This window comes from Rattus norvegicus, chromosome 17 (genome assembly GCF_021556685.1).
Source record: "Rattus norvegicus strain SHRSP/BbbUtx chromosome 17, alternate assembly SHRSP_T2T, whole genome shotgun sequence".
NCBI classification, from domain to species: domain Eukaryota; kingdom Metazoa; phylum Chordata; class Mammalia; order Rodentia; family Muridae; genus Rattus; species Rattus norvegicus.
The window spans coordinates 45,321,529-45,393,617 of NC_141550.1; positions in this window are offsets into that span (position 1 = coordinate 45,321,529).

Consider the following 72,089-nt stretch of genomic DNA (forward strand, 5'->3'; position numbering starts at 1 on the left):
GAACTGAAACACTGTTTCTTTTTGAATTCAGTTAGTTCATAGTAGCCTGCTCTTGTAATATGTGTACTTTTAAAGATTTATAAAAATTTGGTGAGCCGAATCTGAGTAACATGGTGAATTCGGTTTGTTACCAATAGGCCGCAGTAGTAATAAGTGGACTGTTCGGGATATAGAAAAATTTTCACGAATGGAATCAAAATTTCTAGGCGAATTCAGTGAGTTCCCAAAGGGACATACTTGTATGAGTTTGATTTTCAATATCGAGCAACATTTTAAGGAACGGAATCTAAGTATCATGGTGAATTGATTAGGTTCCCAATAGGATTCGCATGTAATAAGCTTGTTATTCAAGATAGAGCAACGTTTTAACGAACTGAAACACTGTTTCTTTGTGAATTCAGTTAGTTCCTAGTAGCCTGGTCTTGTAATATGTGTACTTTTAAAGATTTATAAAAATTTGGTGAGCCGAATCTGAGTAACATGGTGAATTCGGTTAGTTCCCAATAGGCCGCAGTAGTAATAAGTGGACTGTTCGGGATATAGAAAAATTTTCACGAATGGAATCAAAATTTCTAGGTGAATTCAGTGAGTTCCTAATGGGACATGCTTGTATGAGTTTGCTTTTCAATATCGAGCAACATTTTAAGGAACGGAATCTAAGTATCATGGTGAATTGAGTAGGTTCCCAATAGGTTTCGCATGTAATAAGCTCGTTATTCAAGATAGAGCAAAGTTTTAACGAACTGAAACACTGTTTCTTTGTGAATTCAGTTAGTTCCTAGTAGCCTGCTCTTGTAATATGTGTACTTTTAAAGATTTATAAAAATTTGGTGAGCCGAATCTGAGTAACATGGTGAATTCGGATAGTTACCCATAGGCGGCAGTAGTAAGAAGTAGACTGTTAGGGATATAGAAAAATTTTCACGAACGGAATCAAAATTTCTAGGCGAATTCAGTGAGTTCCCAATGGGACATGCTTGTATGAGTTTTCTTTTCAATATCGAGCAACATTTTAAGGAACGGACTCTAAGTATCATGGTGAATTGAGTAGTTTCCCAAAAGGATTCGCACGTAATAAGCTTCTTATTCAAGATAGAGCCACGTTTTAACGAACTGAAGCACTGTTTCTTTGTGAATTCAGTTAGTTCCTAGTAGCCTGCTCATGTAATATGTGTACTTTTAAAGATTTATAAAAATTTGGTGAGCCGAGTCTGAGTAACATGGTGAATTCGGTTAGTTCCCAATAGGCCGCAGTAGTAATAAGTGGACTGTTCGGGATATAGGAAAATTTTCACGATCGGATCATAATTTCTAGGGAATTCTGTGAGTTCCCAATGGGACATGCTTGTATGAGTTTGCTTTTCAATATCGAGCAACATTTTAAGGAACGGACTCTAAGTGTCATGGTGAATTGGGTAGGTTCCCAAAGGATTCGCATGTAATAAGCTTGTTATTCAAGATAGAGCAACGTTTTAACGAACTGAAACACTGTTTCTTTGTGAATTCAGTTAGTTCCTAGTAGCCTGGTCTTGTAATATGTGTACTTTTAAAGATTTATAAAAATTTGGTGAGCCGAATCTGAGTAACATGGTGAATTCGGTTAGTTCCGAATAGGCCGCAGTAGTAATAAGTGGACTGTTCGGGATATAGGAAAATTTTCAGGAACGGAATCAAAATTTCTAGGCAAATTCAGTGAGTTCCCAATGGGACATGCTTGCATGAGTTTGCTTTTCATTATCGAGCAACATTTTAAGGAACGGACTCTAAGTATCATGTTGAATTGAGTAGGTTCCCAATAGGATTCGCATGTAATAAGTTTGTTATTCAAGAGAGAGCAACGTTTTAACGAACTGAAACACTGTTTCTTTGTGAATTCAGTTAGTTGCTAGTAGCCTGCTCTTGTAGTATGTGTACTTTTAAAGATTTATAAAAATTTGGTTAGCCGAATCTGAGTAACATGGTGAATTTGGTTAGTTCCCAATAGGCCGCAGTAGTAATAAGTGGACTGTTCGGGATATAGAAAAATTTTCACGAATGGAATCAAAATTTCTGGGCGAATTCAGTAAGTCCCAATGGGACATGCTTGTATGAGTTTGCTTTTCATTATCGAGCAACATTTTAAGGAACGGACTCTAAGTATCATGGTGAATTGAGTAGGTTCCCAATAGGATTCGCATGTAATAAGCTTGTTATTCAAGATAGAGCAACGTTTTAACGAACTGAAACACTGTTTCTTTTTGAATTCAGTTAGTTCATAGTAGCCTGCTCTTGTAATATGTGTACTTTTAAAGATTTATAAAAATTTGGTGAGCCGAATCTGAGTAACATGGTGAATTCGGTTTGTTACCAATAGGCCGCAGTAGTAATAAGTGGACTGTTCGGGATATAGAAAAATTTTCACGAATGGAATCAAAATTTCTAGGCGAATTCAGTGAGTTCCCAAAGGGACATACTTGTATGAGTTTGATTTTCAATATCGAGCAACATTTTAAGGAACGGAATCTAAGTATCATGGTGAATTGATTAGGTTCCCAATAGGATTCGCATGTAATAAGCTTGTTATTCAAGATAGAGCAACGTTTTAACGAACTGAAACACTGTTTCTTTGTGAATTCAGTTAGTTCCTAGTAGCCTGCTCTTGTAATATGTGTACTTTTAAAGATTTGTAAAAATTTTGCGAGCCGAATCTGAGTAACATAGTGAATTCGGTTAGTTACCAATAGGCGGCAGTAGTAATAAGTGGACTGTTCGGGATATAGAAAAATTTTCACGAACGGAATCAAAATTTCTAGGCGAATTCAGTGAGTTCCCAATGGGACATGCTTGTATGAGTTTGCTTTTCAATATCGAGCAACATTTTAAGGGACGGAATCTAAGTATCATGGTGAATTGAGTATTTTCCCAGTAGGATTCGCACGTAATAAGCTTGTTATTCAAGATAGAGCAACGTTTTAACGAACTGAAACACTGTTTCTTTGTGAATTCAGTTAGTTCCTAGTAGCCTGCTCTTGTAATATGTGTACTTTAAAAGATTTATAAAAATTTGGTGAGCCGAATCTGAGTAACATGGTGAATTCTGTTTTTTCCCAATAGGCCGCAGTAGTAATCGATTAGTGGACTGTTCGGGATATAGAAATATTTACACGAACGGAATCAAAATTTCTAGGCGTATTCAGTGAGTTCCCAATGGGACATGCTTGTATGAGTTTGCTTTTCAATATCGAGCAACATTTTAAGGGACAGAATCTAAGTATCATAGTGAATTGAGTAGTTTCCCAATAGGATTTGCACGTAATAAGCTTGTTATTCAAGATAGAGCAACGTTTTAACGAACTGAAACACTGTTTCTTTGTGAATTCAGTTAATTCCTAGTAGCCTGCTCTTGCAATATGTGTACTTTTAAAGATTTATAAAAATTTGGTGAGCCGAATCTGAGTAACCTGGTGAATTCGAGTAGTTCCCAATAGGCCGCAGTAGTAATAAGTGGACTGTTGGGGATATAGGAAAATTTTCACGAAGGGAATCAAAATTTCTAGGCGAATTCAGTGAGTTCCCAATCGGACATGCTTGTATGAGTTTGCTTTTCAATATCGAGCAACATTTTAAGGAACGGAATCTAAGTATCATTGTGAATTGAGTAGGTTCCCAATAGGATTCGCATGTAATAAGCTTGTTATTCAAGATAGAGCAACGTTTTAACGAACTGAAACACTGTTTCTTTGTGAATTCAGTTAGTTGCTAGTAGCCTGCTCTTGTAGTATGTGTACTTTTAAAGATTTATAAAAATTTGGTGAGCCGAATCTGAGTAACATGGTGAATTCGGTTAGTTACCAATAGGCGGCAGTAGTAATAAGTGGACTGTTCGGGATATAGGAAAATTTTCACGAACGGAATCAAAATTTCTAGGCGAATTCAGTGAGTTCCCAATGGGACATGCTTGTATGAGTTTGCTTTTCAATATCGAGCAACATTTAAAGGAACGGACTCTAAGTGTCATGGTGAATTGAGTAGGTTCCCAATAGGAATCGCATGTAATAAGATTGTTATTCAAGATAGAGCAACGTTTTAACGAACTGAAACACTGTTTCTTTGTGAATTCAATTAGTTCCTAGTAGCCTGCTCTTGTAATATGTGTACTTTTAAAGATTTATAAAAATTTGGTGAGCCGAATCTGAGTAACATGGTGAATTCGGTTAGTTACCAATAGGCCGCAGTAGTAATAAGTGGACTGTTCGTGATATAGAAAAATTTTCACGAATGTAATCAAAATTTCTAGGCGAATTCAGTGAGTTCCCAATGGTACATGCTTGTATGAGTTTGCTATTCATTATCGAGCAACATTTTAAGGAACAGACTCTAAGTATCATGGTGAATAGAGTAGGTTCCCAAAAGGATTCGCATGTAATAAGCTTGTTTTTCAAGATAGAGCAACGTTTTAACGAACTGAAACACTGTTTCTTTGTGAATTCAGTTAATTCCTAGTAGCCTGCTCTTGTAATATGTGTACTTTTAAAGATTTATAAAAATTTGGTGAGCCGAATCTGAGTAACCTGGTGAATTCTGTTAGTTCCCAATAGGCCGCAGTAGTAATCGATTAGTGGACTGTTCGGGATATAGAAAAATTTTCGCGACCGGAATCAAAATTTCTAGGCGAATTCAGTGAGTTCCCAATGGGACATGCTTGTATGAGTTTGCTTTTCAATATCGAGCAATATTTAAGGAACGGAATCTAAGTATCATGGTGAATTGAGTAGGTTCCCAATAGGATTCGCATGTAATAAGCTTGTTATTCAAGATAGAGCAAGGTTTTAACGCACTGAAACACTGTTTCTTTGTGAATTCAGTTAGTTCCTAGTAGCCTGCTCTTGTAATATGTGTACTTTTAAAGATTTATAAAAATTTGGTGAGCCGAATCTGAGTAACATGGTGAATTCGGTTAGTTCCCAATAGGCCGCAGTAGTAATAAGTGGACTGTTCGGGATATGGGAAAATTTTCACGAACGGAATCAAAATTTCTAGGCGAATTCAGTGAGTTCCCAATGGGACATGCTTGTATGAGTTTGCTTTTCAATATCGAGCAACATTTTAAGGAACGGACTCTAAGTGTCATGGTGAATTGAGTAGGTTCCCAATAGGATTCGCATGTAATAAGCTTGTTATTCAAGATAGGGCAATGTTTTAACGAACTGAAACACTGTTTCTTTGTGAATTCAGTTAGTTCCTAGTAGCCTGCTCTTGTAATATGTGTACTTTTAAAGATTTATAAAAATTTGGTGAGCCGAATCTGAGTAACATGGTGAATTCGGTTAGTTCCCAATAGGCCGCACTAGTAATAAGTGGACTGTTCGGGATATAGAAAAATTTTCACGAATGGAATCAAAATTTCTAGGCGAATTCAGTGAGTTCCCAATGGGACATGCTTGTATGAGTTTGCTTTTCAATATCGAGCAACATTTTAAGGAACGGAAGCTAATTATCATGGTGAATTGAGTAGGTTCCCAATAGGATTCGCATGTAATAAGCTTGTTATTCAAGATAGAGCAACATTTTAACGCACTGAAACACTGTTTCTTTGTGAATTCAGTTAGTTCCTAGTAGCCTGCTCTTGTAATATGTGTACTTTTAAAGATTTATAAAAATTTGGTGAGCCGAATCTGAGTAACATGGTGAATTCGGTTAGTTCCCAATAGGCCGCAGTAGTAATAAGTGGACTGTTCGGGATATAGAAAAATTTTCACGAACGGAATCAAAATTTCTAGGCGAATTCAGTGAGTTCCCAATGGGACATGCTTGTATGAGTTTGGTTTTCAATATCGAGCAACATTTTAGGAACGGCATCTAAGTATCATGGTGAATTGAGTAGGTTCCCAGTAGGATTCGCATGTAATAAGCTTGTTATTCAAGATAGGGCAACGTTTTAACGAACTGAAACACTGTTTCTTTGTGAATTCAGTTAGTTGCTAGTAGCCTGCTCTTGTAGTATGTGTACTTTTAAAGATTTATAAAAATTTGGTGAGCCGAATCTGAGTAACATGGTGAATTCGGTTAGTTCCCAATAGGCCGCAGTAGTAATAAGTGGACTCTTCGGGATATAGAAAAATTTTCACGAACGGAATCAAAATTTCTAGGCGAATTCAGTGAGTTCCCAATGGGACATGCTTGTATGAGTTTGCTTTTCAATATCGAGCAACATTTTAAGGAACGGACTCTAAGTATCATGGTGAATTGAGTAGGTTCCCAATAGGATTCGCATGTAATAAGCTTGTTATTCAAGATAGGGCAACGTTTTAACGAACTGAAACACTGTTTCTTTGTGAATTCAGTTAGTTCCTAGTAGCCTGCTCTTGTAGTATGTGTACTTTTAAGGTTTTATTAAAATTTGGTGAGCCGAATCTGAGTAACATGGTGAATTCGGTTAGTTCCCAATAGGCCGCAGTAGTAATAAGTGGACTGTTTGGATATAGAAAAATTTTCACGAACGGAATCAAAATTTCTAGGCGAATTCAGTAAGTCCCAATGGGAAATGCTTGTATGAGTTTGCTTTTCATTATCGAGCAACATTTTAAGGAACGGAATCTAAGTAACATGGTGAATTGAGTAGGTTCCCAATAGGATTCGCATGTAATAAGCTGTTATTCAAGATAGAGCAAGGTTTTAACGAACTGAAACACTGTTTCTTTGTGTATTTAGTTAGTTGCTAGTAGGCTGCTCTTGTAATATGTGTACTTTTAAAGATTTATAAAAATTTGGTGAGCCGAATCTGAGTAACATCTTGAATTCGGTTAGTTCCCAATAGGCCGCAGTAGTAATAAGAGGACTGTTCGGGATATAGGAAAATTTTCACGAACGGAATCAAAATTTCTAGGCAAATTCAGTGAGTTCCCAATGGGACATGCTTGCATGAGTTTGCTTTTCATAATCGAGCAACATTTTAAGGAAGGGACTCTAAGTATCATGTTGAATTGAGTAGGTTCCCAATAGGATTCGCATGTAATAAGTTTGTTATTCAAGAGAGAGCAACGTTTTAACGAACTGAAACACTGTTTCTTTGTGAATTCAGTTAGTTCCTAGTAGCCTGCTCTTGTAATATGTGTCCTTTTAAAGATTTATAAAAATTTGGTGACCCGAATCTGAGTAACATGGTGAATTCGGTTAGTTCCCAATACGCCGCAGTAGTAATAAGTGGACTGTTCGGGATATAGGAAAATTTTCACGAACGGAATCAAAATTTCTAGGCGAATTCAGTGAGTTCCCAATGGGACATGCTTGTATGAGTTTGCTTTTCAATATCGAGCAACATTTTAAGGAACGGACTCTAAGTATCATGGTGAATTGAGTAGGTTCCAAATAGGATTCGCATGTAATAAGCTTGTTATTCAAGATAGAGCAACGTTTTAACGCACTGAAACACTGTATCTTTGTGAATTCAGTTAATTCCTAGTAGCCTGCTCTTGTAATATGTGTACTTTTAAAGATTTATAAAAATTTGGTGAGCCGAATCTGAGTAACATGGTGAATTCGGTTAGTTCCCAATAGGCCGCATAGTAATAGGTGGACTGTTCGGGATATAGGAAAATTTTCACGAACGGAATCAAAATTTCTAGGCGAATTCAGTGAGTTCCCAATGGGACATGCTTGTATGAGTTTGCTTTTCAATATCGAGCAACATTTTAAGGAACGGAATCTAAGTATCATGTTGAATTGAGTAGGTTCCCAATAGGATTCGCATGTAATAAGCTTCTTATTCAAGATAGAGCAACGTTTTAACGCACTGAAACACTGTTTCTTTGTGAATTCAGTTAGTTCCTAGTAGCCTGCTCTTGTAATATGTGTACTTTTAAAGATTTATAAAAATTTGGTGAGCCGAATCTGAGTAACATGGTGAATTCGGTTAGTTCCCAATAGGCCGCACTAGTAATAAGTGGACTGTTCGGGATATAGGAAAATTTTCACGAACGGAATCAAAATTTCTAGGCGAATTCAGTGAGTTTCCAATGGGACATGCTTGTATGAGTTTGCTTTTCAATATCGAGCAACATTTTAAGGAACGGAATCTAAGATCATTTTGAATTGAGTAGGTTCCCAATAGGATTCGCATGTAATAAGCTTGTTATTCAAGATAGAGCAACGTTTTAACGCACTGAAACACTGTTTCTTTGTGAATTCAGTTAATTCCTAGTAGCCTGCTCTTGTAATATGTGTACTTTTAAAGATTTATAAAAATTAGGTGAGCCGAATGTGAGTAACATGGTGAATTCGGTTAGTTCCCAATAGGCCGCAGTAGTAATAAGTGGACTGTTCGGGATATAGAAAAATTTTCACGAACGGAATCAAAATTTCTAGGCTTATTCAGTGAGTTCCCAATGGGACATGCTTGTGTGAGTTTGCTTTTCAATATCGAGCAACATTTTACGGAACGGAATCTAAGTATCATGTTGAATTGAGTAGGTACCCAATAGGATTCGCATGTAATAAGCTTGTTATTCAGGATAGAGCAACGTTTTAACGAACTGAAACACTGTTTCTTTGTGAATTCAGTTAGTTCCTAGTAGCCTGCTCTTGTAATATGTGTACATTTAAAGATTTATAAAAATTTGGTGAGCCGAATCTGAGTAACATGGTGAATTCGGTTAGTTCCCAATAGGCCGCACTAGTAATAAGTGGACTGTTCGGGATATAGGAAAATTTTCACGAACGGAATCAAAATTTCTAGGCGAATTCACTGAGTTCCTAATGGGACATGCTTGTATGAGTTTGCTTTTCAATATCGAGCAACATTTTAAGGAACGGAATCTTAGTATCATAGTGAATTGAGTAGGTTCCCAATAGGATTCGCATGTAATAAGCTTGTTATTCAAGATAGAGCAACGTTTTAACGCACTGAAACACTGTTTCTTTGTGAATTCAGTTAGTTCCTAGTAGCCTGCTCTTGTAATATGTGTACTTTTAAAGATTTATAAAAATTTGGTGAGCCGAATCTGAGTAACATGGTGAATTTGGTTAGTTCCCAATAGGCCGCAGTAGTAATAAGTGGACTGTTCAGGATATAAAAAAATTTTCACGAATGGAATCAAAATTTCTAGGCGAATTCAGTGAGTTCCCAATGGGACATGCTTGTATGAGTTTGCTTTTCAATATCGAGCCACATTTTAAGGAACGGAATCTAATTATCATGGTGAATTGAGTAGGTTCCCAATAGGATTCGCATGTAATAAGCTTGTTATTCAAGATAGGGCAACGTTTTAGCGAACTGAAACACTGTTTCTTTGTGAATTCAGTTAGTTCCTAGTAGCCTGCTCTTGTAATATGTGTACTTTTAAAGATTTATAAATTTGGTGAGCCGAATCCGAGTAACATGGTGAATTCGGTTAGTTCCCAATAGGCCGCAGTAGTAATAAGTGGACTGTTCGGGATATAGAAAAATTTTCACGAACGGAATCAAAATTTCTAGGCGAATTCAGTGAGTTCCCAATGGGACATGCTTGCATGAGTTTGCTTTTCATTATCGAGCAACATATTAAGGAACGGACTCTAAGTATCATGTTGAATTGAGTAGGTTCCCAATAGGATTCGCATGTAATAAGTTTGTTATTCAAGATAGAGCAACGTTTTAACGAACTGAAACACTGTTTCTTTGTGAATTCAGTTAGTTCCTAGTAGCCTGCTCTTGTAATATGTGTACTTTTAAAGATTTATAAAAATTTGGTGAGCCGAATCTGAGTAACATGGTGAATTCGGTTAGTTCCCAATAGGCCGCAGTAGTAATAAGTGGACTGTTCGGGATATAGGAAAATTTTCACGAACGGAATCAAAATTTCTAGGCGAATTCAGTGAGTTCCCAATGGGACATGCTTGTGTGAGTTTGCTTTTCAATATCGAGCAACATTTTAAGGAACGGAATCTAAGTATCATGTTGAATTGAGTAGGTTCCCAATAGGATTCGAATGTAATAAGCTTGTTATTCAAGATAGAGCAACGTTTTAACGAACTGAAACACTGTTTCTTTGTGAATTCAGTTAGTTCCTAGTAGCCTGCTCTTGTAATATGTGTACTTTTAAAGATTTATAAAAATTTGGTGAGCCGAATCTGAGTAACATGGTGAATTCGGTTAGTTCCCAATAGGCCGCAGTAGTAATAAGTGGACTATTCGGGATATGCGAAAATTTTCACGAACGAGATCAAATATATAGGCGAATTCAGTGAGTTCCCAATGGGACATGCTTGCATGAGTTTGCTTTTCAATATCGAGCAACATTTTAAGGAACGGAATCTAAGTATCATGTTGAATTGAGTAGGTTCCTAATAGGATTCGAATGTAATAAGCTTGTTATTCAAGATAGAGCAACGTTTTAACGCACTGAAACACTGTTTCTTTGTGAATTCAGTTAAATCCTAGTAGCCTGCTTTTGTAATATGTGTACTTTTAAAGATTTATAAAAATTTGGTGAGCCGAATTTGAGTAACATGGTGAATTCGGTAGTTCCCAATAGGCCGCACTAATAATAAGTGGACTGTTCGGGATATAGGAAAATTTTCACGAACGGAATCAAAATTTCTAGGCGAATTCAGTGAATTCCCAATGGGACATGCTTGTATGAGTTTGCTTTTCAATATAGAGCAACATTTTAAGGAACGGACTCTAAGTATCATGGTGAATTGAGTAGGTTCCCAATAGGATTCTCATGTAATAAGCTTGTTATTCAAGATAGGGCAACGTTTTAACGAACTGAAACACTGTTTCTTTGTGAATTCAGTTAGTTCCTAGTAGCCTGCTCTTGTAATATGTGTACTTTTAAAGATTTATAAAAATTTGGTGAGCCGAATCCGAGTAACATGGTGAATTCGGTTAGTTCCCAATACGCCCCAGTAGTAATAAGTGGACTGTTCGGGATATAGAAAAATTTTCACGAACGGAATCAAAATTTCTAGGCGAATTCAGTGAGTTCCCAATGGGACATGCTTGTATGAGTTTGCTTTTCAATATCGAGCAACATTGTAAGTTACGGACTCTAAGTATCATGGTGAATTGAGTAGGTTCCCAATAGGATTCGCATGTAATAAGCTTGTTATTCAAGATAGAGCAACGTTTTAACGCACTGAAACACTGTTTCCTTGTGAATTCAGTTAATTCCTAGTAGCCTGCTCTTGTAATATGTGTACTTTTAAAGATTTATAAAAATTTGGTGAGCCGAATCTGAGTAACATGGTGAATTCGGTTAGTTCCCAATAGGCCGCAGTAGTAATAAGTGGACTGTTCGGGATATAGAAAAATTTTCACGTAGAGAATCAAAATTTCTAGGCTTATTCAGTGAGTTCCCAATGGGACATGCTTGTGTGAGTTTGCTTTTCAATATCGAGCAACATTTTAAGGAACGGAATCTAAGTATCATGGTGAATTGAGTAGGTTCCCAATAGTATTCGCATATTATAAGCTTGTTATTCAAGATAGAGCAACGTTTTAACGAACTGAAACACTGTTTCTTTGTGAATTCAGTTAGTTCCTAGTAGCCTGCTCTTGTAATATGTGTACTTTTAAAGATTTATAAAAATTTGGTGAGCCGAATCTGAGTAACATGGTGAATTCGGTTAGTTCCCAATAGGCCGCAGTAGTAATAAGTGGACTGTTCGGGATATAGAAAAATTTTCACGAACGGAATCAAAATTTCTAGGCGAATTCAGTGAGTTTCCAATGGGACATGCTTGTGTGAGTTTGCTTTTCACTATCGAGCAACATTTTAAGGAACGGACTCTAAGTATCATGGTGAATTGAGTAAGTTCCCAATAGGATTCGCATGTAATAAGCTTGTTATTCAAGATAGAGCAACGTTCTAACGAACTGAAACACTGTTTCTTTGTGAATTCAGTTAGTTCCTAGTAGCCTGCTCTTGTAATATGTGTACTTTTAAAGATTTATAAAAATTTGGTGAGCCGAATCTGAGTAACATGGTGAATTCGGTTAGTTCCCAATAGGCCGCACTAGTAATAAGTGGACTGTTCGGGATATAGGAAAATTTTCAAAAACGGAATCCAAATTTCTAGGCGAATTCAGTGAGTTCCCAATGGGACATGCTTGTATGAATTTGCTTTTCAATATCGAGCAACATTTTAAGGAACGGACTCTAAGTATCATGGTGAATTGAGTAGGTTCCCAATAGGATTCGCATGTAATAAGCTTGTTATTCAAGATAGGGCAATGTTTTAACGAACTGAAACACTGTTTCTTTGTGAATTCAGTTAGTTCCTAGTAGCCTGCTCTTGTAATATGTGTACTTTTAAAGATTTATAAAAATTTGGTGAGCCGAATCTGAGTAACATGGTGAATTCGGTTAGTTCCCAATAGGCCGCAGTAGTAATAAGTGGACTGTTCGGGATATAGAAAAATTTTCACGAATGGAATCAAAATTTCTAGGCTTATTCAGTGAGTGCCCAATGGGACATGCTTGTATGAGTTTGCTTTTCAATATCGAGCAACATTTTAAGGAAAGGAATCTAATTATCATGGTGAATTGAGTAGGTTCCCAATAGTATTCGCATGTAAAAGCTTGTATTTCAAGATAGAGCAACGTTTAAACGAACTGAAACACTGTTTCTTTGTGAATTCAGTTAGTTCATAGTAGCCTGCTCTTGTAATATGTGTACTTTTAAAGATTTATAAAAATTTGGTGAGCCGAATCTGAGTAACATGGTGAATTCGGTTAGTTCCCACTAGGCCGCAGTAGTAATAAGTGGACTGTTCAGGATATAAAAAAATTTTCACGAATGGAATCAAAATTTCTAGGCGAATTCAGTGAGTTCCCAATGGGACATGCTTGTATGAGTTTGCTTTTCAATATCGAGCAACATTTTAAGGAACGGAATCTAATTATCATGGTGAATTGAGTAGGTTCCCAATAGGATTCGCATGTAATAAGCTTGTTATTCAAGATAGGGCAACGTTTTAACGAACTGAAACACTGTTTCTTTGTGAATTCAGTTAGTTGCTAGTAGCCTGCTCTTGTAATATGTGTACTTTTAAAGATTTATAAAAAGTTGGTGAGCCGAATCTGAGTAACATGGTGAATTCGGTTAGTTCCCAATAGGCCGCAGTAGTAATAAGTGGACAGTTCGGGATATAGAAAAATTTTAACGTACGGAATCAAAATTTCTAGGCTTATTCAGTGAGTTCCCAATGGGACATGCTTGTGTGAGTTTGCTTTTCAATATCGAGCAACATTTTAAGGAACGGAATCTAAGTATCATGTTGAATTGAGTAGGTTCCCAATAGGATTCGCATGTAATAAGCTTGTTATTCAAGATAGAGCAACGTTTTAACGAACTGAAACACTGTTTCTTTGTGAATTCAGTTAGTTCCTAGTAGCCTGCTCTTGTAATATGTGTACTTTTAAAAATTTATAAAAATTTGGTGAGCCGAATCTGAGTAACATGGTGAATTCGGTTAGTTCCCAATAGGCCGCAGTAGTAATAAGTGGACTGTTCGGGATATAGGAAAATTTTCACGAACGGAATCAAAATTTCTAGGTGAATTAAGTGAGTTCCTAATGGGACATGCTTGTATGAGTTTGATTTTCAATATTGAGCAACATTTTAAGGAACGGAATCTAAGTATCATAGTGAATTGAGTAGGTTCCCAATAGGATTCGCATGTAATAAGCTTGTTATTCAAGATAGAGCAACGTTTTAACGCACTGAAACACTGTTTCTTTGTGAATTCAGTTAATTCGTAGTAGCCTGCTCTTGTAATATGTGTACTTTTAAAGATTTATAAAAATTTGGTGAGCCGAATGTGAGTAACATGGTGAATTCGGTTAGTTCCCAATAGGCCGCAGTAGTAATAAGTGGACTGTTCGGGATATAGGAAAATTTTCACGAACGGAATCAAAATTTCTAGGCGAATTCAGTGAGTTCCCAATGGGACATGCTTGTATGAGTTTGCTTTTCAATATCGAGCAACACTGTAAGTTACGGACTCTAAGTATCATGGTGAATTGAGTAGGTTCCCAATAGGATTCGGATGTAATAAGCTTGTTATTCAAGATAGAGCAACGTTTTAACGCACTGAAACACTGTTTCTTTGTGAATTCAGTTAGTTCCTAGTAGCCTGCTCTCGTAATATGTGTACTTTTAAAGATTTATAAAAATTTGATGAGCCGAATCCGAGTAACATGGTGAATTCGGTTAGTTCCCAATAGGCCGCAGTAGTAATAAGTGGACTGTTCGGGATATAGGAAAATTTTCACGAACGGAATCAAAATTTCTAGGTGAATTCAGTGAGTTCCCAATGGGACATGCTTGTATGAGTTTGCTTTTCAATATCGAGCAACATTTTAAGGAACGGAATCTAAGTATCATAGTGAATTGAGTAGGTTCCCAATAGGATTCGCATGTAATAAGCTTGTTATTCAAGATAGAGCAACGTTTTAACGCACTGAAACACTGTTTCTTTGTGAATTCAGTTAATTCGTAGTAGCCTGCTCTTGTAATATGTGTACTTTTAAAGATTTATAAAAATTTGGTGAGCCGAATGTGAGTAACATGGTGAATTCGGTTAGTTCCCAATAGGCCGCAGTAGTAATAAGTGGACTGTTCGGGATATAGAAAAATTTTCACGTAGAGAATCAAAATTTCTAGGCTTATTCAGTGAGTTCCCAATGGGACATGCTTGTGTGAGTTTGCTTTTCAATATCGAGCAACATTTTAAGGAACGGAATCTAAGTATCATGGTGAATTGAGTAGGTTCCCAATAGTATTCGCATATTATAAGCTTGTTATTCAAGATAGAGCAACGTTTTAACGAACTGAAACACTGTTTCTTTGTGAATTCAGTTAGTTCCTAGTAGCCTGCTCTTGTAATATGTGTACTTTTAAAGATTTATAAAAATTTGGTGAGCCGAATCTGAGTAACATGGTGAATTCGGTTAGTTCCCAATAGGCCGCATTAGTAATAAGTGGACTGTTCAGGATATAGAAAAATTTTCACGAACGGAATCAAAATTTCTAGGCGAATTCAGTGAGTTTCCAATGGGACATGCTTGTGTGAGTTTGCTTTTCACTATCGAGCAACATTTTAAGGAACGGAATCTAAGTATCATGGTGAATTGAGTAAGTTCCCAATAGGATTCGCATGTAATAAGCTTGTTATTCAAGATAGAGCAACGTTCTAACGAACTGAAACACTGTTTCTTTGTGAATTCAGTTAGTTCCTAGTAGCCTGCTCTTGTAATATGTGTACTTTTAAAGATTTATAAAAATTTGGTGAGCCGAATCTGAGTAACATGGTGAATTCGGTTAGTTCCCAATAGGCCGCACTAGTAATAAGTGGACTGTTCGGGATATAGGAAAATTTTCAAAAACGGAATCCAAATTTCTAGGCGAATTCAGTGAGTTCCCAATGGGACATGCTTGTATGAATTTGCTTTTCAATATCGAGCAACATTTTAAGGAACGGACTCTAAGTATCATGGTGAATTGAGTAGGTTCCCAATAGGATTCGCATGTAATAAGCTTGTTATTCAAGATAGGGCAATGTTTTAACGAACTGAAACACTGTTTCTTTGTGAATTCAGTTAGTTCCTAGTAGCCTGCTCTTGTAATATGTGTACTTTTAAAGATTTATAAAAATTTGGTGAGCCGAATCTGAGTAACATGGTGAATTCGGTTAGTTCCCAATAGGCCGCAGTAGTAATAAGTGGACTGTTCGGGATATAGAAAAATTTTCACGAATGGAATCAAAATTTCTAGGCTTATTCAGTGAGTGCCCAATGGGACATGCTTGTATGAGTTTGCTTTTCAATATCGAGCAACATTTTAAGGAAAGGAATCTAATTATCATGGTGAATTGAGTAGGTTCCCAATAGTATTCGCATGTAATAAGCTTGTTATTCAAGATAGAGCAACGTTTAAACGAACTGAAACACTGTTTCTTTGTGAATTCAGTTAGTTCATAGTAGCCTGCTCTTGTAATATGTGTACTTTTAAAGATTTATAAAAATTTGGTGAGCCGAATCTGAGTAACATGGTGAATTCGGTTAGTTCCCACTAGGCCGCAGTAGTAATAAGTGGACTGTTCAGGATATAAAAAAATTTTCACGAATGGAATCAAAATTTCTAGGCGAATTCAGTGAGTTCCCAATGGGACATGCTTGTATGAGTTTGCTTTTCAATATCGAGCAACATTTTAAGGAACGGAATCTAATTATCATGGTGAATTGAGTAGGTTCCCAATAGGATTCGCATGTAATAAGCTTGTTATTCAAGATAGGGCAACGTTTTAACGAACTGAAACACTGTTTCTTTGTGAATTCAGTTAGTTGCTAGTAGCCTGCTCTTGTAATATGTGTACTTTTAAAGATTTATAAAAAGTTGGTGAGCCGAATCTGAGTAACATGGTGAATTCGGTTAGTTCCCAATAGGCCGCAGTAGTAATAAGTGGACAGTTCGGGATATAGAAAAATTTTAACGTACGGAATCAAAATTTCTAGGCTTATTCAGTGAGTTCCCAATGGGACATGCTTGTGTGAGTTTGCTTTTCAATATCGAGCAACATTTTAAGGAACGGAATCTAAGTATCATGTTGAATTGAGTAGGTTCCCAATAGGATTCGCATGTAATAAGCTTGTTATTCAAGATAGAGCAACGTTTTAACGAACTGAAACACTGTTTCTTTGTGAATTCAGTTAGTTCCTAGTAGCCTGCTCTTGTAATATGTGTACTTTTAAAAATTTATAAAAATTTGGTGAGCCGAATCTGAGTAACATGGTGAATTCGGTTAGTTCCCAATAGGCCGCAGTAGTAATAAGTGGACTGTTCGGGATATAGGAAAATTTTCACGAACGGAATCAAAATTTCTAGGTGAATTAAGTGAGTTCCTAATGGGACATGCTTGTATGAGTTTGCTTTTCAATATTGAGCAACATTTTAAGGAACGGAATCTAAGTATCATAGTGAATTGAGTAGGTTCCCAATAGGATTCGCATGTAATAAGCTTGTTATTCAAGATAGAGCAACGTTTTAACGCACTGAAACACAGTTTCTTTGTGAATTCAGTTAATTCGTAGTAGCCTGCTCTTGTAATATGTGTACTTTTAAAGATTTATAAAAATTTGGTGAGCCGAATGTGAGTAACATGGTGAATTCGGTTAGTTCCCAATAGGCCGCAGTAGTAATAAGTGGACTGTTCGGGATATAGGAAAATTTTCACGAACGGAATCAAAATTTCTAGGCGAATTCAGTGAGTTCCCAATGGGACATGCTTGTATGAGTTTGCTTTTCAATATCGAGCAACACTGTAAGTTACGGACTCTAAGTATCATGGTGAATTGAGTAGGTTCCCAATAGGATTCGGATGTAATAAGCTTGTTATTCAAGATAGAGCAACGTTTTAACGCACTGAAACACTGTTTCTTTGTGAATTCAGTTAGTTCCTAGTAGCCTGCTCTTGTAATATGTGTACTTTTAAAGATTTATAAAAATTTGGTGAGCCGAATCCGAGTAACATGGTGAATTCGGTTAGTTCCCAATAGGCCGCAGTAGTAATAAGTGGACTGTTCGGGATATAGGAAAATTTTCACGAACGGAATCAAAATTTCTAGGTGAATTCAGTGAGTTCCCAATGGGACATGCTTGTATGAGTTTGCTTTTCAATATCGAGCAACATTTTAAGGAACGGAATCTAAGTATCATAGTGAATTGAGTAGGTTCCCAATAGGATTCGCATGTAATAAGCTTGTTATTCAAGATAGAGCAACGTTTTAACGCACTGAAACACTGTTTCTTTGTGAATTCAGTTAATTCGTAGTAGCCTGCTCTTGTAATATGTGTACTTTTAAAGATTTATAAAAATTTGGTGAGCCGAATGTGAGTAACATGGTGAATTCGGTTAGTTCCCAATAGGCCGCAGTAGTAATAAGTGGACTGTTCGGGATATAGGAAAATTTTCACGAACGGAATCAAAATTTCTAGGCGAATTCAGTGAGTTCCCAATGGGACATGCTTGTATGAGTTTGCTTTTCAATATCGAGCAACATTGTAAGTTACGGACTCTAAGTATCATGGTGAATTGAGTAGGTTCCCAATAGGATTCGGATGTAATAAGCTTGTTATTCAAGATAGAGCAACGTTTTAACGCACTGAAACACTGTTTCTTTGTGAATTCAGTTAGTTCCTAGTAGCCTGCTCTTGTAATATGTGTACTTTTAAAGATTTATTAAAATTTGGTGAGCCGAATCCGAGTAACATGGAGAATTCGGTTAGTTCCCAATAGGCTGCAGTAGTAATAAGTGGACTCTTCGGGATATAGAAAAATTTTCACGAACGGAATCCAAATTTCTAGGCGAATTCAGTGAGTTCCCAATGGGACATGCTTGTATGAGTTTGCTTTTCAATATCGAGCAACATTGTAAGTTACGGACTCTAAGTATCATGGTGAATTGAGTAGGTTCCCAATAGGATTCGCATGTAATAAGCTTGTTATTCAAGATAGAGCAACGTTTTAACGCACTGAAACACTGTTTCTTTGTGAATTCAGTTAATTCCTAGTAGCCTGCTCTTGTAATATGTGTACTTTTAAAGATTTATAAAAATTTGGTGAGCCGAATCTGAGTAACATGGTGAATTCGGTTAGTTCCCAATAGGCCGCAGTAGTAATAAGTGGACTCTTCGGGATATAGAAAAATTTTCACGAACGGAATCAAAATTTCTAGGCGAATTCAGTGAGTTCCCAATGGGACATGCTTGTGTGAGTTTGCTTTTCAATATCGAGCAACATTTTAAGGAACGGAATCTAAGTATCATGGTGAATTGAGTAGGTTTCCAATAGGATTCGCTTGTTATAAGCTTGTTATTCAAGATAGAGCAACGTTTTAACGACCTGAAACACTGTTTCTTTGTGAATTCAGTTAGTTCCTAGTAGCCTGCTCTTCTAATATGTGTACTTTTAAAGATTTATAAAAATTTGGTGAGCCGAATCTGAGTAACATGGTGAATTCGGTTAGTTCCCAATAGGCCGCAGTAGTAATAAGTGGACTGTTCGGGATATAGGAAAATTTTCACGAACGGAATCCAAATTTCTAGGCGAATTCAGTGAGTTCCCAATGGGACATGCTTGTATGAGTTTGCTTTTCAATATCGAGCAACATTTTAAGGAACGGACTCTAAGTATCATGGTGAATTGAGTCGGTTCCCAATAGGATTCGCATGTAATAAGCTTGTTATTCAAGATAGAGCAACGTTTTAGCGAACTGAAACACTGTTTCTTTGTGAATTCAGTTAGTTGCTAGTAGCCTGCTCTTGTAATATGTGTACTTTTAAAGATTTATAAAAATTTGGTGAGCCGAATCTGAGTAACATGGTGAATTCGGTTAGTTCCCAATAGGCCGCAGTAGTAATAAGTGGACTGTTCGGGATATAGAAAAATTTTCACGAATGGAATCAAAATTTCTAGGCGAATTCAGTGAGTTCCCAATGGGACATGCTTGTATGAGTTTGCTTTTCAATATCGAGCAACATTTTAAGGAACGGAATCTAATTATCATGGTGAATTGAGTAGGTCCCAATAGGATTCGCATGTAATAAGCTTGTTATTCAAGATAGAGCAACGTTTAAACGAACTGAAACACTGTTTCTTTGTGAATTCAGTTAGTTCCTAGTAGCCTGCTCTTGTAATATGTGTACTGTTAAAGATTTATAAAAATTTGGTGAGCCGAATCTGAGTAACATGGTGAATTCGGTTAGTTCCCAATAGGCCGCAGTAGTAATAAGTGGACTGTTCAGGATATAAAAAAATTTTCACGAATGGAATCAAAATTTCTAGGCGAATTCAGTGAGTTCCCAATGGGACATGCTTGTATGAGTTTGCTTTTCAATATCGAGCAACATTTTAAGGAACGGAATCTAATTATCATGGTGAATTGAGTAGGTTCCCAATAGGATTCGCATGTAATAAGCTTGTTATTCAAGATAGGGCAACGTTTTAACGAACTGAAACACTGTTTCTTTGTGAATTCAGTTAGTTGCTAGTAGCCTGCTCTTGTAATATGTGTACTTTTAAAGATTTATAAAAATTTGGTGAGCCGAATCTGAGTAACATGGTGAATTCGGTCAGTTCCCAATAGGCCGCAGTAGTAATAAGTGGACAGTTCGGGATATAGAAAAATTTTCACGTACGGAATCAAAATTTCTAGGCTTATTCAGTGAGTTCCCAATGGGACATGCTTGTGTGAGTTTGCTTTTCAATATCGAGCAACATTTTAAGGAACGGAATCTAAGTATCATGTTGAATTGAGTAGGTTCCCAATAGGATTCGCATGTAATAAGCTTGTTATTCAAGATAGAGCAACGTTTTAACGAACTGAAACACTGTTTCTTTGTGAATTCAGTTAGTTCCTAGTAGCCTGCTCTTGTAATATGTGTACTTTTAAAAATTTATAAAAATTTGGTGAGCCGAATCTGAGTAACATGGTGAATTCGGTTAGTTCCCAATAGGCCGCAGTAGTAATAAGTGGACTGTTCGGGATATAGGAAAATTTTCACGAACGGAATCAAAATTTCTAGGTGAATTAAGTGAGTTCCTAATGGGACATGCTTGTATGAGTTTGCTTTTCAATATCGAGCAACATTTTAAGGAACGGAATCTAAGTATCATAGTGAATTGAGTAGGTTCCCAATAGGATTCGCATGTAATAAGCTTGTTATTCAAGATAGAGCAACGTTTTAAGGCACTGAAACACTGTTTCTTTGTGAATTCAGTTAATTCGTAGTAGCCTGCTCTTGTAATATGTGTACTTTTAAAGATTTATAAAAATTTGGTGAGCCGAATGTGAGTAACATGGTGAATTCGGTTAGTTCCCAATAGGCCGCAGTAGTAATAAATGGACTGTTCGGGATATAGGAAAATTTTCACGAACGGAATCAAAATTTCTAGGCGAATTCAGTGAGTTCCCAATGGGACATGCTTGTATGAGTTTGCTTTTCAATATCGAGCAACATTGTAAGTTACGGACTCTAAGTATCATGGTGAATTGAGTAGGTTCCCAATAGGATTCGCATGTAATAAGCTTGTTATTCAAGATAGAGCAACGTTTTAACGCACTGAAACACTGTTTCTTTGTGAATTCAGTTAGTTCCTAGTAGCCTGCTCTTGTAATATGTGTACTTTTAAAGATTTATAAAAATTTGGTGAGCCGAATCCGAGTAACATGGAGAATTCGGTTAGTTCCCAATAGGCCGCAGTAGTAATAAGTGGACTGTTCGGGATATAGAAAAATTTTCACGAACGGAATCAAAATTTCTAGGCGAATTCAGTGAGTTCCCAATGGGACATGCTTGTATGAGTTTGCTTTTCAATATCGAGCAACATTGTAAGTTACGGACTCTAAGTATCATGGTGAATTGAGTAGGTTCCCAATAGGATTCGCATGTAATAAGCTTGTTATTCAAGATAGAGCAACGTTTTAACGCACTGAAACACTGTTTCTTTGTGAATTCAGTTAATTCCTAGTAGCCTGCTCTTGTAATATGTGTACTTTTAAAGATTTATAAAAATTTGGTGAGCCGAATCTGAGTAACATGGTGAATTCGGTTAGTTCCCAATAGGCCGCAGTAGTAATAAGTGGACTCTTCGGGATATAGAAAAATTTTCACGAACGGAATCAAAATTTCTAGGCGAATTCAGTGAGTTCCCAATGGGACATGCTTGTGTGAGTTTGCTTTTCAATATCGAGCAACATTTTAAGGAACGGAATCTAAGTATCATGGTGAATTGAGTAGGTTCCCAATAGGATTCGCATGTTATAAGCTTGTTATTCAAGATAGAGCAACGTTTTAACGAACTGAAACACTGTTTCTTTGTGAATTCAGTTAGTTCCTAGTAGCCTGCTCTTCTAATATGTGTACTTTTAAAGATTTATAAAAATTTGGTGAGCCGAATCTGAGTAACATGGTGAATTCGGTTAGTTCCCAATAGGCCGCAGTAGTAATAAGTGGAGTGTTCGGGATATAGAAAAATTTTCACGAACGGAATCCAAATTTCTAGGCGAATTCAGTGAGTTCCCAATGGGACATGCTTGTATGAGTTTGCTTTTCAATATCGAGCAACATTTTAAGGAACGGACTCTAAGTATCATGGTGAATTGAGTCGGTTCCCAATAGGATTCGCATGTAATAAGCTTGTTATTCAACATAGAGCAACGTTTTAGCGAACTGAAACACAGTTTCTTTGTGAATTCAGTTAGTTGCTAGTAGCCTGCTCTTGTAATATGTGTACTTTTAAAGATTTATAAAAATTTGGTGAGCCGAATCTGAGTAACATGGTGAATTCGGTTAGTTCCCAATAGGCCGCAGTAGTAATAAGTGGACTGTACGGGATATAGAAAAATTTTCACGAATGGAATCAAAATTTCTAGACGAATTCAGTGAGTTCCCAATGGGACATGCTTGTATGAGTTTGCTTTTCAATATCGAGCAACATTTTAAGGAACGGAATCTAATTATCATGGTGAATTGAGTAGGTCCCAATAGGATTCGCATGTAATAAGCTTGTTATTCAAGATAGAGCAACGTTTAAACGAACTGAAACACTGTTTCTTTGTGAATTCAGTTAGTTCCTAGTAGCCTGCTCTTGTAATATGTGTACTTTTAAAGATTTATAAAAATTTGGTGAGCCGAATGTGAGTAACATGGTGAATTCGGTTAGTTCCCAATAGGCCGCAGTAGTAATAAGTGGATTGTTCAGGATATAAAAAAATTTTCACGAATGGAATCAAAATTTCTAGGCGAATTCAGTGAGTTCCCAATGGGACATGCTTGTATGAGTTTGCTTTTCAATATCGAGCAACATTTTAAGGAACGGAATCTAATTATCATGGTGAATTGAGTAGGTTCCCAATAGGATTCGCATGTAATAAGCTTGTTATTCAAGATAGGGCAACGTTTTAACGAACTGAAACACTGTTTCTTTGTGAATTCAGTTAGTTGCTAGTAGCCTGCTCTTGTAATATGTGTACTTTTAAAGATTTATAAAAATTTGGTGAGCCGAATCTGAGTAACATGGTGAATTCGGTTAGTTCCCAATAGGCCGCAGTAGTAATAAGTGGACTGTTCGGGATATAGAAAAATTTTCACGTACGGAATCAAAATTTCTAGGCTTATTCAGTGAGTTCCCAATGGGACATGCTTGTGTGAGTTTGCTTTTCAATATCGAGCAAAATTTTAAGGAACGGAATCTAAGTATCATGTTGAATTGAGTAGGTTCCCAATAGGATTCGCATGTAATAAGCTTGTTATTCAAGATAGAGCAACGTTTTAACGAACTGAAACACTGTTTCTTTGTGAATTCAGTTAGTTCCTAGTAGCCTGCTCTTGTAATATGTGTACTTTTAAAGATTTATAAAAATTTGGTGAGCCGAATCTGAGTAACATGGTGAATTCGGTTAGTTCCCAATAGGCCGCAGTAGTAATAAGTGGACTGTTCGGGATATAGAAAAATTTTCACGAACGGAATCAAAATTTCTAGGCGAATTCAGTGAGTTCCCAATGGGACATGCTTGTGTGAGTTTGCTTTTCAATATCGAGCAACATTTTAAGGAACGGAATCTAAGTATCATTTTGAATAGAGTAGGTTCCCAATAGGATTCGCATGTAATAAGCTTGTTATTCAAGATAGAGCAACGTTTTAACGAACTGAAACACTGTTTCTTTGTGAATTCAGTTAGTTCCTAGTAGCCTGCTCTTGTAATATGTGTACATTTAAAGATTTATAAAAATTTGGTGAGCCGAATCTGAGTAACATGGTGAATTCGGTTAGTTCCCAATATGCCGCAGTAGTAATAAGTGGACTGTTCGGGATATACGAAAATTTTCACTAACGGAATCAAATATCTAGGCAAATTCAGTGAGTTCCCAATGGGACATGCTTGCATGAGTTTGCTTTTCATTATCGAGCAACATATTAAGGAACGGACTCTAAGTATCTTGTTGAATTGAGTAGGTTCCCAATAGGATTCGCATGTAATAAGTTAGTTATTCAAGATAGAGCAACGTTTTAACGAACTGAAACACTGTTTCTTTGTGAATTCAGTTAGTTCCTAGTAGCCTGCTCTTGTAATATGTGTACTTTTAAAGATTTATAAAAATTTGGTGAGCCGAATCTGAGTAACATGGTGAATTCGGTTAGTTCCCAATAGGCCGCAGTAGTAATAAGTAGACTGTTCAGGATATAAAAAATTTTCACGAATGGAATCAAAATTTCTAGGCGAATTCAGTGAGTTCCCAATGGGACATGCTTGTGTGAGTTTGCTTTTCAATATCGAGCAACATTTTAAGGAACGGAATCTAATTATCATGGTGAATTGAGTAGGTTCCCAATAGGATTCGCATGTAATAAGCTTGTTATTCAAGATAGGGCAACGTTTTAACGAACTGAAACACTGTTTCTTTGTGAATTCAGTTAGTTGCTAGTAGCCTGCTCTTGTAATATGTGTACTTTTAAAGATTTATAAAAATTTGGTGAGCCGAATCTGAGTAACATGGTGAATTCGGTTAGTTCCCAATAGGCCGCAGTAGTAATAAGTGGACTGTTCGGGATATAGAAAAATTTTCACGTACGGAATCAAAATTTCTAGGCTTATTCAGTGAGTTCCCAATGGGACATGCTTGTGTGAGTTTGCTTTTCAATATCGAGCAACATTTTAAGGAACGGAATCTAAGTATCATGTTGAATTGAGTAGGTTCCCAATAGGATTCGCATGTAATAAGCTTGTTATTCAAGATAGAGCAATGTTTTAACGAACTGAAACACTGTTTCTTTGTGAATTCAGTTAGTTCCTAGTAGCCTGCTCTTGTAATATGTGTACTTTTAAAGATTTATAAAAATTTGGTGAGCCGAATGTGAGTAACATGGTGAATTCGGTTAGTTCCCAATAGGCCGCAGTAGTAATAAGTGGACTGTTCGGGATATAGAAAAATTTTCACGAACGGAATCAAAATTTCTAGGCGAATTCAGTGAGTTCCCAATGGGACATGCTTGTGTGAGTTTGCTTTTCAATATCGAGCAACATTTTAAGGAACGGACTCTAAGTATCATGGTGAATTGAGTCGGTTCCCAATAGGATTCGCATGTAATAAGCTTGTTATTCAACATAGAGCAACGTTTTAGCGAACTGAAACACAGTTTCTTTGTGAATTCAGTTAGTTGCTAGTAGCCTGCTCTTGTAATATGTGTACTTTTAAAGATTTATAAAAATTTGGTGAGCCGAATCTGAGTAACATGGTGAATTCGGTTAGTTCCCAATAGGCCGCAGTAGTAATAAGTGGACTGTACGGGATATAGAAAAATTTTCACGAATGGAATCAAAATTTCTAGACGAATTCAGTGAGTTCCCAATGGGACATGCTTGTATGAGTTTGCTTTTCAATATCGAGCAACATTTTAAGGAACGGAATCTAATTATCATGGTGAATTGAGTAGGTCCCAATAGGATTCGCATGTAATAAGCTTGTTATTCAAGATAGAGCAACGTTTAAACGAACTGAAACACTGTTTCTTTGTGAATTCAGTTAGTTCCTAGTAGCCTGCTCTTGTAATATGTGTACATTTAAAGATTTATAAAAATTTGGTGAGCCGAATGTGAGTAACATGGTGAATTCGGTTAGTTCCCAATAGGCCGCAGTAGTAATAAGTGGATTGTTCAGGATATAAAAAAATTTTCACGAATGGAATCAAAATTTCTAGGCGAATTCAGTGAGTTCCCAATGGGACATGCTTGTATGAGTTTGCTTTTCAATATCGAGCAACATTTTAAGGAACGGAATCTAATTATCATGGTGAATTGAGTAGGTTCCCAATAGGATTCGCATGTAATAAGCTTGTTATTCAAGATAGGGCAACGTTTTAACGAACTGAAACACTGTTTCTTTGTGAATTCAGTTAGTTGCTAGTAGCCTGCTCTTGTAATATGTGTACTTTTAAAGATTTATAAAAATTTGGTGAGCCGAATCTGAGTAACATGGTGAATTCGGTTAGTTCCCAATAGGCCGCAGTAGTAATAAGTGGACTGTTCGGGATATAGAAAAATTTTCACGTACGGAATCAAAATTTCTAGGCTTATTCAGTGAGTTCCCAATGGGACATGCTTGTGTGAGTTTGCTTTTCAATATCGAGCAAAATTTTAAGGAACGGAATCTAAGTATCATGTTGAATTGAGTAGGTTCCCAATAGGATTCGCATGTAATAAGCTTGTTATTCAAGATAGAGCAACGTTTTAACGAACTGAAACACTGTTTCTTTGTGAATTCAGTTAGTTCCTAGTAGCCTGCTCTTGTAATATGTGTACTTTTAAAGATTTATAAAAATTTGGTGAGCCGAATGTGAGTAACATGGTGAATTCGGTTAGTTCCCAATAGGCCGCAGTAGTAATAAGTGGACTGTTCGGGATATAGAAAAATTTTCACGAACGGAATCAAAATTTCTAGGCGAATTCAATGAGTTCCCAATGGGACATGCTTGTGTGAGTTTGCTTTTCAATATCGAGCAACATTTTAAGGAACGGAATCTAAGTATCATTTTGAATAGAGTAGGTTCCCAATAGGATTCGCATGTAATAAGCTTGTTATTCAAGATAGAGCAACGTTTTAACGAACTGAAACACTGTTTCTTTGTGAATTCAGTTAGTTCCTAGTAGCCTGCTCTTGTAATATGTGTACATTTAAAGATTTATAAAAATTTGGTGAGCCGAATCTGAGTAACATGGTGAATTCGGTTAGTTCCCAATAGGCCGCAGTAGTAATAAGTGGACTGTTCGGGATATAGAAAAATTTTCACGAACGGAATCAAAATTTCTAGGCGAATTCAGTGAGTTCCCAATGGGACATGCTTGTATGAGTTTCCTTTTCAATATCGAGCAACATTTTAAGGAACGGAATCTAAGTATCCTGGTGAATTGAGTAGGTTCCCAATAGGATTCGCATGTAATAAGCTTGTTATTCAAGATAGAGCAACGTTTTAGCGAACTGAAACACTGTTTCTTTGTGAATTCAGTTAGTTGCTAGTAGCCTGCTCTTGTAATATGTGTACTTTTAAAGATTTATAAAAATTTGGTGAGCCGAATCTGAGTAACATGGTGAATTCGGTTAGTTCCCAATAGGCCGCAGTAGTAATAAGTGGATTGTTCAGGATATAAAAAAATTTTCACGAATGGAATCAAAATTTCTAGGCGAATTCAGTGAGTTCCCAATGGGACATGCTTGTATGAGTTTGCTTTTCAATATCGAGCAACATTTTAAGGAACGGAATCTAATTATCATGGTGAATTGAGTAGGTTCCCAATAGGATTCGCATGTAATAAGCTTGTTATTCAAGATAGGGCAACGTTTTAACGAACTGAAACACTGTTTCTTTGTGAATTCAGTTAGTTGCTAGTAGCCTGCTCTTGTAATATGTGTACTTTTAAAGATTTATAAAAATTTGGTGAGCCGAATCTGAGTAACATGGTGAATTCGGTTAGTTCCCAATAGGCCGCAGTAGTAATAAGTGGACTGTTCGGGATATAGAAAAATTTCACGTACGGAATCAAAATTTCTAGGCTTATTCAGTGAGTTCCCAATGGGACATGCTTGTGTGAGTTTGCTTTTCAATATCGAGCAAAATTTTAAGGAACGGAATCTAAGTATCATGTTGAATTGAGTAGGTTCCCAATAGGATTCGCATGTAATAAGCTTGTTATTCAAGATAGAGCAACGTTTTAACGAACTGAAACACTGTTTCTTTGTGAATTCAGTTAGTTCCTAGTAGCCTGCTCTTGTAATATGTGTACTTTTAAAGATTTATAAAAATTTGGTGAGCCGAATGTGAGTAACATGGTGAATTCGGTTAGTTCCCAATAGGCCGCAGTAGTAATAAGTGGACTGTTCGGGATATAGAAAAATTTTCACTAACGGAATCAAAATTTCTAGGCGAATTCAGTGAGTTCCCAATGGGACATGCTTGTGTGAGTTTGCTTTTCAATATCGAGCAACAGTTTAAGGAACGGAATCTAAGTATCATTTTGAATAGAGTAGGTTCCCAATAGGATTCGCATGTAATAAGCTTGTTATTCAAGATAGAGCAACGTTTTAACGAACTGAAACACTGTTTCTTTGTGAATTCAGTTAGTTCCTAGTAGCCTGCTCTTGTAATATGTGTACATTTAAAGATTTATAAAAATTTGGTGAGCCGAATGTGAGTAACATGGTGAATTCGGTTAGTTCCCAATATGCCGCAGTAGTAATAAGTGGACTGTTCGGGATATACGAAAATTTTCACTAACGGAATCAAATATCTAGGCAAATTCAGTGAGTTCCCAATGGGACATGCTTGCATGAGTTTGCTTTTCATTATCGAGCAACATATTAAGGAACGGACTCTAAGTATCTTGTTGAATTGAGTAGGTTCCCAATAGGATTCGCATGTAATAAGTTAGTTATTCAAGATAGAGCAACGTTTTAACGAACTGAAACACTGTTTCTTTGTGAATTCAGTTAGTTCCTAGTAGCCTGCTCTTGTAATATGTGTACTTTTAAAGATTTATAAAAATTTGGTGAGCCGAATCTGAGTAACATGGTGAATTCGGTTAGTTCCCAATAGGCCGCAGTAGTAATAAGTAGACTGTTCAGGATATAAAAAATTTTCACGAATGGAATCAAAATTTCTAGGCGAATTCAGTGAGTTCCCAATGGGACATGCTTGTGTGAGTTTGCTTTTCAATATCGAGCAACATTTTAAGGAACGGAATCTAATTATCATGGTGAATTGAGTAGGTTCCCAATAGGATTCGCATGTAATAAGCTTGTTATTCAAGATAGGGCAACGTTTTAACGAACTGAAACACTGTTTCTTTGTGAATTCAGTTAGTTGCTAGTAGCCTGCTCTTGTAATATGTGTACTTTTAAAGATTTATAAAAATTTGGTGAGCCGAATCTGAGTAACATGGTGAATTCGGTTAGTTCCCAATAGGCCGCAGTAGTAATAAGTGGACTGTTCGGGATATAGGAAAATTTTCACGAACGGAATCAAAATTTCTAGGCGAATTCAGTGAGTTCCCAATGGGACATGCTTGTATGAGTTTGCTTTTCAATATCGAGCAACATTTTAAGGAACGGAATCTAATTATCATGGTGAATTGAGTAGGTTCCCAATAGGATTCGCATGTAATAAGTTGTTATTCAAGATACGGCAACGTTTTAACGAACTGAAACACTGTTTCTTTGTGAATTCAGTTAGTTGCTAGTAGCCTGCTCTTGTAGTATGTGTACTTTTAAAGATTTATAAAAATTTGGTGAGCCGAATCTGAGTAACATGGTGAATTCGGTTAGTTCCCAATAGGCCGCAGTAGTAATAAGTGGACTGTTCGGGATATAGAAAAATTTTCACGAACGGAATCAAAATTTCTAGGCGAATTCAGTAAGTCCCAATGGGAAATGCTTGTATGAGTTTGCTTTTCATTATCGAGCAACATTTTAAGGGTCGGAATTTAAGTATCATGGTGAATTGAGTAGGTTCCCAATAGGATTCGCATGTAATAAGCTTGTTATTCAAGATAGGGCAACGTTTTAACGAACTGAAACACTGTTTCTTTGTGAATTCAGTTAGTTCCTAGTAGCCTGCTCTTGTAATATGTGTACTTTTAAAGATTTATAAAAATTTGGTGAGCCGAATCTGAGTAACATGGTGAATTCGGTTAGTTACCAATAGGCCGCAGTAGTAATAAGTGGACTGTTCGGGATATAGAATAATTTTCACGAACGGAATCAAAATTTCTAGGCGAATTCAGTGAGTTCCCAATGGGACATGCTTGTATGAGTTTGCTTTTCAATATCGAGCAATATTTTAGGAACGGAATCTAAGTATCATGTTGAATTTTGTAGGTTCCCAATAGGATTCGCATGTAATAAGCTTGTTATTCAAGATAGGGCTACGTTTTAACGAACTGAAACACTGTTTTTTTGTGAATTCAGTTAGTTGCTAGTAGCCTGCTCTTGTAGTATGTGTACTTTTAAAGATTTATAAAAATTTGGTGAGCCGAATCTGAGTAACATGGTGAATTCGGTTAGTTCCCAATAGGCCGCACTAGTAATAAGTGGACTGTTCGGGATATAGGAAAATTTTCACGAACGGAATCAAAATTTCTAGGCGAATTCAGTGAGTTCCCAATGGGACATGCTTGTATGAGTTTGCTTTTCAATATCGAGCAACATTGTAAGGAACGGACTCTAAGTGTCATGGTGAATCGAGTAGGTTCCCAATAGGATTCGCATGTAATAAGCTTGCTATTCAAGAGAGAGCAACGTTTTAACGAACTGAAACACTGTTTCTTTGTGAATTCAGTTAGTTCCTAGTAGCCTGCTCTTGTAATATGTGTACTTTTAAAGATTTATAAAAATTTAGTGAGCCGAATCTGAGTAACATGGTGAATTCGGTTAGTTCCCAATAGGCCGCAGTAGTAATAAGTGGACTGTTCGAGATATAGGAAAATTTTCACGAACGGAATCAAAATTTCTAGGCGAATTCAGTGAGTTCCCAATGGGACATGCTTGTATGCGTTTGCTTTTCAATATCAAGCAACATTGTAAGTTACGGACTCTAAGTGTCATGTTGAATCGAGTAGGTTCCCAATAGGATTCGCATGTAATAAGCTTGTTATTCAAGATAGAGCAACGTTTTAACGAACTGAAACACTGTTTCTTTGTGAATTCAGTTAGTTCCTAGTAGCCTGCTCTTGTAATATATGTACTTTTAAAATTGATAAAAATTTGGTGAGCCGAATCTGAGTAACATGGTGAATTCGGTTAGTTCCCAATAGGCCGCAGTAGTAATAAGTGGACTGTTCGGGATATAGGAAAATTTTCACGAACGGAATCAAAATTTCTAGGCGAATTCAGTGAGTTCCCAATGGGACATGCTTGTATGAGTTTGCTTTTCAATATCAAGCAACATTGTAAGTTACGGACTCTAAGTGTCATGGTGAATCGAGTAGGTTCCCAATAGGATTCGCATGTAATAAGCTTGTTATTCAAGATAGAGCAACGTTTTAACGAACTGAAACACTGTTTCTTTGTGAATTCAGTTAGTTCCTAGTAGCCTGCTCTTGTAATATGTGTACTTTTAAAGATTTATAAAAATTTGGTGAGCCGAATCTGAGTAACATGGTGAATTCGGTTAGTTCCCAATAGGCCGCAGTAGTAATAAGTGGACTGTTCGGGATATAGGAAAATTTTCACGAACGGAATCAAAATTTCTAGGCGAATTCAGTGAGTTCCCAATGGGACATGCTTGTATGAGTTTGTTTTTCAATATCAAGCAACATTGTAAGTTACGGACTCTAAGTGTCATGGTGAATCGAGTAGGTTCCCAATAGGATTCGCATGTAATAAGCTTGTTATTCAAGATAGAGCAACGTTTTAACGAACTGAAACACTGTTTCTTTGTGAATTCAGTTAGGTCCTAGTAGCCTCCTCTTGTAATATGTGTACTTTTAAAGATTTATAAAAATTTGGTGTGCCGAATCCGAGTAACATGGTGAATTCGGTTAGTTCCCAATAGGCCGCAGTAGTAATAAGTGGACTGTTCCGGATATAGGAAAATTTTCACGAACGGAATCAAAATTTCTAGGCGAATTCAGTGAGTTCCCAATGGGACATGCTTGTATGAGTTTGCTTTTCAATATCAAGCAACATTGTAAGTTACGGACTCTAAGTGTCATGGTGAATCGAGTAGGTTCCCAATAGGATTCGCATGTAATAAGCTTGTTATTCAAGATAGAGCAACGTTTTAACGAACTGAAACACTGTTTCTTTGTGAATTCAGTTAGTTCCTAGTAGCCTCCTCTTTTAATATGTGTACTTTTAAAGATTTATAAAAATTTGGTGAGCCGAATCCGAGTAACATGGTGAATTCGGTTAGTTCCCAATAGGCCGCAGTAGTAATAAGTGGACTGTTCGGGATATAGAATAATTTTCACGAACGGAATCAAAATTTCTAGGCGAATTCAGTGAGTTCCCAATGGGACATGCTTGTATGAGTTTGCTTTTCAATATCGAGCAACATTGTAAGTTACGGACTCTAAGTATCATGGTGAATTGAGTAGGTTCCCAATTGGATTCGCATGTAATAAGCTTGTTATTCAAGATAGAGCAACGTTTTAACGCACTGAAACACTGTTTCTTTGTGAATTCAGTTAATTCCTAGTAGCCTGCTCCTGTAATATGTGTACTTTTAAAGATTTATAAAAATTTGGTGAGCCGAATCTGAATAAGGTGGTGAATTCGGTTAGTTCCCAATAGGCCGCAGTAGTAATAAGTGGACTGTTCGGGATATAGAAAAATTTTCACGAACGGAATCAAAATTTCTAGGCGAATTCAGTGTGTTCCCAATGGGACATGCTTGTGTGAGTTTGCTTTTCAATATCGAGCAGCATTTTAAGGAACGGACTCTAAGTATCATGGTGAATTGAGTAGGTTCCCAATAGGATTCGCATGTAATAAGCTTGTTATTCAAGATAGGGCAACGTTTTAACGAACTGAAACACTGTTTCTTTGTGAATTCAGTTAGTTCCTAGTAGCCTGCTCTTGTAATATGTGTACTTTTAAAGATTTATAAAAATTTGGTGAGCCGAATCTGAGTAACATGGTGAATTCGGTTAGTTCCCAATAGGCCGCAGTAGTAATAAGTGGACTGTTCGGGATATAGAAAAATTTTCACGAACGGAATCAAAATTTCTAGGCGAATTCAGTGAGTTCCCAATGGGACATGCTTGTATGAGTTTGCTTTTCAATATCGAGCAATATTTTAGGAACGGAATCTAAGTATCATGTTAAATTGAGTAGGTTCCCAATAGGATTCGCATGTAATAAGCTTGTTATTCAAGATAGGGCTACGTTTTAACGAACTGAAACACTGTTTCTTTGTGAATTCAGTTAGTTGCTAGTAGCCTGCTCTTGTAGTATGTGTACTTTTAAAGATTTATAAAAATTTGGTGAGCCGAATCTGAGTAACATGGTGAATTCGGTTAGTTCCCAATAGGCCGCAGTAGTAATAAGTGGACTCTTCGGGATATAGAAAAATTTTCACGAACGGAATCAAAATTTCTAGGCGAATTCAGTGAGTTCCCAATGGGACATGCTTGTATGAGTTTGCTTTTCAATATCGAGCAACATTGTAAGGAACGGACTCTAAGTGTCATGGTGAATCGAGTAGGTTCCCAATAGGATTCGCATGTTATAAGCTTGTTATTCAAGATAGAGCAACGTTTTAACGAACTGAAACAATGTTTCTTTGTGAATTCAGTTAGTTCCTAGTAGGCTGCTCTTGTAATATGTGTACTTTTAAAGATTTATAAAAATTTGGTGAGCCGAATCTGAGTAACATGGTGAATTCGGTTAGTTCCCAATAGGCCGCAGTAGTAATAAGTGGACTGTTCGGGATATAGAAAAATTTTCACGAACGGAATCAAAATTTCTAGGCGAATTCAGTTAGTTCCCAATGGGACATGCTTGTATGAGTTTGCTTTTCAATATCGAGCAACATTTTAAGGAACGGAATCTAAGTATCATGGTGAATGAGTAAGTTCCCAATAGGATTCGCATGAAATAAGCTTGATATTCAAGATAGAGCAACGTTTTAACGAACTGAAACACTGTTTCTTTGTGAATTCAGTTAGTTCCTAGTAGCCTGCTCTTGTAATATGTGTACTTTTAAAGATTTATAAAAATTTGGTGAGCCGAATCTGAGTAACATGGTGAATTCGGTTAGTTCCCAATAGGCCGCACTAGTAATAAGTGGACTGTTCGGGATATAGGAAAATTTTCACGAACGGAATCCAAATTTCTAGGCGAATTCAGTGAGTTCCCAATGGGACATGCTTGTATGAGTTTGCTTTTCAATATCGAGCAACATTTTAAGGAACGGACTCTAAGTATCATGGTGAATTGAGTAGGTTCCCAATAGGATTCGCATGTAATAAGCTGTTATTCAAGATAGAGCAAGGTTTTAACGAACTGAAACACTGTTTCTTTTTGAATTCAGTTAGATCATAGTTGCCTGCTCTTGTAATATGTGTACTTTTAAAGATTTATAAAAATTTGGTGAGCCGAATCTGAGTAACATGGTGAATTCGGTTAGTTCCCAATAGGCCGCAGTAGTAATAAGTGGACTTTTCGGGATATAGGAAAATTTTCACGAACGGAATCAAAATTTCTAGGCAAATTCAGTGAGTTCCCAATGGGACATGCTTGCATGAGTTTGCTTTTCATAATCGAGCAACATTTTAAGGAAGGGACTCTAAGTATCATGTTGAATTGAGTAGGTTCCCAATAGGATTCGCATGTAATAAGTTTGTTATTCAAGAGAGAGCAACGTTTTAACGAACTGAAACACTGTTTCTTTGTGAATTCAGTTACTTCCTAGTAGCCTGCTCTTGTAATATGTGTCCTTTTAACGATTTATAAAAATTTGGTGAGCCGAATCTGAGTAACATGGTGAATTCGGTTAGTTCCCAATAGGCCGCAGTAGTAATAAGTGGACTGTTCGGGATATAGGAAAATTTTCACGAACGGAATCAAAATTTCTAGGCGAATTCAGTGAGTTCCCAATGGGACATGCTTGTATGAGTTTGCTTTTCAATATCGAGCAACATTTTAAGGAACGGAAACTAAGTATCATGGTGAATTGAGTAGGTTCTCAATAGGATTCGCATGTAATAAGCTTGTTATTCAAGATAGAGCAACGTTTTAACGCACTGAAACACTGTATCTTTGTGAATTCAGTTAATTCCTAGTAGCCTGCTCTTGTAATATGTGTACTTTTAAAGATTTATAAAAATTTGCTGAGCCGAATCTGAGTAACATGGTGAATTCGGTTAGTTCCCAATAGGCCGCACTAGTAATAAGTGGACTGTTGGGGATATAGGAAAATTTTCACGAACGGAATCAAAATTTCTAGGCGAATTCAGTGAGTTCCCAATGGGACATGCTTGTATGAGTTTGCTTTTCAATATCGAGCAACATTTTAAGGAACGGAATCTAAGTATCATGTTGAATTGAGTAGGTTCCCAATAGGATTCGCATGTAATAAGCTTCTTATTCAAGATAGAGCCACGTTTTAACGCAGTGAAACACTGTTTCTTTGTGAATTCAGTTAGTTCCTAGTAGCCTGCTCTTGTAATATGTGTACTTTTAAAGATTTATAAAAATTTGGTGAGCCGAATCTGAGTAACATGGTGAATTCGGTTAGTTCCCAATAGGCCGCACTAGTAATAAGTGGACTGTTCGGGATATAGGAAAATTTTCACGAACGGAATCAAAATTTCTAGGCGAATTCAGTGAGTTCCCAATGGGACATGCTTGTATGAGTTTGCTTTTCAATATCGAGCAACATTTTAAGGAACGGAATCTAAGTATCATTTTGAATTGAGTAGGTTCCCAATAGGATTCGCATGTAATAAGCTTGTTATTCAAGATAGAGCAACGTTTTAACGCACTGAAACACTGTTTCTTTGTGAATTCAGTTAATTCCTAGTAGCCTGCTCTTGTAATATGTGTACATTTAAGGATTTATAAAAATTTGGTGAGCCGAATCTGAGTAACATGGTGAATTCGGTTAGTTCCCAATAGGCCGCAGTAGAAATAAGTGGACTGTTCGGGATATAGGAAAATTTTCACGAACGGAATCAAAATTTCTAGGCGAATTCACTGAGTTCCTAATGGGACATGCTTGTATGAGTTTGCTTTTCAATATCGAGCAACATTTTAAGGAACGGAATCTTAGTATCATAGTGAATTGAGTAGGTTCCCAATAGGATTCGCATGAAATAAGCTTGTTATTCAAGATAGAGCAACGTTTTAACGCACTGAAACACTGTTTCTTTGTGAATTCAGTTAGTTCCTAGTAGCCTGCTCTTGTAATATGTGTACTTTTAAAGATTTATAAAAATTTGGTGAGCCGAATCTGAGTAACATGGTGAATTCGGTTAGTTCCCAATAGGCCGCAGTAGTAATAAGTGGACTGTTCGGGATATAGGAAAATTTTCACGAACGGAATCAAAATTTCTAGGCGAATTCAGTGAGTTCCCAATGGGACATGCTTGTATGAGTTTCCTTTTCAATATCGAGCAACATTTTAAGGAACGGAATCTAAGTATCCTGGTGAATTGAGTAGGTTCCCAATAGGATTCGCATGTAATAAGCTTGTTATTCAAGATAGAGCAACGTTTTAGCGAACTGAAACACTGTTTCTTTGTGAATTCAGTTAGTTGCTAGTAGCCTGCTCTTGTAATATGTGTACTTTTAAAGATTTATAAAAATTTGGTGAGCCGAATCTGAGTAACATGGTGAATTCGGTTAGTTCCCAATAGGCCGCAGTAGTAATAAGTGGACTGTTCGGGATATAGAAAAATTTTCACGAATGGAATCAAAATTTCTAGGCGAATTCAGTGAGTTCCCAATGGGACATGCTTGTATGAGTTTGCTTTTCAATATCGAGTAACATTTTAAGGATCGGAATCTAATTATCATGGTGAATTGAGTAGGTTCCCAATAGGATTCGCATGTAATAAGCTTGTTATTCAAGATAGAGCAACGTTTAAACGAACTGAAACACTGTTTCTTTGTGAATTCAGTTAGTTGCTAGTAGCCTGCTCTTGCAATAGGTGTACTTTAAAAGATTTATAAAAATTTGGTGAGCCGAATCTGAGTAACATGGTGAATTCGGTTAGTTCCCAATAGGCCGCAGTAGTAATAAGTGGACTGTTCGGGATATAGGAAAATTTTCACGAACGGAATCAAAATTTCTAGGCGAATTCAGTGAGTTCCCAATGGGACATGCTTGTATGAGTTTGCTTTTCAATATCGAGCAACATTTAAAGGAACGGAATCTAAGTATCATGTTGAATTGAGTAGGTTCCCAATAGGATTCGCATGTAATAAGCTTGTTATTCAAGATAGAGCAACGTTTTAACGCACTGAAACACTGTATCTTTGTGAATTCAGTTAATTCCTAGTAGCCTGCTCTTGTAATATGTGTACTTTTAAAGATTTATAAAAATTTGGTGAGCCGAATCTGAGTAACATGGTGAATTCGGTTAGTTCCCAATAGGCCGCACTAGTAATAAGTGGACTGTTCGGGATATAGGAAAATTTTCACGAACGGAATCAAAATTTCTAGGCGAATTCAGTGAGTTCCCAATGGGACATGCTTGTATGAGGTTGCTTTTCAATATCGAGCAACATTTTAAGGAACAGACTCTAAGCATCATGGTGAATTGAGTAGGTTCCCAATAGGATTCGCATGTAATAAGCTTGTTATTCAAGATAGGGCAACGTTTTAACGAACTGAAACACTGTTTCTTTGTGAATTCAGTTAGTTCCTAGTAGCCTGCTCTTGTAATATGTGTACTTTTAAAGATTTATAAAAATTTGGTGAGCCGAATCCGAGTAACATGGTGAATTCGGTTAGTTCCCAATAGGCCGCAGTAGTAATAAGTGGACTGTTCGGGATATAGAAAAATTTTCACGAACGGAATCAAAATTTCTAGGCGAATTCAGTGAGTTCCCAATGGGACATGCTTGCATGAGTTTGCTTTTCATTATCGAGCAACATATTAAGGAACGGACTCTAAGTATCATGTTGAATTGAGTAGGTTCCCAATAGGATTCGCATGTAATAAGTTTGTTATTCAAGATAGAGCAACGTTTTAACGAACTGAAACACTGTTTCTTTGTGAATTCAGTTAGTTCCTAGTAGCCTGCTCTTGTAATATGTGTACTTTTAAAGATTTATTAAAATTTGGTGAGCCGAATCTGAGTAACATGGTGAATTCGGTTAGTTCCCAATAGGCCGCAGTAGTAATAAGTGGACTGTTCGGGATATAGGAAAATTTCACGAACGGAATCAAAATGTCTAGGCGAATTCAGTGAGTTCCCAATGGGACATGCTTGTGTGAGTTTGCTTTTCAATATCGAGCAACATTTTAAGGAACGGAATCTAAGTATCATGTTGAATTGAGTAGGTTCCCAATAGGATTCGAATGTAATAAGCTTGTTATTCAAGAAAGAGCAACGTTTTAACGAACTGAAACACTGTTTCTTTGTGAATTCAGTTAGTTCCTAGTAGCCTGCTCTTGTAATATGTGTACTTTTAAAGATTTATAAAAATTTGGTGAGCCGAATGTGAGTAACATGGTGAATTCGGTTAGTTCCCAATAGGCCGCAGTAGTAATAAGTGGACTATTCTGGATATACGAAAATTTTCACGAACGGGATCAAATATCTAGGCGAATTCAGTGAGTTCCCAATGGGACATGCTTGCATGAGTTTGCTTTTCAATATCGAGCAACATTTTAAGGAACGGAATCTAAGTATCATGTTGAATTGAGTAGGTTCCTAATAGGATTCGAATGTAATAAGCTTGTTATTCAAGATAGAGCAACGTTTTAACGCACTGAAACACTGTTTCTTTGTGAATTCAGTTAATTCCTAGTAGCCTGCTCTTGTAATATGTGTACTTTTAAAGATTTATAAAAATTTGGTGAGCCGAATCTGAGTAACATGGTGAATTCGGTTAGTTCCCAATAGGCCGCACTAGTAATAAGTGGACTGTTCGGGATATAGGAAAATTTTCACGAACGGAATCAAAATTTCTAGGCGAATTCAGTGAGTTCCCAATGGGACATGCTTGTGTGAGTTTGCTTTTCAATATAGAGCAACATTTTAAGGAACGGATTCTAAGTATCATGGTGAATTGAGTAGGTTCCCAATAGGATTCTCATGTAATAAGCTTGTTATTCAAGATAGGGCAACGTTTTAACGAACTGAAACACTGTTTCTTTGTGAATTCAGTTAGTTCCTAGTAGCCTGCTCTTGTAATATGTGTACTTTTAAAGATTTATAAAAATTTGGTGAGCCGAATGTGAGTAACATGGTGAATTCGGTTAGTTCCCAATACGCCCCAGTAGTAATAAGTGGACTGTTCGGGATATAGAAAAATTTTCACGAACGGAATCAAAATTTCTAGGCGAATTCAGTGAGTTCCCAATGGGACATGCTTGTATGAGTTTGCTTTTCAATATCGAGCAACATTGTAAGTTAGGGACTCTAAGTATCATGGTGAATTGAGGAGGTTCCCAATAGGATTCGCATGTAATAAGCTTGTTATTCAAGATAGAGCAACGTTTTAACGCACTGAAACACTGTTTCTTTGTGAATTCAGTTAATTCCTAGTAGCCTGCTCTTGTAATATGTGTACTTTTAAAGATTTATAAAAATTTGGTGAGCCGAATCTGAGTAACATGGTGAATTCGGTTAGTTCCCAATAGGCCGCAGTAGTAATAAGTGGACTGTTCGGGATATAGAAAAAATTTCACGAACGGAATCAAAATTTCTAGGCGAATTCAGTGAGTTCCCAATGGGACATGCTTGTATGAGTTTGCTTTTCAATATTGAGCAACATTGTAAGTTACGGACTCTAAGTATCACGGTGAATTGAGGAGGTTCCCAATAGGATTCGCATGTAATAAGCTTGTTATTCAAGATAGAACAACGTTTTAACGCACAGAAACACTGTTTCTTTGTGAATTCAGTTAATTCCAAGTAGCCTGCTCTTGTAATATGTGTACTTTTAAAGATTTATAAAAATTTGGTGAGCCGAATCTGAGTAACACGGTGAATTCGGTTAGTTCCCAATAGGCCACAGTAGTAATAAGTGGACTGTTCGGGATATAGAAAAATTTTAACGAACGGAATCAAAATTTCTAGGCGAATTCAGTGAGTTTCCAATGGGACATGCTTGTGTGAGTTTGCTTTTCACTATCGAGCAACATTTTAAGGAACGGAATCTAAGTATCATGGTGAATTGAGTAAGTTCCCAATAGGATTCGCATGTAATAAGCTTGTTATTCAAGATAGAGCAACGTTCTAACGAGCTGAAACACTGTTTCTTTGTGAATTCAGTTAGTTCCTAGTAGCCTGCTCTTGTAATATGTGTACTTTTAAAGATTTATAAAAATTTGGTGAGCCGAATCCGAGTAACATGGTGAATTCGGTTAGTTCCCAGTAGGCCGCAGTAGTAATAGGTGGACTGTTCGGGATATACGAAAATTTTCAAGAACGGAATCCAAATTTCTAGGCGAATTCAGTGAGTTCCCAATGGGACATGCTTGTATGAATTTGCTTTTCAATATCGAGCAACATTTTAAGGAACGGACTCTAAGTATCATGGTGAATTGAGTAGGTTCCCAATAGGATTCGCATGTAATAAGCTTGTTATTCAAGATAGAGCAACGTTTAAACGAACTGAAACACTGTTTCTTTGTGAATTCAGTTAGTTCATAGTAGCCTGCTCTTGTAATATGTGTACTTTTAAAGATTTATAAAAATTTGGTGAGCCGAATCTGAGTAACATGGTGAATTCGGTTAGTTCCCAATAGGCCGCAGTAGTAATAAGTGGACAGTTCGGGATATAGAAAAATTTTCACGTACGGAATCAAAATTTCTAGGCTTATTCAGTGAGTTCCCAATGGGACATGCTTGTTTGAGTTTGCTTTTCAATATCGAGCAACATTTTAAGGAACGGAATCTAAGTATCATGTTGAATTGAGTAGGTTCCCAATAGGATTCGCATGTAATAAGCTTGTTATTCAAGATAGAGCAACGTTTTAACGAACTGAAACACTGTTTCTTTGTGAATTCAGTTAGTTCCTAGTAGCCTGCTCTTGTAATATGTGTACTTTTAAAAATTTATAAAAATTTGGTGAGCCGAATCTGAGTAACATGGTGAATTCGGTTAGTTCCCAATAGGCCGCAGTAGTAATAAGTGGACTGTTCGGGATATAGGAAAATTTTCACGAACGGAATCAAAATTTCTAGGCGAATTAAGTGAGTTCCTAATGGGACATGCTTGTATGAGTTTGCTTTTCAATATCGAGCAACATTTTAAGGAACGGAATCTAAGTATCATGTTGAATTGAGTAGGTTCCCAATAGGATTCGCATGTAATAAGCTTGTTATTCAAGATAGAGCAACGTTTTAACGCACTGAAACACTGTTTCTTTGTGAATTCAGTTAATTCGTAGTAGCCTGCTCTTGTAATATGTGTACTTTTAAAGATTTATAAAAATTTGGTGAGCCGAATGTGAGTAACATGGTGAATTCGGTTAGTTCCCAATAGGCCGCAGTAGTAATAAGTGGACTGTTCGGGATATAGGAAAATTTTCACGAACGGAATCAAAATTTCTAGGCGAATTCAGTGAGTTCCCAATGGGACATGCTTGTATGAGTTTGCTTTTCAATATCGAGCAACATTTTAAGGAACGGACTCTAAGTATCATGGTGAATTGAGTAGGTTCCCAATAGGATTCGCATGTAATAAGCTTGTTATTCAAGATAGGGCAACGTTTTAACGAACTGAAACACTGTTTCTTTGTGAATTCAGTTAGTTCCTAGTAGCCTGCTCTTGTAATATGTGTACTTTTAAAGATTTATAAAAATTTGGTGAGCCGAATCCGAGTAACATGGTGAATTCGGTTAGTTCCCAATAGGCCGCAGTAGTAATAAGTGGACTGTTCGGGATATAGAAAAATTTTCACGAACGGAATCAAAATTTCTAGGCGAATTCAGTGAGTTCCCAATGGACATGCTTGTATGAGTTTGCTTTTCAATATCGAGCAACATTTTAAGGAACGGACTCTAAGTATCATGGTGAATTGAGTAGGTTCCCAATAGGATTCGCATGTAACAAGCTTGTTATTCAAGATAGGGCAACGTTTTAACGAACTGAAACACTGTTTCTTTGTGAATTCAGTTAGTTCCTAGTAGCCTGCTCTTGTAATATGTGTACTTTTAAAGATTTTTAAAAATTTGGTGAGCCGAATCTGAGTAACATGGTGAATTCGGTTAGTTCCCAATAGGCCGCAGTAGAAATAAGTGGACTGTTCGGGATATAGAAAAATTTTCACGAATGGAATCAAAATTTCTAGGCTTATTCAGTGAGTTCCCAATGGGACATGCTTGTATGAGTTTGCTTTTCAATATCGAGCAACATTTTAAGGAAAGGAATCTAATTATCATGGTGAATTGAGTAGGTTCCCAATAGGATTCGCATGTAATAAGCTTGTTATTCAAGATAGAGCAACGTTTTAACGAACTGAAACACTGTTTCTTTGTGAATTCACTTAGTTCCTAGTAGCCTGCTCTTGTAATATGTGTACTTTTAAAGATTTATAAAAATTTGGTGAGCCGAATCTGAGTAACATGGTGAATTCGGTTAGTTCCCAATAGGCCGCAGTAGTAATAAGTGGACTGTTCGGGATATAGAAAAATTTTAACGAACGGAATCAAAATTTCTAGGCGAATTCAGTGAGTTTCCAATGGGACATGCTTGTGTGAGTTTGCTTTTCACTATCGAGCAACATTTTAAGGAACGGAATCTAAGTATCATGGTGAATTGAGTAGGTTCCCAATAGGATTCGCATGTAATAAGCTTGTTATTCAAGATAGGGCAACGTTTTAACGAACTGAAACACTGTTTCTTTGTGAATTCAGTTAGTTCCTAGTAGCCTGCTCTTGTAATATGTGTACTTTTAAAGATTTATAAAAATTTGGTGAGCCGAATCCGAGTAACATGGTGAATTCGGTTAGTTCCCAATAGGCCGCAGTAGTAATAAGTGGACTGTTCGGGATATAGAAAAATTTTCAAGAACGGAATCAAAATTTCTAGGCGAATTCAGTGAGTTCCCAATGGACATGCTTGTATGAGTTTGCTTTTCAATATCGAGCAACATTTTAAGGAACGGACTCTAAGTATCATGGTGAATTGAGTAGGTTCCCAATAGGATTCGCATGTAATAAGCTTGTTATTCAAGATAGGGCAACGTTTTAACGAACTGAAACACTGTTTCTTTGTGAATTCAGTTAGTTCCTAGTAGCCTGCTCTTGTAATATGTGTACTTTTAAAGATTTATAAAAATTTGGTGAGCCGAATCTGAGTAACATGGTGAATTCGGTTAGTTCCCAATAGGCCGCAGTAGTAATAAGTGGACTGTTCGGGATATAGAAAAATTTTCACGAATGGAATCAAAATTTCTAGGCTTATTCAGTGAGTTCCCAATGGGACATGCTTGTATGAGTTTGCTTTTCAATATCGAGCAACATTTTAAGGAATGGAATCTAATTATCATGGTGAATTGAGTAGGTTCCCAATAGGATTCGCATGTAATAAGCTTGTTATTCAAGATAGAGCAACGTTTTAACGAACTGAAACACTGTTTCTTTGTGAATTCACTTAGTTCCTAGTAGCCTGCTCTTCTAATATGTGTACTTTTAAAGATTTATAAAAATTTGGTGAGCCGAATCTGAGTAACATGGTGAATTCGGTTAGTTCCCAATAGGCCGCAGTAGTAATAAGTGGACTGTTCGGGATATAGAAAAATTTTAACGAACGGAATCAAAATTTCTAGGCGAATTCAGTGAGTTCCCATTGGGACATGCTTGTGTGAGTTTGCTTTTCAATATCGAGCAACATTTTAAGGAACGGAATCTAAGTATCATGGTGAATTGAGTAGGTTCCCAATAGGATTCGCATGTTATAAGCTTGTTATTCAAGATAGAGCAACGTTTTAACTCACTGAAACACTGTTTCTTTGTGAATTCAGTTAGTTCCTAGTAGCCTGCTCTTGTAATATGTGTACTTTTAAAGATTTATAAAAATTTGGTGAGCCGAATCTGAGTAACATGGTGAATTCGGTTAGTTCCCAATAGGCCGCAGTAGTAATAAGTGGACTGTTCGGGATATAGAAAAATTTTAACGAACGGAATCAAAATTTCTAGGCGAATTCAGTGAGTTTCCAATGGGACATGCTTGTGTGAGTTTGCTTTTCACTATCGAGCAACATTTTAAGGAACGGAATCTAAGTATCATGGTGAATTGAGTAAGTTCCCAATAGGATTCGCATGTAATAAGCTTGTTATTCAAGATAGAGCAACGTTCTAACGAACTGAAACACTGTTTCTTTGTGAATTCAGTTAGTTCCTAGTAGCCTGCTCTTGTAATATGTGTACTTTTAAAGATTTATAAAAATTTGGTGAGCCGAATCCGAGTAACATGGTGAATTCGGTTAGTTCCCAATAGGCCGCAGTAGTAATAAGTGGACTGTTCGGGATATAGGAAAATTTTCATGAACGGAATCAAAATTTCTAGGCGAATTCAGTGAGTTCCCAATGGGACATGCTTGTATGAATTTGCTTTTCAATATCGAGCAACATTTTAAGGAACGGACTCTAAGTATCATGGTGAATTGAGTAGGTTCCCAATAGGATTCGCATGTAATAAGCTTGTTATTCAAGATAGGGCAACGTTTTAACGAACTGAAACACTGTTTCTTTGTGAATTCAGTTAGTTCCTAGTAGCCTGCTCTTGTAATATGTGTACTTTTAAAGATTTATAAAAATTTGGTGAGCCGAATGTGAGTAACATGGTGAATTCGGTTAGTTCCCAATAGGCCGCAGTAGTAATAAGTGGACTGTTCGGGATATAGGAAAATTTTCACGAACGGAATCAAAATTTCTAGGCGAATTCAGTGAGTTCCCAAGGGGACTTGCTTGTATGAGTTTGCTTTTCAATATCGAGCAACATTTTAAGGAAAGGAATCTAATTATCATGGTGAATTGAGTAGGTTCCCAATAGGATTCGCATGTAATAAGCTTGTTATTCAAGATAGAGCAACGTTTAAACGAACTGAAACACTGTTTCTATGTGAATTCAGTTAGTTCATAGTAGCCTGCTCTTGTAATATGTGTACTTTTAAAGATTTATAAAAATTTGGTGAGCCGAATCTGAGTAACATGGTGAATTCGGTTAGTTCCCAATAGGCCGCAGTAGTAATAAGTGGACAGTTCGGGATATAGAAAAATTTTCACGTACGGAATCAAAATTTCTAGGCTTATTCAGTGAGTTCCCAATGGGACATGCTTGTGTGAGTTTGCTTTTCAATATCGAGCAACATTTTAAGGAACGGAATCTAAGTATCATGTTGAATTGAGTAGGTTCCCAATAGGATTCGCATGTAATAAGCTTGTTATTCAAGATAGAGCAACGTTTAAACGAACTGAAACACTGTTTCTTTGTGAATTCAGTTAGTTCCTAGTAGCCTGCTCTTGTAATATGTGTACTTTTAAAAATGTATAAAAATTTGGTGAGCCGAATCTGAGTAACATGGTGAATTCGGTTAGTTCCCAATAGGCCGCAGTAGTAATAAGTGGACTGTTCGGGATATAGGAAAATTTTCATGAACGGAATCAAAATTTCTAGGCGAATTAAGTGAGTTCCTAATGGGACATGCTTGTATGAGTTTGCTTTTCAATATCGAGCAACATTTTAAGGAACGGAATCTAAGTATCATGTTGAATTGAGTAGGTTCCCAATAGGATTCGCATGTAATAAGCTTGTTATTCAAGATAGAGCAACGTTTTAACGCACTGAAACACTGTTTCTTTGTGAATTCAGTTAATTCGTAGTAGCCTGCTCTTGTAATATGTGTACTTTTAAAGATTTATAAAAATTTGGTGAGCCGAATGTGAGTAACATGGTGAATTCGGTTAGTTCCCAATAGGCCGCAGTAGTAATAAGTGGACTGTTCGGGATATAGGAAAATTTTCACGAACGGAATCAAAATTTCTAGGCGAATTCAGTGAGTTCCCAATGGGACATGCTTGTATGAGTTTGCTTTTCAATATCGAGCAACATTTTAAGGAACGGACTCGAAGTATCATGGTGAATTGAGTAGGTTCCCAATAGGATTCGCATGTAATAAGCTTGTTATTCAAGATAGGGCAACGTTTTAACGAACTGAAACACTGTTTCTTTGTGAATTCAGTTAGTTCCTAGTAGCCTGCTCTTGTAATATGTGTACTTTTAAAGATTTATAAAAATTTGGTGAGCCGAATCCGAGTAACATGGTGAATTCGGTTAGTTCCCAATAGGCCGCAGTAGTAATAAGTGGACTGTTTGGGATATAGAAAAATTTTCACGAACGGAATCAAAATTTCTAGGCGAATTCAGTGAGTTCCCAATGGACATGCTTGTATGAGTTTGCTTTTCAATATCGAGCAACATTTTAAGGAACGGACTCTAAGTATCATGGTGAATTGAGTAGGTTCCCAATAGGATTCGCATGTAATAAGCTTGTTATTCAAGATAGGGCAACGTTTTAACGAACTGAAACACTGTTTCTTTGTGAATTCAGTTAGTTCCTAGTAGCCTGCTCTTGTAATATGTGTACTTTTAAAGATTTATAAAAATTTGGTGAGCCGAATGTGAGTAACATGGTGAATTCGGTTAGTTCCCAATAGGCCGCAGTAGTAATAAGTGGACTGTTCGGGATATAGAAAAATTTTCACGAATGGAATCAAAATTTCTAGGCTTATTCAGTGAGTTCCCAATGGGACATGCTTGTATGAGTTTGCTTTTCAATATCGAGCAACATTTTAAGGAAAGGAATCTAATTATCATGGTGAATTGAGTAGGTTCCCAATAGGATTCGCATGTAATAAGCTTGTTATTCAAGATAGAGCAACGTTTAAACGAACTGAAACACTGTTTCTTTGTGAATTCAGTTAGTTCCTAGTAGCCTGCTCTTGTAATATGTGTACTTTTAAAGATTTATAAAAATTTGGTGAGCCGAATCTGAGTAACATGGTGAATTCGGTTAGTTCCCAATAGGCCGCAGTAGTAATAAGTGGACAGTTCGGGATATAGAAAAATTTTCACGTACGGAATCAAAATTTCTAGGCGAATTCAGTGAGTTCCCAATGGGACATGCTTGTGTGAGTTTGCTTTTCAATATCGAGCAACATTTTAAGGAACGGAATCTAAGTATCATGTTGAATTGAGTAGGTTCCCAATAGGATTCGCATGTAATAAGCTTGTTATTCAAGATAGAGCAACGTTTTAACGAACTGAAACACTGTTTCTTTGTGAATTCAGTTAGTTCCTAGTAGCCTGTTCTTGTAATATGTGTACTTTTAAAAATTCATAAAAATTTGGTGAGCCGAATCTGAGTAACATGGTGAATTCGGTTAGTTCCCAATAGGCCGCAGTAGTAATAAGTGGACTGTTCGGGATATAGGAAAATTTTCACGAACGGAATCAAAATTTCTAGGCGAATTAAGTGAGTTCCTAATGGGACATGCTTGTATGAGTTTGCTTTTCAATATCGAGCAACATTTTAAGGAACGGAATCTAAGTATCATAGTGAATTGAGTAGGTTCCCAATAGGATTCGCATGTAATAAGCTTGTTATTCAAGATAGAGCAACGTTTTAACGCACTGAAACACTGTTTCTTTGTGAATTCAGTTAATTCGTAGTAGCCCGCTCTTGTAAAATATTTACTTTTAAAGATTTATAAAAATTTGGTGAGCCGAATGTGAGTAACATGGTGAATTCGGTTAGTTCCCAATAGGCCGCAGTAGTAATAAGTGGACTGTTTGGGATATAGGAAAATTTTCACGAACGGAATCAAAATTTCTAGGCGAATTCAGTGAGTTCCCAATGGGACATGCTTGTATGAGTTTGCTTTTCAATATCGAGCAACATTTTAAGGAACGGACTCTAAGTATCATGGTTAATTGAGTAGGTTCCCAATAGGATTCGCATGTAATAAGCTTGTTATTCAAGATAGGGCAACGTTTTAACGAACTGAAACACTGTTTCTTTGTGAATTCAGTTAGTTCCTAGTAGCCTGCTCTTGTAATATGTGTACTTTTAAAGATTTATAAAAATTTGGTGAGCCGAATCCGAGTAACATGGTGAATTCGGTTAGTTCCCAATAGGCCGCAGTAGTAATAAGTGGACTCTTCGGGATATAGAAAAATTTTCACGAACGGAATCAAAATTTCTAGGCGAATTCAGTGAGTTCCCAATGGGACATGGTTGTATGAGTTTGCTTTTCAATATCGAGCAACATTGTAAGTTACGGACTCTAAGTATCATGGTGAATTGAGTAGGTTCCCAATAGGATTCGCATGTAATAAGCTTGTTATTCAAGATAGAGCAACGTTTTAACGCACTGAAACACTGTTTCTTTGTGAATTCAGTTAGTTCCTAGTAGCCTGCTCTTGTAATATGTGTACTTCTAAAGATTTATAAAAATTTGGTGAGCCGAATCTGAGTAACATGGTGAATTCGGTTAGTTCCCAATAGGCCGTACTAGTAATAAGTGGACTGTTCGGGATATAGGAAAATTTTCACGAACGGAATCAAAATTTCTAGGCGAATTCAGTGAGTTCCCAATGGGACATGCTTGTATGAGTTTGCTTTTCAATATCGAGCAACATTTTAAAGAACGGACTCTAAGTATCATGGTGAATTGAGTAGGTTCCCAATAGGATTCGCATGTAATAAGCTTGTTATTCAAGATAGAGCAACGTTTTAGCGAACTGAAACACTGTTTCTTTGTGAATTCAGTTAGTTGCTAGTAGCCTGCTCTTGTAATATGTGTACTTTTAAAGATTTATAAAAATTTGGTGAGCCGAATCTGAGTAACATGGTGAATTAGGTTAGTTCCCAATAGGCCGCAGTAGTAATAAGTGGACTGTTCGGGATATAGAAAAATTTTCACGAATGGAATCAAAATTTCTAGGCGAATTCAGTGAGTTCCCAATGGGACATGCTTGTATGAGTTTGCTTTTCAATATCGAGCAACATTTTAAGGAACGGAATCTAATTATCATGGTGAATTGAGTAGGTTCCCAATAGGATTCGCATGTAATAAGCTTGTTATTCAAGATAGAGCAACGTTTTAACGAACTGAAACACTGTTTCTTTGTGAATTCAGTTAGTTGCTAGTAGCCTGCTCTTGTAATATGTGTACTTTTAAAGATTTATAAAAATTTGGTGAGCCGAATCTGAGTAACATGGTGAATTCGGTTAGTTCCCAATAGGCCGCAGTAGTAATAAGTGGACTCTTCGGGATATAAAAATTTTCACGAACGGAATCAAAATTTCTAGGCGAATTCAGTGAGTTCCCAATGGGACATGCTTGTGTGAGTTTGCTTTTCAATATCGAGCAACATTTTAAGGAACGGAATCTAAGTATCATGGTGAATTGAGTAGGTTCCCAATAGGATTCGCATGTTATAAGCTTGTTATTCAAGATAGAGCAACGTTTTAACGAACTGAAACACTGTTTCTTTGTAAATTCAGTTAGTTCCTAGTAGCCTGCTCTTCTAATATGTGTACTTTTAAAGATTTATAAAAATTTGGTGAGCCGAATGTGAGTAACATGGTGAATTCGGTTAGTTCCCAATAGGCCGCAGTAGTAATAAGTGGACTGTTCGGGATATAGGAAAATTTTCACGAACGGAATCCAAATTTCTAGGCGAATTCAGTGAGTTCCCAATGGGACATGCTTGTATGAGTTTGCTTTTCAATATCGAGCAAAATTTAAGGAACGGACTCTAAGTATCATGGTGAATTGAGTAGGTTCCCAATAGGATTCGCATGTAATAAGCTTGTTATTCAAGATAGAGCAACGTTTTAGCGAACTGAAACACTGTTTCTTTGTGAATTCAGTTAGTTGCTAGTAGCCTGCTCTTGTAATATGTGTACTTTTAAAGATTTATAAAAATTTGGTGAGCCGAATCTGAGTAACATGGTGAATTCGGTTAGTTCCCAATAGGCCACAGTAGTAATAAGTGGACTCTTCGGGATATAGAAAAATTTTCACGAATGGAATCAAAATTTCTAGGCGAATTCAGTGAGTTCCCAATGGGACATGCTTGTATGAGTTTGCTTTTCAATATCGAGCAACATTTTAAGGAACGGAATCTAATTATCATGGTGAATTGAGTAGGTTCCCAATAGGATTCGCATGTAATAAGCTTGTTATTCAAGATAGAGCAACGTTTAAACGAACTGAAACACTGTTTCTTTGTGAATTCAGTTAGTTCCTAGTAGCCTGCTCTTGTAATATGTGTACTTTTAAAGATTTATAAAAATTTGGTGAGCCGAATCTGAGTAACATGGTGAATTCGGTTAGTTCCCAATAGGCCGCAGTAGTAATAAGTGGATTGTTCAGGATATAAAAAAATTTTCACGAATGGAATCAAAATTTCTAGGCGAATTCAGTGAGTTCCCAATGGGACATGCTTGTATGAGTTTGCTTTTCAATATCGAGCAACATTTTAAGGAACGGAATCTAATTATCATGGTGAATTGAGTAGGTTCCCAATAGGATTCGCATGTAATAAGCTTGTTATTCAAGATAGGGCAACGTTTTAACGAACTGAAACACTGTTTCTTTGTGAATTCAGTTAGTTGCTAGTAGCCTGCTCTTGTAATATGTGTACTTTTAAAGATTTATAAAAATTTGGTGAGCCGAATCTGAGTAACATGGTGAATTCGGTTAGTTCCCAATAGGCCGCAGTAGTAGTAAGTGGACTGTTCGGGATATAGAAAAATTTTCACGTACGGAATCAAAATTTCTAGGCTTATTCAGTGAGTTCCCAATGGGACATGCTTGTGTGAGTTTGCTTTTCAATATCGAGCAGCATTTTAAGGAACGGAATCTAAGTATCATGTTGAATTGAGTAGGTTCCCAATAGGATTCGCATGTAATAAGCTTGTTATTCAAGATAGAGCAACGTTTTAACGAACTGAAACACTGTTTCTTTGTGAATTCAGTTAGTTCCTAGTAGCCTGCTCTTGTAATATGTGTACTTTTAAAGATTTATAAAAATTTGGTGAGCCGAATGTGAGTAACATGGTGAATTCGGTTAGTTCCCAATAGGCCGCAGTAATAATAAGTGGACTGTTCGGGATATAGAAAAATTTTCACGAACGGAATCAAAATTTCTAGGCGAATTCAGTGAGTTCCCAATGGGACATGCTTGTGTGAGTTTGCTTTTCAATATCGAGCAACATTTTAAGGAACTAAATCTAAGTATCATGTTGAATTGAGTAGGTTCCCAATAGGATTCGCATGTAATAAGCTTGTTATTCAAGATAGAGCAACGTTTTAACGAACTGAAACACTGTTTCTCTGTGAATTCAGTTAGTTCCTAGTAGCCTGCTCTTGTAATATGTGTACATTTAGAGATTTATAAAAATTTGGTGAGCCGAATCTGAGTAACATGGTGAATTCGGTTAGTTCCCAATAGGCCGCAGTAGTAATAATTGGACTGTTCGGGATATACGAAAATTTTCACGAACGGAATCAAATATCTAGGCAAATTCAGTGAGTTCCCAATGGGACATGCTTGCATGAGTTTGCTTTTCATTATCGAGCAACATATTAAGGAACGGACTCTAAGTATCATGTTGAATTGAGTAGGTTCCCAATAGGAATCGCATGTAATAAGTTAGTTATTCAAGATAGAGCAACGTTTTAACGAACTGAAACACTGTTTCTTTGTGAATTCAGTTAGTTCCTAGTAGCCTGCTCTTGTAATATGTGTACTTTTAAAGATTTATAAAAATTTGGTGAGCCGAATCTGAGTAACATGGTGAATTCGGTTAGTTCCCAATAGGCCGCAGTAGTAATAAGTGGACTGTTCGGGATATAGGAAAATTTTCACGAACGGAATCAAAATTTCTAGGCGAATTCAGTGAGTTCCCAATGGGACATGCTTGTATGAGTTTGCTTTTCAATATCGAGCAACATTTTAACGAACGGACTCTAAGTATCATGGTGAATTGAGTAGGTTCCCAATAGGATTCGCATGTAATAAGCTTGTTATTCAAGATAGAGCAACGTTTTAACGAACTGAAACACTGTTTCTTTGTGAATTCAGTTAGTTCCTAGTAGCCTGCTCTTGTAATATGTGTACTTTTAAAGATTTATAAAAATTTGGTGAGCCGAATCTGAGTAACATGGTGAATTCGGTTAGTTCCCAATAGGCCGCAGTAGTAATAAGTGGACTGTTCGGGATATAGAAAAATTTTCACGTACGGAATCAAAATTTCTAGGCTTATTCAGTGAGTTCCCAATGGGACATGCTTGTGTGAGTTTGCTTTTCAATATCGAGCAACATTTTAAGGAACGGAATCTAAGTATCATGTTGAATTGAGTAGGTTCCCAATAGGATTCGCATGTAATAAGCTTGTTATTCAAGATAGAGCAACGTTTTAACGAACTGAAACACTGTTTCTTTGTGAATTCAGTTAGTTCCTAGTAGCCTGCTCTTGTAATATGTGTACTTTTAAAGATTTATAAAAATTTGGTGAGCCGAATGTGAGTAACATGGTGAATTCGGTTAGTTCCCAATAGGCCGCAGTAGTAATAAGTGGACTGTTCGGGATATAGGAAAATTTTCACGAACGGAATCAAAATTTCTAGGCGAATTCAGTGAGTTCCTAATGGGACATGCTTGTATGAGTTTGCTTTTCAATATCGAGCAACATTTTAAGGAACGGAATCTAAGTATCATGGTGAATTGAGTAGGTTCCCAATAGGATTCGCATGTAATAAACTTGTTATTCAAGATAGAGCAACGTTTTAACGCACTGAAACACTGTTTCTTTGTGAATTCAGTTAATTCGTAGTAGCCTGCTCTTGTAATATGTGTACTTTTAAAGATTTATAAAAATTTGGTGAGCCGAATGTGAGTAACATGGTGAATTCGGTTAGTTCCCAATAGGCCGCAGTAGTAATAAGTGGACTGTTCGGGATATAGGAAAATTTTCACGAACGGAATCAAAATTTCTAGGCGAATTCAGTGAGTTCCCAATGGGACATGCTTGTATGAGTTTGCTTTTCAATATCGAGCAACATTTTAACGAACGGACTCTAAGTATCATGGTGAATTGAGTAGGTTCCCAATAGGATTCGCATGTAATAAGCTTGTTATTCAAGATAGAGCAACGTTTTAACGAACTGAAACACTGTTTCTTTGTGAATTCAGTTAGTTCCTAGTAGCCTGCTCTTGTAATATGTGTACTTTTAAAGATTTATAAAAATTTGGTGATCCGAATCCGAGTAACATGGTGAATTCGGTTAGTTCCCAATAGGCCGCAGTAGTAATAAGTGGACTGTTCGGGATATAGAAAAATTTTCACGAACGGAATCAAAATTTCTAGGCGAATTCAGTGAGTTCCCAATGGGACATGCTTGTATGAGTTTGCTTTTCAATATCGAGCAACATTGTAAGTTACGGACTCTAAGTATCATGGTGAATTGAGTAGGTTCCCAATAGGATTCGCATGTAATAAGCTTGTTATTCAAGATAGAGCAACGTTTTAACGCACTGAAACACTGTTTCTTTGTGAATTCAGTTAATTCCTAGTAGCCTGCTCTTGTAATATGTGTACTTTTAAAGATTTATAAAAATTTGGTGAGCCGAATGTGAGTAACATGGTGAATTCGGTTAGTTCCCAATAGGCCGCAGTAGTAATAAGTGGACTGTTCGGGATATAGAAAAATTTTCACGAACGGAATCAAAATTTCTAGGCGAATTCAGTGAGTTCCCAATGGGACATGCTTGTGTGAGTTTGCTTTTCAATATCGAGCAACATTTTAAGGAACGGAATCTAAGTATCATGGTGAATTGAGTAGGTTCCCAATAGGATTCGCATGTTATAAGCTTGTTATTCAAGATAGAGCAACGTTTTAACGAACTGAAACTCTGTTTCTTTGTGAATTCAGTTAGTTCCTAGTAGCCTGCTCTTCTAATGTGTGTACTTTTAAAGATTTATAAAAATTTGGTGAGCCGAATCTGAGTAACATGGTGAATTAGGTTAGTTCCCAATAGGCCGCAGTAGTAATAAGTGGACAGTTCGGGATATAGAAAAATTTTCACGTACGGAATCAAAATTTCTAGGCGAATTCAGTGAGTTCCCAATGGGACATGCTTGTGTGAGTTTGCTTTTCAATATCGAGCAACATTTTAAGGAACGGAATCTAAGTATCATGTTGAATTGAGTTGGTTCCCAATAGGATTCGCATGTAATAAGCTTGTTATTCAAGATAGGGCAACGTTTTAACGAACTGAAACACTGTTTCTTTGTGAATTCAGTTAGTTCCTAGTAGCCTGCTCTTGTAATATGTGTACTTTTAAAGATTTATAAAAATTTGGTGAGCCGAATCCGAGTAACATGGTGAATTCGGTTAGTTCCCAATAGGCCGCAGTAGTAATAAGTGGACTCTTCGGGATATAGAAAAATTTTCACGAACGGAATCAAAATATCTAGGCGAATTCAGTGAGTTCCCAAAGGGACATGGTTGTATGAGTTTGCTTTTCAATATCGAGCAACATTGTAAGTTACGGACTCTAAGTATCATGGTGAATTGAGTAGGTTTCCAATAGGATTCGCATGTAATAAGCTTGTTATTCAAGATAGAGCAACGTTTTAACGCACTGAAACACTGTTTCTTTGTGAATTCAGTTAATTCCTAGTAGCCTGCTCTTGTAATATGTGTACTTCTAAAGATTTATAAAAATTTGGTGAGCCGAATCTGAGTAACATGGTGAATTCGGTTAGTTCCCAATAGGAAGCAGTAGTAATAAGTGGACTGTTCGGGATATAGGAAAATTTTCACGAACGGAATCAAAATTTCTAGGCGAATTCAGTGAGTTCCCAATGGGACATGCTTGTGTGAGTTTGCTTTTCAATATCGAGCAACATTTTAAGGAACGGAATCTAAGTATCATGGTGAATTGAGTAGGTTCCCAATAGGATTCGCATGTTATAAGCTTGTTATTCAAGATAGAGCAACGTTTTAACGAACTGAAACACTGTTTCTTTGTGAATTCAGTTAGTTGCTAGTAGCCTGCTCTTGTAATATGTGTACTTTTAAAGATTTATAAAAATTTGGTGAGCCGAATCTGAGTAACATGGTGATTTCGGTTAGTTCCCAATAGGCCGCAGTAGTAATAAGTGGACTCTTCGGGATATAGAAAAATTTTCACGAATGGAATCAAAATTTCTAGGCGAATTCAGTGAGTTCCCTATGGGACATGCTTGTATGAGTTTGCTTTTCAATATCGAGCAACATTTTAAGGAACGGAATCTAATTATCATGGTGAATTGAGTAGGTTCCCAATAGGATTCGCATGTAATAAGCTTGTTATTCAAGATAGAGCAACGTTTTAACGAACTGAAACACTGTTTCTTTGTGAATTCAGTTAGTTGCCAGTAGCCTGCTCTTGTAATATGTGTAATTTTAAAGATTTATAAAAATTTGGTGAGCCGAATCTGAGTAACATGGTGAATTCGGTTAGTTCCCAATAGGCCGCAGTAGTAATAAGTGGACTCTTCGGGATATAGAAAAATTTTCACGAACGGAATCAAAATTTCTAGGCGAATTCAGTGAGTTCCCAATGGGACATGCTTGTGTGAGTTTGCTTTTCAATATCGAGCAACATTTTAAGGAACGGAATCTAAGTATCATGTTGAATTGAGTAGGTTCCCAATAGGATTCGCATGTTATAAGCTTGTTATTCAAGATAGAGCAACGTTTTAACGAACTGAAACACTGTTTCTTTGTAAATTCAGTTAGTTCCTAGTAACCTGCTCTTCTAATATGTGTACTTTTAAAGATTTATAAAAATTTGGTGAGCCGAATGTGAGTAACATGGTGAATTCGGTTAGTTCCCAATAGGCCGCAGTAGTAATAAGTGGACTGTTCGGGATATAGGAAAATTTTCACGAACGGAATCAAAATTTCTAGGCGAATTCAGTGAGTTCCCAATGGGACATGCTTGTATGAGTTTGCTTTTCAATATCGAGCAACATTTTAAGGAACGGACTCTAAGTATCATGGTGAATTGAGTAGGTTCCCAATAGGATTCGCATGTAATAAACTTGTTATTCAAGATAGGGCAACGTTTTAACGAACTGAAACACTGTTTCTTTGTGAATTCAGTTAGTTCCTAGTAGCCTGCTCTTGTAATATGTGTACTTCTAAAGATTTATAAAAATTTGGTGAGCCGAATCTGAGTAACATGGTGAATTCGGTTAGTTCCCAATAGGACGCACTAGTAATAAGTGGACTGTTCGGGATATAGGAAAATTTTCACGAACGGAATCCAAATTTCTAGGCGAATTCAGTGAGTTCCCAATGGGCCATGCTTGTATGAGTTTGCTTTTCAATATCGAGCAACATTTTAAGGAACGGACTCTAAGTATCATGGTGAATTGAGTAGGTTCCCAATAGGATTCGCATGTAATAAGCTTGTTATTCAAGATAGAGCAACGTTTTAGCGAACTGAAACACTGTTTCTTTGTGAATTCAGTTAGTTGCTAGTAGCCTGCTCTTGTAATATGTGTACTTTTAAAGATTTATAAAAATTTGGTGAGCCGAATCTGAGTAACATGGTGAATTCGGTTAGTTCCCAATAGGCCGCAGTAGTAATAAGTGGACTCTTCGGGATATAGAAAAATTTTCACGAATGGAATCAAAATTTCTAGGCGAATTCAGTGAGTTCCCAATGGGACATGCTTGTATGAGTTTGCTTTTCAATATCGAGCAACATTTTAAGGAACGGAATCTAATTATCATGGTGAATTGAGTAGGTTCCCAATTGGATTCACATGTAATAAGCTTGTTATTCAAGATAGAGCAACGTTTAAACGAACTGAAACACTGTTTCTTTGTGAATTCAGTTAGTTCCTAGTAGCCTGCTCTTGTAATATGTGTACTTTTAAAGATTTATAAAAATTTGGTGAGCCGAATCTGAGTAACATGGTGAATTCTGTTAGTTCCCAATAGGCCGCAGTAGTAATAAGTGGATTGTTCAGGATATAAAAAAATTTTCACGTATGGAATCAAAATTTCTAGGCGAATTCAGTGAGTTCCCAATGGGACATGCTTGTATGAGTTTGCTTTTCAATATCGAGCAACATTTTAAGGAACGGAATCTAATTATCATGGTGAATTGAGTAGGTTCCCAATAGGATTCGAATGTAATAAGCTTGTTATTCAAGATAGGGCAACGTTTTAACGAACTGAAACACTGTTTCTTTGTGAATTCAGTTAGTTGCTAGTAGCCTGCTCTTGTAATATGTGTACTTTTAAAGATTTATAAAAATTTGGTGAGCCGTATCTGAGTAACATGGTGAATTCGGTTAGTTCCCAATAGGCCGCAGTAGTAATAATGGACTGTTCGGGATATAGAAAAATTTTCACGTACGGAATCAAAATTTCTAGGCTTATTCAGTGAGTTCCCAATGGGACATGCTTGTGTGAGTTTGCTTTTCAATATCGAGCAACATTTTAAGGAACGGAATCTAAGTATCATGGTGAATTGAGTAGGTTCCCAATAGGATTCGCATGTAATAAGCTTGTTATTCAAGGTAGAGCAACGTTATAACGAACTGAAACACTGTTTCTTTGTGAATTCAGTTAGTTCCTAGTAGCCTGCTCTTGTAATATGTGTACTTTTAAAGATTTATAAAAATTTGGTGAGCCGAATGTGAGTAACATGGTGAATTCGGTTAGTTCCCAATAGGCCGCAGTAGTAATAAGTGGACTGTTCGGGATATAGAAAAATTTTCACGAACGGAATCAAAATTTCTAGGCGAATTCAGTGAGTTCCCAATGGGACATGCTTGTGTGAGTTTGCTTTTCAATATCGAGCAACATTTTAAGGAACTAAATCTAAGTATCATGTTGAATTGAGTAGGTTCCCAATAGGATTCGCATGTAATAAGCTTGTTATTCAAGATAGAGCAACGTTTTAACGAACTGAAACACTGTTTCTTTGTGAATTCAGTTAGTTCCTAGTAGCCTGCTCTTGTAATATGTGTACATTTAGAGATTTATAAAAATTTGGTGAGCCGAATCTGAGTAACATGGTGAATTCGGTTAGTTCCCAATAGGCCTCACTAGTAATAAGTGGACTGTTCGGGATATAGGAAAATTTTCACGAACGGAATCCAAATTTCTAGGCGAATTCAGTGAGTTCCCAATGGGACATGCTTGTATGAGTTTGCTTTTCAATATCGAGCAACATTTTAAGGAACGGACTCTAAGTATCATGGTGAATTGAGTAGGTTCCCAATAGGATTCGCATGTAATAAGCTTGTTATTCAAGATAGAGCAACGTTTTAGCGAACTGAAACACTGTTTCTTTGTGAATTCAGTTAGTTGCTAGTAGCCTGCTCTTGTAATATGTGTACTTTTAAAGATGTATAAAAATTTGGTGAGCCGAATCTGAGTAACATGGTGATTTCGGTTAGTTCCCAATAGGCCGCAGTAGTAATAAGTGGACTCTTCGGGATATAGAAAAATTTTCACGAATGGAATCAAAATTTCTAGGCGAATTCAGTGAGTTCCCTATGGGACATGCTTGTATGAGTTTGCTTTTCAATATCGAGCAACATTTTAAGGAACGGAATCTAATTATCATGGTGAATTGAGTAGGTTCCCAATAGGATTCGCATGTAATAAGCTTGTTATTCAAGATAGAGCAACGTTTTAACGAACTGAAACACTGTTTCTTTGTGAATTCAGTTAATTGCCAGTAGCCTGCTCTTGTAATATGTGTACTTTTAAAGATTTATAAAAATTTGGTGAGCCGAATCTGAGTAACATGGTGAATTCGTTTAGTTCCCAATAGGCCGCAGTAGTAATAAGTGGACTCTTCGGGATATAGAAAAATTTTCACGAACGGAATCAAAATTTCTAGGCGAATTCAGTGAGTTCCCAATGGGACATGCTTGTGTGAGTTTGCTTTTCAATATCGAGCAACATTTTAAGGAACGGAATCTAAGTATCATGTTGAATTGAGTAGGTTCCCAATAGGATTCGCATGTTATAAGCTTGTTATTCAAGATAGAGCAACGTTTTAACGAACTGAAACACTGTTTCTTTGTAAATTCAGTTAGTTCCTAGTAGCCTGCTCTTCTAATATGTGTACTTTTAAAGATTTATAAAAATTTGGTGAGCCGAATGTGAGTAACATGGTGAATTCGGTTAGTTCCCAATAGGCCGCAGTAGTAATAAGTGGACTGTTCGGGATATAGGAAAATTTTCACGAACGGAATCCAAATTTCTAGGCGAATTCAGTGAGTTCCCAATGGGACATGCTTGTATGAGTTTGCTTTTCAATATCGAGCAACATTTTAAGGAACGGACTCTAAGTATCATGGTGAATTGAGTAGGTTCCCAATAGGATTCGCATGTAATAAACTTGTTATTCAAGATAGGGCAACGTTTTAACGAACTGAAACACTGTATCTTTGTGAATTCAGTTAGTTCCTAGTAGCCTGCTCTTGTAATATGTGTACTTCTAAAGATTTATAAAAATTTGGTGAGCCGAATCTGAGTAACATGGTGAATTCGGTTAGTTCCCAATAGGACGCACTAGTAATAAGTGGACTGTTCGGGATATAGGAAAATTTTCACGAACGGAATCCAAATTTCTAGGCGAATTCAGTGAGTTCCCAATGGGCCATGCTTGTATGAGTTTGCTTTTCAATATCGAGCAACATTTTAAGGAACGGACTCTAAGTATCATGGTGAATTGAGTAGGTTCCCAATAGGATTCGCATGTAATAAGCTTGTTATTCAAGATAGAGCAACGTTTTAGCGAACTGAAACACTGTTTCTTTGTGAATTCAGTTAGTTGCTAGTAGCCTGCTCTTGTAATATGTGTACTTTTAAAGATTTGTAAAAATTTGGTGAGCCGAATCTGAGTAACATGGTGAATTCGGTTAGTTCCCAATAGGCCGCAGTATTAATAAGTGGACTCTTCGGGATATAGAAAAATTTTCACGAATGGAATCAAAATTTCTAGGCGAATTCAGTGAGTTCCCAATGGGACATGCTTGTATGATTTTGCTTTTCAATATCGAGCAACATTTTAAGGAACGGAATCTAATTATCATGGTGAATTGAGTAGGTTCCCAATAGGATTCGCATGTAATAAGCTTGTTATTCAAGATAGAGCAACGTTTAAACGAACTGAAACACTGTTTCTTTGTGAATTCAGTTAGTTCCTAGTAGCCTGCTCTTGTAATATGTGTACTTTTAAAGATTTATAAAAATTTGGTGAGCCGAATCTGAGTAACATGGTGAATTCGGTTAGTTCCCAATAGGCCGCAGTAGTAATAAGTGGATTGTTCAGGATATAAAAAAATTTTCACGTATGGAATCAAAATTTCTAGGCGAATTCAGTGAGTTCCCAATGGGACATGCTTGTATGAGTTTGCTTTTCAATATCGAGCAACATTTTAAGGAACGGAATCTAATTATCATGGTGAATTGAGTAGGTTCCCAATAGGATTCGAATGTAATAAGCTTGTTATTCAAGATAGGGCAACGTTTTAACGAACTGAAACACTGTTTCTTTGTGAATTCAGTTAGTTGCTAGTAGCCTGCTCTTGTAATATGTGTACTTTTAAAGATTTATAAAAATTTGGTGAGCCGAATCTGAGTAACATGGTGAATTCGGTTAGTTCCCAATAGGCCGCAGTAGTAATATGTGGACTGTTCGGGATATAGAAAAATTTTCACGTACGGAATCAAAATTTCTAGGCTTATTCAGTGAGTTCCCAATGGGACATGCTTGTGTGAGTTTGCTTTTCAATATCGAGCAACATTTTAAGGAACGGACTCTAAGTATCATGGTGAATTGAGTAGGTTCCCAATAGGATTCGCATGTAATAAGCTTGTTATTCAAGATAGAGCAACGTTTTAACGAACTGAAACACTGTTTCTTTGTGAATTCAGTTAATTCCTAGTAGCCTGCTCTTGTAATATGTGTACTTTTAAAGATTTATAAAAATTTGGTGAGCCGAATGTGAGTAACATGGTGAATTCGGTTAGTTCCCAATAGGCCGCAGTAGTAATAAGTGGACTGTTCGGGATATAGAAAAATTTTCACGAACGGAATCAAATTTTCTAGGCGAATTCAGTGAGTTCCCAATGGGACATGCTTGTGTGAGTTTGCTTTTCAATATCGAGCAACATTTTAAGGAACTAAATCTAAGTATCATGTTGAATTGAGTAGGTTCCCAATAGGATTCGCATGTAATAAGCTTGTTATTCAAGATAGGGCAACGTTTTAACGAACTGAAACACTGTTTCTTTGTGAATTCAGTTAGTTCCTAGTAGCCTGCTCTTGTAATATGTGTACTTTTAAAGATTTATAAAAATTTGGTGAGCCGAATCCGAGTAACATGGTGAATTCGGTTAGTTCCCAATAGGCCGCAGTAGTAATAAGTGGACTCTTCGGTATATAGAAAAATTTTCACGAACGGAATCAAAATTTCTAGGCGAATTCAGTGAGTTCCCAATGGGACATGGTTGTATGAGTTTGCTTTTCAATATCGAGCAACATTGTAAGTTACGGACTCTAAGTATCATGGTGAATTGAGTAGGTTTCCAATAGGATTCGCATGTAATAAGCTTGTTATTCAAGATAAAGCAACGTTTTAACGCACTGACACTGTTTCTTTGTGAATTCAGTTAATTCCCAGTAGCCTGCTCTTGTAATATGTGTACTTTTAAAGATTTATAAAAATTTGGTGAGCCGAATCTGAGTAACATGGTGAATTCGGTTAGTTCCCAATAGGCCGCAGTAGTAATAAGTGGACTGTTCGGGATATAGGAAAATTTTCACGAACGGAATCAAAATTTCTAGGCGAATTCAGTGAGTTCCCAATGGGACATGCTTGTGTGAGTTTGCTTTTCAATATCGAGCAACATTTTAAGGAACGGAATCTCAGTATCATGGTGAATTGAGTAGGTTCCCAATAGGATTCGCATGTTATAAGCTTGTTATTCAAGATAGAGCAACGTTTTAACGAACTGAAACACTGTTTCTTTGTGAATTCAGTTAGTTCCTAGTAGCCTGCTCTTCTAATATGTGTACTTTTAAAGATTTATAAAAATTTGGTGAGCCGAATCTGAGTAACATGGTGAATTCGGTTAGTTCCCAATAGGCCGCACTAGTAATAAGTGGACTGTTCGGGATATAGGAAAATTTTCACGAACGGAATCAAAATTTCTAGGCGAATTCAGTGAGTTCCCAATGGGACATGCTTGTATGAGTTTGCTTTTCAATATCGAGCAACATTTTAAGGAACGGACTCTAAGTATCATGGTGAATTGAGTAGGTTCCCAATAGGATTCGCATGTAATAAGCTTGTTATTCAAGATAGGGCAACGTTTTAACGAACTGAAACACTGTTTCTTTGTGAATTCAGTTAGTTCCTAGTAGCCTGCTCTTGTAATATGTGTACTTCTAAAGATTTATAAAAATTTGGTGAGCCGAATCTGAGTAACATGGTGAATTCGGTTAGTTCCCAATAGGCCTCACTAGTAATAAGTGGACTGTTCGGGATATAGGAAAATTTTCACGAACGGAATCCAAATTTCTAGGCGAATTCAGTGAGTTCCCAATGGGACATGCTTATATGAGTTTGCTTTTCAATATCGAGCAACATTTTAAGGAACGGACTCTAAGTATCATGGTGAATTGAGTAGGTTCCCAATAGGATTCGCATGTAATAAGCTTGTTATTCAAGATAGAGCAACGTTTTAGCGAACTGAAACACTGTTTCTTTGTGAATTCAGTTAGTTGCTAGTAGCCTGCTCTTGTAATATGTGTACTTTTAAAGATTTATAAAAATTTGGTGAGCCGAATCTGAGTAACATGGTGATTTCGGTTAGTTCCCAATAGGCCGCAGTAGTAATAAGTGGACTCTTCGGGATATAGAAAAATTTTCACGAATGGAATCAAAATTTCTAGGCGAATTCAGTGAGTTCCCTATGGGACATGCTTGTATGAGTTTGCTTTTCAATATCGAGCAACATTTTAAGGAACGGAATCTAATTATCATGGTGAATTGAGTAGGTTCCCAATAGGATTCGCATGTAATAAGCTTGTTATTCAAGATAGAGCAACGTTTTAACGAACTGAAACACTGTTTCTTTGTGAATTCAGTTAGTTGCTAGTAGCCTGCTCTTGTAATATGTGTACTTTTAAAGATTTATAAAAATTTGGTGAGCCGAATCTGAGTAACATGGTGAATTCGGTTAGTTCCCAATAGGCCGCAGTAGTAATAAGTGGACTGTTCGGGATATAGAAAAATTTTCACGAACGGAATCAAAATGTCTAGGCGAATTCAGTGAGTTCCCAATGGGACATGCTTGTGTGAGTTTGCTTTTCAATATCGAGCAACATTTTAAGGAACGGAATCTAAGTATCATGGTGAATTGAGTAGGTTCCCAATAGGATTCGCATGTTATAAGCTTGTATTCAAGATAGAGCAACGTTTTAACGAACTGAAACACTGTTTCTTTGTAAATTCAGTTAGTTCCTAGTAGCCTGCTCTTCTAATATGTGTACTTTTAAAGATTTATAAAAATTTGGTGAGCCGAATGTGAGTAACATGGTGAATTCGGTTAGTTCCCAATAGGCCGCAGTAGTAATAAGTGGACTGTTCGGGATATAGGAAAATTTTCACGAACGGAATCCAAATTTCTAGGCGAATTCAGTGAGTTCCCAATGGGACATGCTTGTATGAGTTTGCTTTTCAATATCGAGCAACATTTTAAGGAACGGACTCTAAGTATCATGGTGAATTGAGTAGGTTCCCAATAGGATTCGCATGTAATAAACTTGTTATTCAAGATAGGGCAACGTTTTAACGAACTGAAACACTGTTTCTTTGTGAATTCAGTTAGTTCCTAGTAGCCTGCTCTTGTAATATGTGTACTTCTAAAGATTTATAAAAATTTGGTGAGCCGAATCTGAGTAACATGGTGAATTCGGTTAGTTCCCAATAGGCCGCACTAGTAATAAGTGGACTGTTCGGGATATAGGAAAATTTTCACGAACGGAATCCAAATTTCTAGGCGAATTCAGTGAGTTCCCAATGGGACATGCTTGTATGAGTTTGCTTTTCAATATCGAGCAACATTTTAAGGAACGGACTCTAAGTATCATGGTGAATTGAGTAGGTTCCCAATAGGATTCGCATGTAATAAGCTTGTTATTCAAGATAGAGCAACGTTTTAGCGAACTGAAACACTGTTTCTTTGTGAATTCAGTTAGTTGCTAGTAGCCTGCTCTTGTAATATGTGTACTTTTAAAGATTTATAAAAATTTGGTGAGCCGAATCTGAGTAACATTGTGAATTCGGTTAGTTCCCAATAGGCCGCAGTAGTAATAAGTGGACTCTTCGGGATATAGAAAAATTTTCACGAATGGAATCAAAATTTCTAGGCGAATTCAGTGAGTTCCCAATGGGACATGCTTGTATGAGTTTGCTTTTCAATATCGAGCAACATTTTAAGGAACGGAATCTAATTATCATGGTGAATTGAGTAGGTTCCCAATAGGATTCGCATGTAATAAGCTTGTTATTCAAGATAGAGCAACGTTTAAACGAACTGAAACACTGTTTCTTTGTGAATTCAGTTAGTTCCTAGTAGCCTGCTCTTGTAATATGTGTACTTTTAAAGATTTATAAAAATTTGGTGAGCCGAATCTGAGTAACATGGTGAATTCGGTTAGTTCCCAATAGGCCGCAGTAGTAATAAGTGGATTGTTCTGGATATAAAAAAATTTTCACGAATGGAATCAAAATTTCTAGGCGAATTCAGTGAGTTCCCAATGGGACATGCTTGTATGAGTTTGCTTTTCAATATCGAGCAACATTTTAAGGAACGGAATCTAATTATCATGGTGAATTGAGTAGGTTCCCAATAGGATTCGAATGTAATAAGCTTGTTATTCAAGATAGGGCAACGTTTTAACGAACTGAAACACTGTTTCTTTGTGAATTCAGTTAGTTGCTAGTAGCCTGCTCTTGTAATATGTGTACTTTTAAAGATTTATAAAAATTTGGTGAGCCGAATCTGAGTAACATGGTGAATTCGGTTAGTTCCCAATAGGCCGCAGTAGTAATATGTGGACTGTTCGGGATATAGAAAAATTTTCACGTACGGAATCAAAATTTCTAGGCTTATTCAGTGAGTTCCCAATGGGACATGCTTGTGTGAGTTTGCTTTTCAATATCGAGCAACATTTTAAGGAACGGAATCTAAGTATCATGGTGAATTGAGTAGGTTCCCAATAGGATTCGCATGTAATAAGCTTGTTATTCAAGATAGAGCAACGTTTTAACGAACTGAAACACTGTTTCTTTGTGAATTCAGTTAGTTCCTAGTAGCCTGCTCTTGTAATATGTGTACTTTTAAAGATTTATAAAAATTTGGTGAGCCGAATGTGAGTAACATGGTGAATTCGGTTAGTTCCCAATAGGCCGCAGTAGTAATAAGTGGACTGTTCGGGATATAGAAAAATTTTCACGAACGGAATCAAAATTTCTAGGCGAATTCAGTGAGTTCCCAATGGGACATGCTTGTGTGAGTTTGCTTTTCAATATCGAGCAACATTTTAAGGAACTAAATCTAAGTATCATGTTGAATTGAGTAGGTTCCCAATAGGATTCGCATGTAATAAGCTTGTTATTCAAGATAGAGCAACGTTTTAACGAACTGAAACACTGTTTCTTTGTGAATTCAGTTAGTTCCTAGTAGCTTGCTCTTGTAATATGTGTACATTTAGAGATTTATAAAAATTTGGTGAGCCGAATCTTAGTAACATGGTGAATTCGGATAGTTCCCAATAGGCCGCAGTAGTAATAATTGGACTGTTCGGGATATATGAAAATTTTCACGAACGGAATCAAATATCAAGGCAAATTCAGTGAGTTCCCAATGGGACATGCTTGCATGAGTTTGCTTTTCATTATCGAGCAACATATTAAGGAACGGACTCTAAGTATCATGTTGAATTGAGTAGGTTCCCAATAGGAGTCGCATGTAATAAGTTTGTTATTCAAGATAGAGCAACGTTTTAACGAACTGAAACACTGTTTCTTTGTGAATTCAGTTAGTTCCTAGTAGCCTGCTCTTGTAATATGTGTACTTTTAAAGATTTATAAAAATTTGGTGAGCCGAATCTGAGTAACATGGTGAATTCGGTTAGTTCCCAATAGGCCGCAGTAGTAATAAGTGGACTGTTCAGGATATAAAAAATTTTCACGAATGGAATCATAATTTCTAGGCGAATTCAGTGAGTTCCCAATGGGACATGCTTGTATGAGTTTGCTTTTCAATATCGAGCAACATTTTAAGGAACGGAATCTAATTATCATGGTGAATTGAGTAGGTTCCCAATAGGATTCGCATGTAATAAGCTTGTTATTCAAGATAGGGCAACGTTGTAACGAACTGAAACACTGTTTCTTTGTGAATTCAGTTAGTTCCTAGTAGCCTGCTCTTGTAATATGTGTACTTTTAAAGATTTATAAAAATTTGGTGAGCCGAATCTGAGTAACATGGTGAATTCGGTTAGTTCCCAATAGGCCGCAGTAGTAATAAGTGGACTGTTCGGGATATAGAAAAATTTTCACGTAGAGAATCAAAATTTCTAGGCTTATTCAGTGAGTTCCCAATGGGACATGCTTGTGTGAGTTTGCTTTTCAATATCGAGCAACATTTTAAGGAACGGAATCTAAGTATCATGTTGAATTGAGTAGGTTCCCAATAGGATTCGCATGTAATAAGCTTGTTATTCAAGATAGAGCAACGTTTTAACGAACTGAAACACTGTTTCTTTGTGAATTCAGTTAGTTCCTAGTAGCCTGCTCTTGTAATATGTGTACTTTTAAAGAATTATAAAAATTTGGTGAGCCGAATCTGAGTAACATGGTGAATTCGGTTAGTTCCCAATAGGCCGCAGTAGTAATAAGTGGACTGTTCGGGATATAGGAAAATTTTCACGAACGGAATCAAAATTTCTAGGCGAATTCAGTGAGTTCCTAATGGGACATGCTTGTATGAGTTTGCTTTTCAATATCGAGCAACATTTTAAGGAACGGAATCTAAGTATCATAGTGAATTGAGTAGGTTCCCAATAGGATTCGCATGTAATAAGCTTGTTATTCAAGATAGAGCAACGTTTTAACGCACTGAAACACTGTTTCTTTGTGAATTCAGTTAATTTGTAGTAGCCTGCTCTTGTAATATGTGTACTTTTAAAGATTTATAAAAATTTGGTGAGCCGAATGTGAGTAACATGGTGAATTCGGTTAGTTCCCAATAGGCCGCACTAGCAATAAGTGGACTGTTCGGGATATAGGAAAATTTTCACGAACGGAATCAAAATTTCTAGGCGAAATCAGTGAGTTCCCAATGGGACATGCTTGTATGAGTTTCCTTTTCAATATCGAGCAACATTTTAAGGAACGGAATCTAAGTATCCTGGTGAATTGAGTAGGTTCCCAATAGGATTCGCATGTAATAAGCTTGTTATTGAAGATAGAGCAACGTTTTAGCGAACTGAAACACTGTTTCTTTGTGAATTCAGTTAGTTGCTAGTAGCCTGCTCTTGTAATATGTGTACTTTTAAAGATATATAAAAATTTGGTGAGCCGAATCCGAGTAACATGGTGAATTCGGTTAGTTCCCAATAGGCCGCAGTAGTAATAAGTGGACTGTTCGGGATATAGAAAAATTTTCACGAACGGAATCAAAATTTCTAGGCGAATTCAGTGAGTTCCCAATGGGACATGCTTGTATGAGTTTGCTTTTCAATATCGAGCAACATTTTAAGGAACGGAATCTAAGTATCATGGTGAATTGAGTAGGTTCCCAATAGGATTCGCATGTAATAAGCTTGTTATTCAAGATAGGGCAACGTTTTAACGAACTGAAACACTGTTTCTTTGTGAATTCAGTTAGTTCCTAGTAGCCTGCTCTTGTAATATGTGTACTTTTAAAGATTTATAAAAATTTGGTGAGCCGAATGTGAGTAACATGGTGAATTCGGTTAGTTCCCAATAGGCCGCAGTAGTAATAAGTGGACTGTTCGGGATATAGAAAAATTTTCACGTATGGAATCAAAATTTCTAGGCTTATTCAGTGAGTTCCCAATGGGACATGCTTGTGTGAGTTTGCTTTTCAATATCGAGCAACATTTTAAGGAACGGAATCTAAGTATCATGGTGAATTGAGTAGGTTCCCAATAGGATTCGCATGTAATAAGCTTGTTATTCAAGATAGAGCAACGTTTTAACGAACTGAAACACTGTTTCTTTGTGAATTCAGTTAGTTGCTAGTAGCCTGCTCTTGTAATATGTGTACTTTTAAAGATTTATAAAAATTTGGTGAGCCGAATCTGAGTAACATGGTGAATTCGGTTAGTTCCCAATAGGCCGCAGTAGTAATAAGTGGACTGTTCGGGATATAGAAAAATTTTCACGAACGGAATCAAAATTTCTAGGCGAATTCAGTGAATTCCCAATGGGACATGCTTGTGTGAGTTTGCTTTTCAATATCGAGCAACATTTTAAGGAACGGAATCTAAGTATCATGGTGAATTGAGTAGGTTCCCAATAGGATTCGCATGTTATAAGCTTGTATTCAAGATAGAGCAACGTTTTAACGAACTGAAACACTGTTTCTTTGTAAATTCGTTAGTTCCTAGTAGCCTGCTCTTCTAATATGTGTACTTTTAAAGATTTATAAAAATTTGGTGAGCCGAATGTGAGTAACATGGTGAATTCGGTTAGTTCCCAATAGGCCGCAGTAGTAATAAGTGGACTGTTCGGGATATAGGAAAATTTTCACGAACGGAATCCAAATTTCTAGGCGAATTCAGTGAGTTCCCAATGGGACATGCTTGTATGAGTTTGCTTTTCAATATCGAGCAACATTTTAAGGAACGGACTCTAAGTATCATGGTGAATTGAGTAGGTTCCCAATAGGATTCGCATGTAATAAACTTGTTATTCAAGATAGGGCAACGTTTTAACGAACTGAAACACTGTTTCTTTGTGAATTCAGTTAGTTCCTAGTAGCCTGCTCTTGTAATATGTGTACTTCTAAAGATTTATAAAAATTTGGTGAGCCGAATGTGAGTAACATGGTGAATTCGGTTAGTTCCCAATAGGCCGCACTAGTAATAAGTGGACTGTTCGGGATATAGGAAAATTTTCACGAACTGAATCCAAATTTCTAGGCGAATTCAGTGAGTTCCCAATGGGACATGCTTGTATGAGTTTGCTTTTCAATATCGAGCAACATTTTAAGGAACGGACTCTAAGTATCATGGTGAATTGAGTAGGTTCCCAATAGGATTCGCATGTAATAAGCTTGTTATTCAAGATAGAGCAACGTTTTAGCGAACTGAAACACTGTTTCTTTGTGAATTCAGTTAGTTGCTAGTAGCCTGCTCTTGTAATATGTGTACTTTTAAAGATTTATAAAAATTTGGTGAGCCGAATCTGAGTAACATGGTGAATTCGGTTAGTTCCCAATAGGCCGCAGTAGTAATAAGTGGACTCTTCGGGATATAGAAAAATTTTCACGAATGGAATCAAAATTTCTAGGCGAATTCAGTGAGTTCCCAATGGAACATGCTTGTATGAGTTTGCTTTTCAATATCGAGCAACATTTTAAGGAACGGAATCTAATTATCATGGTGAATTGAGTAGGTTCCCAATAGGATTCGCATGTAATAAGCTTGTTATTCAAGATAGAGCAACGTTTAAACGAACTGAAACACTGTTTCTTTGTGAATTCAGTTAGTTCCTAGTAGCCTGCTCTTGTAATATGTGTACTTTTAAAGATTTATAAAAATTTGGTGAGCCGAATCTGAGTAACATGGTGAATTCGGTTAGTTCCCAATAGGCCGCAGTAGTAATAAGTGGATTGTTCAGGATATAAAAAAATTTTCACGAATGGAATCAAAATTTCTAGGCGAATTCAGTGAGTTCCCAATGGGACATGCTTGTATGAGTTTGCTTTTCAATATCGAGCAACATTTTAAGGAACGGAATCTAATTATCATGGTGAATTGAGTAGGTTCCCAATAGGATTCGAATGTAATAAGCTTGTTATTCAAGATAGGGCAACGTTTTAACGAACTGAAACACTGTTTCTTTGTGAATTCAGTTAGTTGCTAGTAGCCTGCTCTTGTAATATGTGTACTTTTAAAGATTTATAAAAATTTGGTGAGCCGAATCTGAGTAACATGGTGAATTCGGTTAGTTCCCAATAGGCCGCAGTAGTAATATGTGGACTCTTCGGGATATAGAAAAATTTTCACGTACGGAATCAAAATTTCTAGGCTTATTCAGTGAGTTCCCAATGGGACATGCTTGTGTGAGTTTGCTTTTCAATATCGAGCAACATTTTAAGGAACGGAATCTAAGTATCATGGTGAATTGAGTAGGTTCCCAATAGGATTCGCATGTAATAAGCTTGTTATTCAAGATAGAGCAACGTTTTAACGAACTGAAACACTGTTTCTTTGTGAATTCAGTTAGTTCCTAGTAGCCTGCTCTTGTAATATGTGTACTTTTAAAGATTTATAAAAATTTGGTGAGCCGAATGTGAGTAACATGGTGAATTCGGTTAGTTCCCAATAGGCCGCAGTAGTAATAAGTGGACTGTTCGGGATATAGAAAAATTTTCACGAACGGAATCAAAATTTCTAGGCGAATTCAGTGAGTTCCCAATGGGACATGCTTGTGTGAGTTTGCTTTTCAATATCGAGCAACATTTTAAGGAACTAAATCTAAGTATCATGTTGAATTGAGTAGGTTCCCAATAGGATTCGCATGTAATAAGCTTGTTATTCAAGATAGAGCAACGTTTTAACGAACTGAAACACTGTTTCTTTGTGAATTCAGTTAGTTCCTAGTAGCCTGCTCTTGTAATATGTGTACTTTTAAAGATTTATAAAAATTTGGTGAGCCGAATCTGAGTAACATGGTGAATTCGGTTAGTTCCCAATAAGCCGCAGTAGTAATAAGTGGACTGTTCAGGATATAAAAAATTTTCACCAATGGAATCATAATTTCTAGGCGAATTCAGTGAGTTCCCAATGGGACATGCTTGTATGAGTTTGCTTTTCAATATCGAGCAACATTTTAAGGAACGGAATCTAATTATCATGGTGAATTGAGTAGGTTCCCAATAGGATTCGCATGTAATAAGCTTGTTATTCAAGATAGAGCAACGTTTTAACGAACTGAAACAATGTTTCTTTGTGAATTCAGTTAGTTCCTAGTAGCCTGCTCTTGTAATATGTGTACTTTTAAAGATTTATAAAAATTTGGTGAGCCGAATGTGAGTAACATGGTGAATTCGGTTAGTTCCCAATAGGCCGCAGTAGTAATAAGTGGACTGTTCGGGATATAGAAAAATATTCACGTATGGAATCAAAATTTCTAGGCTTATTCAGTGAGTTCCCAATGGGACATGCTTGTGTGAGTTTGCTTTTCAATATCGAGCAACATTTTAAGGAACGGAATCTAAGTATCCTGTTGAATTGAGTAGGTTCCCAATAGGATTCGCATGTAATAAGCTTGTTATTCAAGATAGAGCAACGTTTTAACGAACTGAAACACTGTTTCTTTGTGAATTCAGTTAGTTCCTAGTAGCCTGCTCTTGTAATATGTGTACTTTTAAAGATTTATAAAAATTTGGTGAGCCGAATGTGAGTAACATGGTGAATTCGGTTAGTTCCCAATAGGCCGCAGTAGTAATAAGTGGACTGTTCAGGATATAGAAAAATTTTCATGAACGGAATCAAAATTTCTAGGCGAATTCAGTGAGTTCCCAATGGGACATGCTTGTATGAGTTTCCTTTTCAATATCGAGCAACATTTTAAGGAACGGAATCTAAGTATCGTGGTGAATTGAGTAGGTTCCCAATAGGATTCGCATGTAATAAGCTTGTTATTCAAGATAGGGCAACGTTTTAACGAACTGAAACACTGTTTCTTTGTGAATTCAGTTAGTTCCTAGTAGCCTGCTCTTGTAATATGTGTACTTTTAAAGATTTATAAAAATTTGGTGAGCCGAATGTGAGTAAAATGGTGAATTCGGTTAGTTTCCAATAGGCCGCACTAGCAATAAGTGGACTGTTCGGGATATAGGAAAATTTTCACGAACGGAATCAAAATTTCTAGGCGAACTCAGTGAGTTCCCAATGGGACATGCTTGTATGAGTTTCCTTTTCAATATCGAGCAACATTTTAAGGAACGGAATCTAAGTATCATAGTGAATTGAGTAGGTTCCCAATAGGATTCGCATGTAATAAGCTTGTTATTCA